This window comes from Micropterus dolomieu, linkage group LG07, assembly GCF_021292245.1.
Source record: "Micropterus dolomieu isolate WLL.071019.BEF.003 ecotype Adirondacks linkage group LG07, ASM2129224v1, whole genome shotgun sequence".
In the NCBI taxonomy this organism is placed as follows: Eukaryota; Metazoa; Chordata; class Actinopteri; order Centrarchiformes; family Centrarchidae; genus Micropterus; species Micropterus dolomieu.
In genome coordinates, this window is record NC_060156.1 from 16,279,261 (window position 1) to 16,351,349 (window position 72,089).

At 40.3% G+C, this 72,089-nt stretch overlaps 1 protein-coding gene and 2 long non-coding RNA genes across 3 annotated transcripts; 1 reads left to right on the top strand and 2 right to left on the bottom strand.

Moving 5' to 3' along the window:
- The first annotated feature begins 4,672 nt into the window (after positions 1 to 4,672).
- LOC123973754 (cholecystokinin receptor) lies at positions 4,673 to 27,841 on the top strand. The gene is made up of 5 exons (XM_046054037.1): positions 4,673 to 4,835; positions 16,181 to 16,432; positions 22,317 to 22,578; positions 25,109 to 25,236; positions 27,306 to 27,841. Exons 1-5 carry the CDS (start codon positions 4,673 to 4,675, stop codon positions 27,839 to 27,841), a joined length of 1,341 nt encoding a protein of 446 aa, XP_045909993.1.
- LOC123973756 lies at positions 24,767 to 26,482 on the bottom strand. The gene is made up of 3 exons (XR_006825694.1): positions 26,100 to 26,482; positions 25,113 to 25,251; positions 24,767 to 24,945 (listed from the first exon to the last, which is right to left on the bottom strand). It is a non-coding gene; the product is annotated as an uncharacterized LOC123973756 (long non-coding RNA).
- Positions 27,646 to 29,704, bottom strand: LOC123973755. The gene is made up of 3 exons (XR_006825693.1): positions 29,511 to 29,704; positions 29,110 to 29,234; positions 27,646 to 27,834 (listed from the first exon to the last, which is right to left on the bottom strand). It is a non-coding gene; the product is annotated as an uncharacterized LOC123973755 (long non-coding RNA).
- Between the last annotated feature and the right edge of the window lie 42,385 nt (positions 29,705 to 72,089).

Consider the following 72,089-nt stretch of genomic DNA (forward strand, 5'->3'; position numbering starts at 1 on the left):
TCAGAGAGGTGCATTGTATTTACTTTGTATGCACTAATGTAACATGTACATGTGTGATGATGCGTGCAGTTTTGTGTCCATGTGCATTTAGACTATTTGCTGACTGTGTGTGTCACATTATTATCATGTTCCTTCACAGGTTGAAAAAAATCAAGACGAGAGACTGGGAGGAACCATTACCTGAACCATTTTAAAGTTCTTCAGCTTGTTATGCAAATATTATAGTGAGTAATATAGTATAATATAGTATATAGTACACAGTTTATTTTATTTATGTTCAGTGTAACATTTCTCATGAGTAGCCAGAGCTGTCAAATAAATGTAATAAAATAAAAAGAACATTTCTCTTGTGTAATGTGTAACAGTAAACGTATCAGTTCTCCTAAATAGAAAAGGACAAAAAGTACAATACACACTCATTTGGCTCCTGTATCTAAGTATAGTTTTGAAGCACGTTTACATAGCTACTTTAGCATTTCCATATTAGGGTGCTTTATTTCCAATAGTTATAGTTATAGTCACTAGCGACTTCACACGAACATTAACACATATTAAAAAACACACAACGAGTATGAATATAAGGCCTAATACAGCAGTCAGAAGTAGCACCACCTTGGTCTATCGTAACACTTAAAATATGTTTACACATTAATGCATCAATATTCTCACACTCAGGGGCAATACACTGGGTGCTTCAATACAGAAACAATTAAAAGTACCTCAAAATTGTACTTAGGAGCACATTGCATGTTAAAAACATTTACACTTAACACTTACACTGCATTTCTCATAAAACACATTCTGTGTATCTGTAATGGACTTCCTCATAAAGCACTTGCAAAGCGTTTTAGTTGATGCATTGAAACCTGCATTAGTTGCACTACTGTATTTTCCTCATCTTTTTGGCACACTGCTACCTTTCACAACGAACAGCAATGTATATCGACAGATATCCATTACCATCCTCTACAGTCTGCAAAAATGTGTGTATCAAGTCACCACATGCTGATGATGTAAAGTTCATGCTGAATCGGTGATATAAACAATACAGGAATCCTCTCATTAAGCTTCACTACAACACTCTGCCTTTAAACCTACAATAAAAAATTTTTGGCCATTTGCGAGCTACGTAAACAAGCTGTGAAGAAAACATTGACATTTGATCACCTTTTAAGTTGACACGGTGAACTTTTTAGCAACAGTTACTTATTTACACATCCAGCATTTGCAGAGAAATCATTCATTTGGAGTTGTGTTTTTAGCCACATGATCAATGTGAGTCCAATATTCCCTCTCTTTTATCTCTGTTTGTGGTCTCTATCCAACTCCTGAGGAAATTTGTTGGTTCTTTAGCTGCTCAGTGCTCTGCTGTGTTCACCAGCTAGTTGCTAACTCTGTCCATGTGTTGCCCCTAGGCTGTGTACAGTGGGCTTTTAGGGCGTTTTCACTGAAAACAGGTGCCTGCTGTGTCCAGAAATTACACTATGAGAGAGCTGAGAGTGAACACCTAACCAAAATTGCAGATACAGGTGATAATTCTCTATAGGTGACCCCTTTCACACTGTCAGATTGTCATTTGATACAATTTTGTTTATAAGGCATTTTAAGGAACAGTAAAAAGCAAGTAAAGCAAATTAGGTCAATTCAATTATTTTCCTCCTCTTGTTCTGTGAATCTGTGCATTTTCACACAGGAGAAAATCATGATGGTGCAGGACTGTCTGCCACAAACTGAGAACAACAGGAAATGGCAGAATCTGTGCAGACTTTAGGGCGTCAGTCTCCCTGCTTGAGCACACACACTCAGGTACAGGTGTATGTACCTCTAGTCTGGGCACTTAAAACTGCTGATGGTTTGGTGCTCTGAGCGCCCCCATGATAACACACCTCCACCCTTGTAGCCACACACTCACTACCGGTCTGGAGCCATGTTTGAATAATCGATCCCAAGGGTTCAGGAGCCAGGACCACAGGAGAGATGAAGTGAATGGAAGGAGACAGAAATTCTCTTCAGCTCAGCTTAGCACTGATGCATTCACTATCCATTACCCTCAGTCGTCACCTTGTGTTTGCCAGCAGAAAAGAAAGTATTTCCGTGACGCTCCCTGCCTAGATTGATGAATCCTCCAGAGCTGAAGTTGTGTATTTGATCTGAAATCCAATCTCATTGGTGTTTACAGTAATAGCAACAAAGTATGCATATACTGTAGCACTAGAAGATACAGACATGAGCTGTAAAGTGCTACCCCAGAAGTGATGATCTCCAACCTGTCTTCATCAGCAGCAGCAATCAACACGTCCTGCCAGTTTGTGATTACTGCACTCAACTGGGAGCACTAGTCTCTCTCTGTATCTTGATTGGCATCCTAATATGGCTTGTTTATCTGGGGTAAGTGGCCCTGCACATGACCAGCCTGAGCCAGCTAACTAGACCAGTAGAAAGATTAGAGGTGGGCTGCCTTTTTTTTTTCCTTCTGTGGGAGCATTCAGAGGCGAAGCTGACTGCCCCCGCTCTCCACAGCAATAACATGTCTCAGACAGCAGCGACATTTCAACCTCCCAAATGTACAGGTGGCACGAAGGAGACAGCCTCTCCATTGCTTTGTAGGAAAAACAAGCATGTAACCTGTCCAGGCCCAAGGCACACGGCTCATCTCAATATTAGATAGATTTGGCTTCTGTGTGTTTTTTGCTTATTCCCAAGACATAAGACATCTACAGTATCCATGCTGACTTGAGATGACAGAGAGAGTGCAGTGAGGTCAGGGCAATTTCATTATGAAGAAATTGGACAGATTTTAAGGAGTCATGCAAACTGTTGTTAACTGTATACCGGTCAGAACTAAATGTCTTGAAGAGCCGCGGCACCCACTTGATATAACAAGATTATAAAAAACAAACATAGTCAAAATATCAGAATATATTATTGTCCATAGTGATGGTATTATCTACCACTTCTGTGGTTAAGGTTTGGTTAAGTTTAGGCAATGACCATTTGGTTAACCTTACTTACCATTAAAGAAATTTAAATATCATAGGATTTAATCACTTTATTCTAGAGGATGAGTTAATGGGGTAATGATGATGATAAGCAAGATTTAAAATGTAGGACTTATAAACAGGAATCCCACAATACATGTATGCTCTTACAAAAGACTGAGACAAGAATGTAACATGTATCTCTGCAGACCAGACACATTTTTTTCATCAACACAGAGCTCTGTAACAACATGTTGCTTCATCATCCACCTGGCAAAGAAAGGATGTGCACTCACACGCCACGCGAGGGCGGCAGTGCACATGTTAAACCACGACAGGCACTTTGGGCAGCATGAGATCATCCATCCATCAATTAGCTGTGCATCGTCTGATAGGCTACTTGAAGGGCGGCGCCAAACCCAGCTGACATTAGCGGTGCATTAGTCTATCCTGGACAGGTCGCCAGGCTGACACATTGAGACAGACAACTATTCACGCTCACATTCGTCGTCAATTAACCTAACCTGCATGTCTATGGACAGTGGGTGGAAACCCACACAGGATAACTTGCGAATTCCACACAAGCTGCTGGCTGCCAGATTCGAACCCGAACCACAGTGTTATCCACCACATTAACCACTACATTAAATGATCAGAGCTTAAATAAGGTGGCAACGGTCCTGCACAATATAATATGCATACTAAACAGTCATCCGTTTTCGACCCACGATGCGTTCCAAACCAATGGTCTGCGGACAAGTAGAACTGTTACTGCTTAAATGATCATAATGCCTGCCTATAGTGCTTCATATGTTTCTCTCTACATACATCCTAAGCATGTTTGGCTGTCACTGTTAGATATGACAAGATGATAGCTTTTTGGACTCAAGTAGGATAACACATGGCAGATAGTGGGGTTGTCACTGAAAAGAACAAATAAGGCATTCAGTTGTTCTTTCTTATTAACTGTAGTGTTTCCACCCCATTAAACTCCATAATTACTTTTAACCCCACAATGTCATCTGTTTCTTCTATCCGAGAAATGAATTACTTCCCCTTTATGAATGATTTAATAATATTATTAGAATTCATAAAATCCGCACAGGGAAAATGTTTCACACAGAGAAAAGTATTGTTTGCTTGTGTTACACTGCATCAAGAACATCTTGAACTGTATAGGTTATTTTAAATCTCTGCAGTAGGATGTGTGCGGTATGAGTTGACATATGTTTAAATCAGTAATTTAAGCATTGATGTGCCAAACACTGATGGCGAGTGTCCACTCACAGACCAATGATGTCCACCCCTCTCTCTCTCTCTCTCTCTCTCTCTCACACACACACACACACACACACACACACAACCTATATGACATTAGTCTTCCACTTCACTCTGATCTCTCGCTCTCTCCATGCGGTTGACAACGCGCAGGAGTGCGCCGCGCTCCTCCTCTCCTGGTGCGCACCGATCCTTGATTAACGCGTGTAATGCCAAGTGAGACACATCTACAGTAAAGGCGGAAAAATTTACGAAAGTGATGTTTTTTTCGTTTGAGAGGTTGGAAAGGGATAACTTTCTTGTCTCAGGTGTGTACAAGCAGAGTCCAGTTATTTTACCACTTTAGGGACAAAGACGAAAATTGACACATGGTCTGAAACGAACGTTTTTGTGACCTTACATGCAACACTAAAAACATGGATCTCTATGCGCAAAATGAGACATCTACGTCCCTGGAGTGCGTCGGAGCGCAGACTGATGCGCTACAGACCGGAGCCGGTAACGGGAGCTTGGAGACATCAAACATCACCTGCGGCAACGTTTCCACACTCCTCATACCTCAGCGTGTGAAGGAAAGAGGTGAGCAGACACGCAGATAACTCAACATGTATCACCTGGAGGTTAATTAACAGGTGCAACTATGACCTCATTTTGTGTCTTTCACAAATTAATTAATTAATTAATTGTGAAGCACTTTGTGACGTCTGCTATGGAAAGGTGCTACGGATGTGTAACTATTCCTGCAGGTGATCATAATTGAGACAAAACTAAATTATTGTAGTTTTCTTTTGAAAAAACCCTCAGTTTAGTGTTGGGTTATTGCGTAATGAAGGTTTACTGAGATATGTTAGGCTGACAGGCAGATTATCTCTGAGTTGAAAGGAGTGTTTAGATAATTGCAGCCAAAATAAAAAATTGGCTTGTTGGTTCACAATTAAACATTCTACTTTTTTCTACATTCTAACATTGTAGTTAATAAAAACTATTGGTCTACTGTAGCTTTATGAGGTCCATAAACTTACTAAAACAGCAACAGTAAATACATTTGACACATTTGCAATCAGTGTTCATGCAGAGCAGAATAGGCCTTAGTAGCTTAATTCACTGATATCTTGATGTGCCAGACTGTCTTTTCAAAGTAAAGCTGTGTTGTTATGTTCCATTTTGCTGTAAGGAGAAAGCAATGTAAATATACTGAAACAGGGATGAGAGAGAGAGACAGACAGAGAGAGTCAGGAATCAAATCCTGGCCACACAGGGGATTTATTCATAAAAAATATGATGCTGCATGGCATGCTCTGTTTCTATTTTCCAAGCATTTCCGAGCACTAAAATTAAAAGCGTATGACGATCTTTCTGCGTGTTGTACGTTGTACATATTGTAAAACCCTCTGAGGCAAACTTGTGATTGTGGGCTATATTAATAAAGCGAACACAAGCTTATGAACAAGAAAGAACATTAACGTGCGTCACCGCTCTTGCATTTTCCTCTCAGTCCCATCTCCACCTGCTATTTTATCAATCAGCTCTTACTATTTTCATCCATCTCCATCCCTTAATGGCTGTTTGTCAGTGTTTCCATGTGTTGATGAGTTGTGCGTGTGTGTGGGGGGGGCTACATGTGTGTAAAAGACACTGTAGAGATTGAGCACTTTCATTATGCTGCTGAGTGTTGACAGCTCAACATCATAAGCAAAATATATTAGCCTTTTAACTGTTGATTCACGCTGTATTATGTTCTGAATGATTTCACTGTCCCTCATTCCAACGATAACCTCACATTACACCTGCCAGTGATGAATAATTTTGAGCACCCAGTCATGTGTACTGAGCTAAATCAGTAACTTGTAAATTACAGATCCACTGAGGACATGTCTGGCAAGATATGTACGGATCAAGACCTCTGTGTCTTGTGTCTGGTGAGAACTGCCGCAGCAGAGGTCAGTTGGGAGCTTAATCCTTTTTAATACTTAACTATTAAGTTATTTCCACCCACAGACTGGTTCACTCATAGATTATCACTTCTTTTTCAGTTTGCCTTTTTTACGGCTTCATTTGTCTCTATTTAGCATTCCCGCTGTATCTTCTAACAGGGCCACACACCCACATTCATAAGTGGAAAGAATTAGGATGTCTGACCGTTTACAGCTGCTGTCACCATCATTATTCACTCTGTCACTCCGGAATTTGATTACTTCTTCACCACGGTCACTCACTCTCTGTCACTCTGTCCATAATGTTTAGTGTTTATGGTGCAGACTGAGTTGTGTCACAGTCAGATTCCCACTCGGTCCCGCTGCATTTTTTCCACAGACCAGGGAAGTCAAAGCAAGTCACATGGATCACACACTCAGACATATAGTCTGCAGGTTTTCATTCTCACCAAAGGGATTTCACAAATTAATTATTTCTTTCTGGATGACATCTTTTGTAATCAGTAAAATCAGCTGGGGGTCATGCTCAGACTTGCTGAAACCAACAAGTCCACCAAACAACCAAATATGTCGCTTGAGTGTTTTCTGATCTAACATCCTTCTCTGCAGGATGATATAATTTCTTTGCGCCCTTCAAAACTGTTACAAATCAGCAGTGACATCACAACAAGGTGGTTACGGTTTGGTTGAGTTTAGGCACAAAAACGACTTGGTTCGGTTTAGGCAGAGATCATGGTTTGGGTTAAAGTACTCCAACAAGGTTACAATAACTTTGTTGTCATGGTTACAATATCAATCATGTGTTTAAGGTTATGGAATGTGGTCATGCTTAAAAATAAATAACATTTGTAGGAAATTAATAGCACTCGTCCTCGTTAAAGTTTGACAAAACCAAGTTGTTGACTTTGTCGCTCTTTAATAACGTCATCTGACTTCCGCCTTTGCTCACAGTGAATTAGAGTAGCTAATAATTACCACGGCCGATGGAGGGCTTTGCTACTTTTGAGAGTGCTTGCGGAAACAACTGATGCTGTTTTAATTGGGAGGACAGATGCAGAAACGCATTTCATAAAATCTTCTGTGGTTCTGGAGGAGTTTTGTGTTGGAGTAAATAACCTTGAAGATTTTACGAGGCTTAGGGTCTGAGACTCCAATTTGTTAAAGAAAGTGGTGACGTGGCGTTTGAGCGTAAAAAACCTTCTTTTTTAAATATCTCTGGAGCACGTCCGCCATTTCAACAGAAGTGCAGCACTGAATGGCTGGATATCACCTAACTAGACTAGTGGAATGGATGGATATCTCTGTGAAACATTTCAGTGTTTAAATATGTCATTGCTTTGTGGGATTTACACCATTCATACTGGCATTGTCCCCTGACACACAAACCAAACAGGAGCAAACACATCTTTAAGCGAGGAAAAATCTTGCCCACCACTGAGAGGAAACACTTCGTTCAACCACAAACACCTTTCTGAATGTTTTTACATTGCAACTCAGGTATTATTTTTGATTTTGAACAGAAGCCTGCAGAAGGGCTTCATGGGACATGGTTGCACTGCTGTAGAATTAATATTAAGGTAACACTTTGTAAAACGGTATATAAAATTGTAGGTTGTTACTAAGGAACGAGTGAGGAACCAATCAATTGCTAATAAGAAGTGAGTATCTCCAAACAGAGGACTATAGTAGATAATGATCAACTGACCGGGAGATAATGAATCATCAGCTAATGATCACTTGATAAATATCTTTTAATTGAAATACTGGCCACTTTCTTCATTAGTCATTCCTGATTAACTCTGAACCAGCTGCTGAACGGAAAGATATTAATGACACATTACTTAATCATTAGTTACTCTTTCCTCAAGTAAAATGATACATCCCTTATTACATCATGATTATGACAAGTACCTACACAGTTTTTACTGATGAATTTCATGAATTTTATCTGTCATGATTACTGCAAAAGACACAGGTGAATTACTTTATATTTATACAGTGACAATAAAGTGTCAAATATACTGGCTGATTGTAGTGCAATTCATCAAACAGTGGGAGGTCATCTTTTGTTAATGACAACAACAAAGGAAGGGTTATCAGTCACTGCCAGGAATAAATACACTAGTTCAATGTCTGAACACAAAGCGGTTTATTCCTCACAAAAGGCATTTAGACAAAATAAATAAATAAATAATATCCTCCTGTGCTTTTCATTTCCCTCTTCTCTCCCGCCACTTCTCCTGTTTTGAGTGTATTTCTCTATCTCCATCACTCACACTCTCTCATCCCACTGCCTGTTGAGAGCTGAGGTGTTTAATACATGCCTGCACTGTGTGCCAAGCAACCAACATGTTGTTTTGTGGTCCAACCGCTGTGACCAGGGGGCTCTGCAGCGGCTTGTGTTGTTGTCTGTCAACAGAAAGTGGATTCATTCGGTGCCTCCATCAACTGTTCTGGGTTGCAGTTGGCTTAGTGACAAAGCTTAGATGACATTTACAATGCTGGATTAGCCACTAGCTGTGACATTTACCAATAACCCGGTCTTACAGGAGCAGAGCCGGCTTTTCCCGGATAGGTGCAGTGATACATGGGCGAACTGGGATAGAAAGACACACATGCTGCATATGTATTAGACAGAGGTGGAGAGTAATTCATAGTCAGTATCTGATATACTGAATGAGAAAAACAGATGAAACCTTAAATATTCATGGCTGGAATACGAACCTCATTATTAATTCATCCACTATTTTACTATATCTCATAATGACTTTTTCACTTGACTTATTTAGCAGTTAATTAGCAGTGAATCTTTTCACCTGCTTTTCACATCTGACCCTTAAATTGCTGGTAACAACGTTCCTATTGATGTCACACAAAAGGTGGAAAAGTTTTTATGAAAGTTGCTTTTGCACAATTGAACTAAACTGTGTAAAATGTTTGAGTGCACAAGCGTGTCCGTATAGCAGATATGTATGTATGTGCTGTATGTACAGGTAATGAACTCTAATAAGATATAAACTGGAGCAGTATATGCAGACCTGTCAAGATTTTTTCAGATACACTAACTGCAAGTAGAAAACCTCTGGAAGCTGCAACAAAGTAATTTCCTCGCAACCTGCACACCTATTCACAGTGCCTCTAGTCGCTGAGTCTAAAAAGAGAGCAGACTGTGTGACAGAGCAAATGGTCAGACATGACTTATGAGCACTGCACACACACACATCTCCAGTGCTACAGGCTTCTTTTCGGTCAGTTCTTTAAACTGAAAACAGTGCTCCAAATAATTGGTGGAGCAGAGTTCATAGCAAACATCGCCAAATGGGTAGTGTTGGTTTCAAGACTTTGTTTTTCCCATAAATTTGTAGCAGTATAGTAGCTTCAATGTTTCATATATTGCATCTAGTATTTTACTGTAACAGAACAATTTAAGCCCACATTAAGCCTTTAGTTTCACTGTGGTGAGGTTTAGAGGTTTGGGCTGGCAGAAACAGCACCAATGGGGTAATTAGACTGAAATGGTGTGGCAGAAATAAAAAAAGAGATGTAAGAGTTGGCCCTGCACCAGCAGTTCAGCTACTGATATCATGAATGTAATCACAGTTTAAAAACTTTATGTGTAAATGTTTAGTTCAACACTAAAATCCATCAGCCTCCAGACAAACAAATCAGATTTACCAACAGCTCCCAGACAGAAACAAAAGGGAAATCATTTGCTCCATTATCCCATATGCTGTCAAATAAGTATTTTGTGTCTTGATTGACAAATGTGACTAATTCTTTGAGCATAGAAAGAAACAACAAGCCTACATTTGGAATTATTGATAATGTCTAATATATTTCTGTTTCACGAAAAGGGCAGGAAACACATTCTATTTGACTTTATTTTGATTATATGTAAATAAGAGAACAACAAAAAATGACGTGTGTACAGGTGAAAAGTATACCTTACAGGCTGCTGGTTCAGTCTGCTGAGGCAAGCAATAGCCTTACCTAAATGGAAACACTATCAAAAAGTGCTAAATCATTATAATTTATAATCAATAGCCTATGTTTAGCCATAAACCAAAGTATGGGGCACATTTAAATAGTGGTGTGATTATGGTGATATCTGCCAAGTCAGAGAATCACCAAATTGTTACAATTAATTTTAAGGAGGACATGAATGTGTACTCTACATGTCATTTTAATCTATCAATTAGTTGTTGAGATAATTTAGTCTGGACTAAAGTGGTGGACCGACAGACCGAGATTACTTCAAATATTACTTGATATTTTGCTTTGAGTATTTCATATTTATTAGGGTTTTGTGACTTTACAGTGAGCTCATTTAGCTACTTAAATATTTTCAAATATTCTTATGGCAGGCGCTCTATGGATAGTAACCATGGCAACAGCTTCTGTGCGCTATACAGTGGTAGCCTATTTAACTTAATTTAAACTTATAGGTTTGACATTTAGCTGACACTTTTATCCAAAGCAACTTACAATTGCTTTATATGTATGTCAGAGGTCGCACGCCTCAGAAGAAACTAGGGGTTAAGTGTCTTGCTCAGGGACACATTGGTGGATGTGTTGCAGTGGGGAATTGAACTCTCACACCAAAGGCATATATATTATCCACTGCTCCATCACCACCCCCCAGGGTTACATAAGGTTACTTGATACATGCATTTTTGCAGGGATGCTGTGCTGTGCAGATTCTCTCCTGATGTCCTGATAACTATTTAGTAAACAGTAGCCTAATAGATTTCTGGAAACTCACAAACCGCTAGGGTCAGTCTCTCGATCACTGATTTGTGCTGTGCGTCATGTACAAAAAGTTCAAGACAATTCAACTCTGGCAGGGCGTGTGCGAGAGACGAGCGTGACCGCATAACGGGAACGTGCCCACTGTTGCTCCACCTGTCAGAATGCCCGCGCCTCCATTCACCTTTCCAAATCCAAGCATTTGTAGCTGCACACAGAGTTGATTATATACTTAACTGCAGTACATAAGGAAATGGATAAATACAAACTCAGATATCAGTGGTGGAAAAATAATTCAGATTACTTAGGTAAAGGTAGCAGTACCACAGTGTAGAAATATTCTGTTACAAATAAAAGTCATGCATTCAAATTTTGAGTTAAGTAAAAATACAAAAGTATTAGCTTCAAAATATGCTTAAAGTAACAAATGTAAAAGTACTCATTGAGCAGAATGGCCCACTTTAGAAAAATGGATTGTATTTATTGAATTGGATTATAATTAATGGTGGTAATAATATGAAATCATCCCTTTGCAGCTGGTAAAGGTGTGTACTTATTCTGTACATGATGTACTTGACGAAAGCATCTGATAAATGCCCAAAATGTAAATGTAATATAATGTAAAGGTGGGGCTAATTTTAACTACTTTATGTACTGCTGGGTCAGTTGTGACTTTTCCCCCAGGGGTCCATGAATTTTTATCTTAACCTATAATAATTCATCATATTGCATTGATTATATGTTGTAGGCTATTATTAATCTGAATTTGCCAAGTAACTAGAAACTAAAGATGCCAAAATGTAAATGAGTAAAAGCAGCAGCAGTAGAAGCAGTGGCTGACTCAGGCTGTCTGAGAGGCAGGGGTAAAAAAATAAAAAGGCCGGGACACCAGCGTACAGACAGTTGTGATGCATTTATGGGGCAATTTTAAGTGGCTCCCATTGGTTCCCTGCATCAAATTTTCTTGCGCATTGGGCCACCCTATAGGACACTTTATCAGGTTTTATCTACCATAGGGGCATCCAAGAGAGCAGTTTTCCAGCATTTTTTGGGGGGTCGGGGATACATTTAAAACAACTTACAGACAGATGATGAAGACCATCATGCTTTTTAAATGCAGACCTCTGTGTCTGTTCTTTCTAGAAAAGTCATTTCAGGATTTAAACAGTCTTGTTGAACACTGTAGTTTCATGCATTCATTCATGCATTAGTAATCACTCAACGGTGGCTGTAGAGCTGAAAGCTACAGTGTAAGAGGTGTCTGCTTTATATATCAGAAATCAGTGGGGCAGTACAGGTAGAGCATTGGTGAGCAAGGTAATTCGTATGAATGCTGTGCATACATGAGCAGGAGCAGCTATTGGAAGTGATGGCCTGAAGGAACAGGTAAATGTGCAGAGGGAGTTATCAGTGTTTCCAGCACCGCCTGCGAGCACAGGGAAAGCTAATTGGCTTCAATTAGGCAATGTAACATATTTCATTAGGCAAGACAGAGCGAGAGAGAGACAGTAAAGAAGGAGAGAGTGTTGGTTCCCTTCTCCTACCAATCATCTGTCTGCACATTATCATTAAGCTCATGCAGATGTATGTGCACCCACATGAACACACAAGCACAAATTTAAACGCTTTTAGTTGCTGTTATTTGCACACCTGTTTTGGTGAGGAAACCCTGATGTTCTGTCAGCAGAACAGTACCAAAAAATCAGACTGACAAGAGCATTAGATCAATTAAGTGACACTCCATGATCCTACTTTCATATGAACTATGTATCTACCCATGTGGATTTGGAGAAGCCCAATCCTGTCTTTGATGTTCCTCTTTTAACTTTATGCCAGCTCTTGTGCAACAGTTTTTAGATTTTTGAGCTCGACCTGAACTTAACGCTTTTTTTTCATAAACAGACAGAACTCTGAATATGTGCCCCAACCAGTTGTGTACAATTCATGTATGTACATCCCAAGTGAATTACTGTAAATCAATATGAATCAAGTTCAAGATTACTTTAAAGAGATGTGACACAGGCTCAAGGAAATACGGTTATTATGTTTTGTGTTTTTGATTCAATATATGATGTGGTGAGTCAGTGAGGTGTGATAGTCATGGAGTTCCACAAAGTTCTGTTCTTGGACCAGTTCTATTCACCTTGTGCTTCCTTTAGGCAATATTATTAGGAAAAACTCCATAAAAGTTAATGTGATTAAACACACATTTAGCTACACTTATAACATGCCTTAAGGACATAAAAACCTGGATGACCTACAGTTTTCTGAAGGTAAACCCAGACAAAACAACAAAATATTGTGGTACTTTCAGAAAACTAGTCCATCCATTTGTTATTTCTGGATTATTGCAATTCCTTATTATCAGGCTGCCCGAATAAGTCCCTTAAGACTCTCCAGTTGATCCAGAATTCTGTTAAATCTATAATAGATAATCCTTCTCCTCACCTACAAAGCCCCTACTGGTCAGGCACCATCATATCTTAAGGAGCTCATAGTACTTTACTACGCCACCAGAACACTGAGCTCCCAGAGTGCAGGGTTACTTGTGGTTCCTAGAGTCTCCAAAAGTAGAATGGGAGCCAGAGCCATCGCCTATCAAGATCCTGTCCTGTGGATCCACGTTCCAGTTTGGGTTTGGGCGGCAGACATTATTGCCACATTTAAGAGTAGGCTTAACACTTTCCTCTTTAATAAAGCTTATACTACGGGCTTGCTCTGGTGAGCTCTGAACCATCAATTAGCTATGCTGCTACATGCCTAGACTGCCGGGAGACTTTCCATCATAGAGTGACCTCCTCTCTTTTGTGTTTTCTCCTCTCTCTCTTCTCTCCTTTTGTTGCTTTCTGCAGGTATTTCTGCCTCCGGACTAGTATGGTCTAGATCTATGGTTGCAAGCCACCAACTGCTCCCATGTTCCTGCTTGACACCCGCTGCTACAATTTTTCAGGCATTCTGACATGATGAAAAATTTCATTAGATATGAGTCACGTGGCTGTGTGGCTATAGCTTTGCGGCTATAGCTTTGCTGCCCTGTTGCTGGAAAAAAAACCCAGAGAAATAAAGCAAAGAACGCAATAAGACTCTTGAATTGGAAAAGGGTAAAGATCAGGGAGAGATGCCTGAAAGATGAGGATATCCTGTGAAAATAGCCTCATTGAAATGGGAGTGCAGTGAGCGAAAAGAAAAGACAAGAAGGAAGACAGATGGTTTCTATATTGTACAGATTGTAAAGCCACCAAATTTGGGATTTGTGATCAAGGCTATATAAATAAAACTGACTTGACTTGACAAAGATAGCAATACATTTGCTTGGTGTTTTACTAGTAACAGACCCTCTTTAAATATGTTTGCAGATTTTAGTACTCTATGTAATTTACCAGTGCCTTCAAGGAGCTGTTGGTGGTGCATTTACAGGGGATTAAGGCTGGAGTGTGTTTGGTTGCAGATGTCTCCACAACTGTGTTAATGAAGTTTTCGGTTTACAGTATGTGTGTGATGTGATTTGTGTCCTGCGGATACGGCGCACAGGTGCCTCTAATCCCCAGGATTCAGATGCAGTGGGTAACCCATTAAAAAGTGCTGTGTCTAAGCAGGGGGTGAGGTGAAGATAACAGAGAAAGCTGATAACATGGACTTTACAGGATATGATCCAGTGAAGCTGCTAATGACTGATGGCAATGACAACTTTGGGGTACAGGCTTGAATTTGGAGGGCTCAACTTGTGGATGGTGGAAAATATTAATGCTGGGACCCAAATTTAATACACAGCAGAGGAACTGGTACAAATGGCCCTGGAGGACTGAAAACTAGCCCTAATTATTTGTAATTGCCTGTGGTGAGCTGCCTTTGTATGAGCTAAACACAGTGGTGGAAGAAGTACTCTAATTGTTTACTCAAGTAAAAGTAGTAGCAGCACCACTCTGTAAAAATAAGCTGTTATAAGTAATGTACAGAAACAGTACAAGTATTAAAGGCAAAATGTACTTAATGTATTAAAGTAAAAGTATTTGTTGGACAGAATTGTCCCTTTGAAAAAGTTATATTACTATATATATTGTACTATTACAATATTATTACCGATGCTTTAATATGTAAGCAGCATTTTAATGTTACAGATGGTGAAGGTGGATCACATTTTAATTACTTTGGATAGTTTAATTCTAAATATGTAAAGTAACTAGTTACTCCAGCTGTCAGATGGGAGGCTAAAAAGATTCTCATATGGTATCTGCTAAGTGCATGGACTTAAATTTATGTAGGTATTTGAATAGCCTGCTCCTGTTTTTTTTTTCAGTCTGTGTGTCCTATCCAGATGTTCTCCAAATGGGGAAGAGATTTGTTGGTCTTTTGGATGCAGCTGTCACAGGAAATACAGACCAGCTGTTGCCATAGACCTGCTTAACTCCCCTCAAACTTTTTCTTAGGTGGTCTTGAGTTGTGCCTTATTGGATTATCTAAATGTTGTTTCTGTTTTGGTTTTTCACGCTTGTTTTCAACTGATATGGGACCGATTGAATAAAGAAAGACTAACTGATTACATCTTACATTAGATGAGCTATAATGTAATTGCCAGATTGGCCTTTCCCCACCTCCAATTGGGCTACTTTTCATAAATCATGAATTATTCATTGATTCATGTCTTCATGCAGAAAATCCAAGATGTCAACTTACAATAGCATTACGAACTGCAGTTCAAAGCCTTCCCTTTCTACATTATGTGGCTTATTTACCTGCAGTCAGTTGATGGTCATTGCCACCTCTTGGACTAGCAAAATTTTTTGCCATCTTTATTGTGGGTGTAATGTGCAGTCTTTCACAAGCAGCTGATGTAATTGGCATTTTATGAGCATAACATCAGATTTTATGGCATGGTTAGCTTTGCATTTTCAGGAAAAGCACTATTGTACAGCAGCAACAACACTACATTGCCATTGTTGATTTAGCTGTAGTGCTGTTAGCAGTGCAGTCAAACACCCTGTGGAGACAACAGATTGGATAAATGTTTGTTATTAAGACTATTCATCAAGTATTACACGTCTGTGTTCAACCTGTGGATTAAACACACAAAGGAGCAGCTATGAGAAATAACTATACACAGCACAACTGGCTCTAGGCTTTTAGGACCAATAAAGACAGCGTAATGGTATTTATCTTTATGTAAAACAGAGTTGATGAATTGGTTTGGTAGGGCAAACATGTTCATGCTGTAACATATCCTCTACTCCTCTTTTTCTGTACCAGATGGGGACCACACGCTGCGGATCCTCCTCTACTCACTCATCTTCTTCCTGAGTGTGTTTGGCAACCTGCTGATCATTGTGGTGCTGACAGTCAATAAGCGCATGCGTACCGTGACCAACACCTTCCTCCTGTCGCTCGCTGTCAGTGACCTGATGATGGCTGTCTTCTGCATGCCCTTCACCCTGATTCCCAGCATCCTCAAGGACTTCATCTTTGGAGCCGCCATGTGCAAGATAGTGTCCTACCTCATGGGTGAGAGAAGGGGGAGTGGTGAGGGAAAAGGGTGGTTGCTAGAGACGGTGACGAAGGAATAGTGATGAGAAGGCAAGAAAAGGTGATACACTTTGGAGGTGAAAAATAGTGGCTAGAAGAAAGATTAAGACTTATATCCTATACAATATATTTTCCACCAAGTCCTTGTCCCCTTTATCACTCATGCCTGTACTGCAATAGACACTTTAAATGTTTACAATATTGTAAGCAGCAAATTAAGGTATCTGATACATAGACACTATTTTTTTTTGTTCCATTATTAAACATTTTCAGGGCAATATATAGAGCATACATTACACACTGAAGATTTGGAACACTCATTAAATTGGCAGAGGGTCTAGTGCCCCACCAGAGAGGGAGTGATTTTAGAAACAGCTCTTGACTCAATAAGGCAAGAAGAATGATTCTTATTGATTAGTCAAATACTTTACTCAGAGCATCAATTACATCAATCAATAACCAACCATAAATAAGTACTTGTTCTCACATAGGGTTTGTTTTACCTTCTTTCATATTAATGGGCATCTGTCTTTTCAGGTTCAAAATCTTAATTAGGGGTTGTACCAGAACAGGTTTACATGGTTTAATTTTCAAAAAATCACCATATTTTTCTCATACTGCACATTGCTGCAGCTCTTCTTTTCACCCTATGTGTTGTACGCTCCGCTCTTGAGCTACAGAGTGATGCATCTTACTTGTACAAAATCTTAGTTGGGAGTTGCACATGCGCAGTTCCCAGCTAAGGACTACTAGCCAATCAGAAGCAGAGAAGGGCGGGTCGTAAGAAACAAGGTAGTGTAATCCAAATCAAAGCCGCTTCAGACTGCGACCGTAACCTAGCAGATGGTATAAGTTACTCACAAGTCTAAACCACTACAAAAATCACCATATTTCAACTCAATTTTACATAAAAATTGGCCAAACAATTTGAACGTTTGCTCAGTAGCTTTCACATCAGGTGTAACGTTAGAATTATCGCTGTAACTTTAGCTGTGTTAGCCAACGTTTACAACAACTCCGCACTTGAACATAATCTTATAATTATAAAAAACATAATAATTAAATATAATTCACAACCAATAAAGCATACTTACAGATTGTGATTGTTAATTTCCAGGCCCAAACACTGTCAGAGTTGCATCGTCTTTTAGGACTAAACGTTGAACTGTTGCCGGTGTTCTGACGATCTATGCTGCCTTGACGAAAAATGCTACCATAGCGCAAATTGATAGACTCGACTCTACTCGGCCCTGCTCCGTTTTCCATTGCAGATAGTACCAGAGATAGTACGTAGCTTGTCGTCATAGCGATGCCACACACAACTGCCGCAACGTAATGTTCAATGCGACACACACACCAGCGATCCACACAGCTCTCTCTTTTTTAAGTTAAAACGTTTCAACATTACTCAGAATGTAAAGACAGATAAGCGGTATGAAAACCTTCCAGCTGTGTTTTCCTCTACCGTTGTTGCTGCACGAAAACTGTAAAATATAAAACTTTCTGTTGCTGGCCTCTGTCTGGAGTGAATAGTGAATATTCTCTCTGACCAATCAGCAGTCTGTCGTGCTTTCACGTTACATTTTAGTATCCCTCAGCTCGCTTGGAACCTTGATGGAGCTGAGGTGATACGAAAAAAAGTACCTGGAAGCAGGTACAGGTACATTTCTACAATGGAAAACCAAACAAAGGCGAGTTGAGCCAAGTCGAGCTGTTACTGTGCAGTGGAAAAGGGGCTTAACTAAAATCAAAGGGCCTCCGCTCAGACTAGCTTGGTTTGAGGGCGTGCCTGACCCCGCTAGCCGCTTGGCAAGCTTTATAACGCGTTTTCATTGTGATGTCACAGTGAAGGAAGGGAAACAGCTGGACTACAAACGAGCTGTTTTCAAGCAGTTCAGAGCAGAGCTTTCTGTGGGAGATAGGAACTCCCTTTGGGCTGGACTTAGGGCTTTTTCACTTTGAAAACCTATTACATGCACAAAAAAGAGATATAACTCAATAAAGGAGAGGGGAAAAGCCAAAAAGCATAATACCACCTCTTTAAAAATTTAGTAATATCACTTAGAGCTCTGTTTAAAAAAACAAACTAAATCAGGTGAAATTTGATTCCTAAAACACAATGTTAGCTTTAATTAAAGTGTTAAATGATATTCTTACATTTATTCATACTAGCATAAATCATATCACAGGGCATTTCAGAAGGTCATGCAGTGATTCAAAGTTAATTTTGACCCAATTTCGTAATATAAAACACAGCCTTAAAAAAGGCTTCATATATTTATAATGGTTAATACAATTCCAAAAGGGCAACAGTGTATTTTAGAGGGACCAGCACTATCCATCTCTTTTATTGGTGTCACTGGGTTAAAGTTACCAATTTGAAAATAAATATAACTGTTTCATTTTTATTTTTATATGATAGGATTTAGTGATTCATGTGGTAAGGTGCTGGAATTAAATCTCTTTTTTGATAGAGCACGGCTATGTTATATAAGTATATTCAGCAAAATGTGAGGGATAATCTTTTTCTTGCAACTTTTGCTTCATAGCAGAAGCTTCTTCAGTGGAATTTGCCATGAAAAGGCATTTGTATCTGATCAAACTGAATGTTAGGCAGCTCAGCCGTACTTCAATGCTTTGGGGCGAATGCTTGCAGACAGGAGGTCAGTTGCCTTTTGATGGAGGTTAGAAATATATCTACCGATGGGAATTTCAGTCAAGATATGCAAAAACGTGTTTGGAATAATTTTCAAAGTAAAATGTAAGTTCAGGATTTATGCCACGATTCAAAAAGACCTGCTTAAATCCATGAAATAGGAAGAAAATCCCAATATTTATATTGCTATTAGATAAAAAATTTCATCAATTTTATTGCTCTTGGCATGGTAGGTACTTGGCAAATCCTTCAGATTTAATCAGGCTTTTATGTATCAACAATATAGTGAAGGATGACACTCACCCCTTGTTTAATGGGTTTAGAGTATTCAAAGTTTATTCATTTACTATCCAGAAAAATAGGCTAATGCCTTCTTCTCATAGAACTACGGAGACCCATTATATCTAGACATTTGCTTCCAATTAGGACTTCCATATCTCTTAACTATTACTCAGTATCTCATAATAATGAGAATCCAGCATTACTTCTTGAACAAAACATTTTCAATATTCATATCCATATGTCATAATATAGTAATCACAGACACAAAAGATGCCAGGAAGCAAACTGGATGATAAGTGATTAGCCTACTCAGCTTGAAAAAAAGCATTGTGTCAATAAACAATCATTTCCATGCTTTTGTTCTTAGCAGCACCTCGTTTTACTTTGTCTTTGCTATTGTGGGGACAAGAGTCACACAACAGAGGAATCTCAGAAACTGCATTCATGTCCTCTACTGACGTTTTTGCATGACTGGTAAAGACAAAGCTTCCTGGCACACCAAGACATATTTGTCACAGTTATTTGTGAATTACAATGGCACTTACAATGGCAACGCTCAAACTGGCAGTAAATGTTTCTTTCATCAATCTTCAAAATGAAAAATTATTTTGGCTCCTCCCTTTATCTTACATTTCAACATGGACATTTCAACCTGATTATTAGGCTAATCCCATATTGCCTTGAGAAGTGATTGATTGGCAACCAGTGGGACTTTGCAGCCCATTATTTTAGGACGTTAACAAGTTCTCTGACCTCCTGTGCAATGCTTACAAAAGATACAGATTGCCCGTATCACACACAGACCATTTTCATTATTTTCCCCATTTGGGGGAGCTTAATTGGAGTGCATTCTCAATAGGATGTGTTTGTACCTCTAATATTCACTTTAAGTGAGTATGGGGTAATTCTCCAATTCATCAAGGGGATATTTATGACTCTGGGAAATGCGTTGTCTTCCTTGGTGCTATGACTAATTTTCAGTATCTTCAGTTTCTGTCAACGAACAACTTAAGTCTCTGGCTTTTCCTGCTAGTACTAGTTTTTGTGCCTTCTAAGGCAGTCAGTTTTTCTAAAGATTAAATTTTTACCTTCAAGAGGTCTTCTTTCAGACCCTTTATTTAAGGGAATAGTTTGACATTTGGGAAATACACTTATTCACTTACTTGTCTCAGATGAGAAGATTGATACTACCCTCATGGCGTTTGCCTTGAGGTGCTAGGCTGAGAGATACTGAATGAAGTTCAGATAAATGTACTCACATGTACTATACGTATTGTCACCCTTGGCAGATGTCGTAAAACACAGTGTTTTGTCTGTAGATTTTACAACCTTCTGTCTAGAGAGTCTCTTTCTGCCTCTGTCTTTCGCTGACAACATCAGCCGGGAAGCCAAAGGCTGAATTCCATGGGAGGCAGAGAAACGACAAGGTTTTAGACTTCATTTTGTCTAATATAAGACAATATAAAGTCAATATAAATTTAAATGGTAAAATGGTCTGTACTTGTATAGTGCCTTTCAAATCTTTGGGACCACTCAAAGCACTTTCCACTACATCAGTCACCCCTTTCACACACTGATGGAGAGAGCCTAAGTGCCTTCACATCAGAAACTGAAATACACATTCACAATTTGGGGTATTTGTGTATCTTGCCCAAGGGTACATCAACATGCAGGCAGTGATGAAACTATGACCTTCTGATAAGTAGAAGACTGCTCTACCCCCTGAGGTGCAGCCACCACATTGAACTATTTCTTTAAGTAAAAGTATAGTACTATAACGTAAGTCCTGCATTCAAAATGTTACTTTAGCATTAGCAAGGTGTACTTAAAGTGTCGTGTCAAAAGTAAAAGTTTCTTTTATGCAGAATGATCCCTTATAGAGTTTCTTATTCAAATATGTATTATTATTACTTTTATTCAAATATATATTATTATTGCTAGATCATTGATGCATTAACATACAGTATATATCAGCATTTTAATTTTATAGTAAATACTTTAACTACATTACATACTGTTCTGATAAATCTACAACAATGCATCATAAGTTGAAGATGTGTAGATATAAAATATACAAAGTAACCATAGCTGTCGATGCACTGAGGAAAAAAATGGAGAACCGCAGGGGAGAGACTGGCTGATTACTCTTTGCTTTACTGGGATCTGATCTAAAGATGTCCTCATAGGCACAAACAACATAGTCTGGGTCCTGACTCTCTCTCTCTCTCTCTCTCTCTCTCTCAGACACACACACACACACACACACACACACACACACACACACACACGCACACACAGAGTCAGGTTTCCATAACTTCAGAGGACTTCAATTAATTTCCTGTAGACTTACCCTAACCCTTACTCTAACCACCACTTGCCTAAAACCCTAACTGTCACCTAAACCTAGTCTTTAATATAATGATTTATGTTACAGGGACTTTTTGCGTTTTTGTCCTCAAAAGAAAGGCGACCCCCCACAATATGTCTGTGTCAACAGATTGATGTCCCCACAACATGATTAATACACGCTCACTCACACACACACACACACACATACTATTTGTATTCTCGTTGAAGAAATGGATAAAAGAGGTAAAGAGTAATTTCCCGTCTTGGCCTGTCAGGAGGCAGATCACATCAGTGGGCCAGGCCAACATGACTTCTTCTACCAGGACTCAGATAACCATCCCCGCCTCACACTATATTCATTTGTAAGCACATCTCTGCAGAGCGCCACATTTTTTTCTCAGTTATGATTGCAGATATTACATGCACATCAACAAACACGCTTTTATTACAGGTCCAGACTCTATTATGAGCACGGAGCAGTAATAACTTTTCATTCATCATAGAACGGATATCTGAGAACAGACAGAAGCATGTATGTTTGTTTATTTCTAAATAATGTGTTTTGTCTTCCTACAGGCATATCAGTGAGCATATCCACATTTAGCCTGGTTGCCATAGCAATTGAGCGCTACAGCGCCATCTGTAACCCCTTGAAGTCACGGGTGTGGCAGACACGTTCACATGCCTATCGAGTTATTGCTGCTACATGGGTGCTGGCCTTCGTCATCATGATCCCCTATCCAATCATCAGTCACTTAGAGTCTTTTGAGCGTCCTGACAACACCACTGCTCACCAGTGTCGCCACAAGTGGCCCCTCGCAAAGGCAGAGCAGACCTGGTGAGTGTTTGGGTGTGTCCTTCAAGCAAGGAGTTACACGACTATGTTTATGTGCAACATGAGGAAAAACAATGTTGGTATGTATCAAACTTTAAACTTTAGATTAACTGCGGTGTGTGCGCGTGTGTGCTTTTAACAGGGCACACTACACTGAAACATCTCAATTACTTCCATGTTTAGACAAAGGGCCTGCGTCTATTGGTTGTTTTTCATGGAAACATCAGTGTAGATGAAGAGACTAGCTTGATGTTTCAGTGTGTTTTTGTTTTGGTCTTAGGATGGAACAGACTTTGGGGTAATTTCAGTCAGCTGTGTGTTTATCTGTGTGTATATGTGCACAGTTTAATATTTTATTGTTTGTATATTTTAATACTTTTGTGTTTGATTCTGTGTCTTCATCTGACATGGGTGTATAAATCTGTGCATGGGTCAACAATATCTTACTCACTTATCATGTGGATGAAAGACTTATTTGTCTGCTGCATGATGAAAGAACTATATATACATATATTTTTTAAATTATTTTTTCTTTATTACAATGTGTTGTCCTGCAGACACTGAAGCTGCTTAAAAGGCTGGAACCTTGCATGGCATGGGTGTGTGAATGGATGAATAAGAGGCAAAATTTTAAAAGCACTTTGTCCATTAAGGTGGAAAAACACTATATACAGTTGCAGGAAAAAGTATGTGAACCCTTTGGAATTACCTGGATTTCTGCATAAATTGGTCATAAAATGTGTTCTGATCTTCATCTAAGTCACACCAATAGACAAATACAGTCTGCTAAACTAATACCACACAAACATTAACATGTTTATATGTTTTTATTGAACACACCATGTAAACATTTATAATCTTGGGTGGAAAAAGTTTGTGAACCCATAGGCTAATGACTTCTCCAAAAGCTAATTAGAGTCAGAGTCCAATCAATGAGATGAGATTGTAGGTGTTGCTTAGAGCTGCCCTGCCCTTTAAAAAACAAACACCAATTTTAATTTTGCTATTCCCATGAAGCATTGCCTGATGTGAACCATGCCTCGAACAAAAGAGCTCTCAGAAGACCTAAGATTAGGAATTGTTGACTTGCACAAAGCAAGAAAGGGTAAGAAAGGTATCCTAAAAGCCACGGTAAGACAAATTGTCTATGAATGGAGAAAGTTCAGCACTGTTGCTACTCTCCCTAGGAGTGGCCATCCTGCAAAGATGAGCACAGCGCGGAATGCTCAATGAGATTAAGAAGGATCAAAATTGAGCTGTTTGGAAAGAACATACAACCCCATGGAGGAAAAAAGACACAGCACACCAACATCAAAACCTCAATGAGGTTAAGAAGGATCCTAGAGTGTCAGCTGAAGACTTACAGAAATCTTTCGAACATGCTAAAATCTCTGTGGACAACTCTACAATACATCAAACACTAAACAAGAATAGATTTCATGGAAGTTTGCAAAAGAGCACCTGGATGTTCCACAGCACTACTGGCAAAATATTCTGTGGAAAGATGAAACCAAAGTCAAGCTGTTTGGAACAAACATACAACCCTATGTATGGAGGAAAAAAGACACAGCATACCAACATCAAAAACTCATCCCAACTGTGAATTATGGTGGGGGGGCACTCATGGTTTGAGGAAAGAACATGGCCTATGAATGAAGGAGACCGATCATGTCAATGCACTGTGGAAAAAATGGAAAAAGGGTCCAAAATTCCTCCTTTGGTTGAGGTTATTCCTGCCGAAGGAGGATCAACCAGTTATTAAATTCAATGGTTTAGTACACTTTTTCCACCCTGCTCTGTGAATGTTTACATGGTGTGTTCAATAAAAACATGACAATATATAATTGTTTATGTGGTATTAGTTTAAGCAGACTGTATTTATCTATTGTTGTGACTGTGTGATGACCAATTTATGCAGAAATCAAGGTAATTACAAAGGGTTCACATGTTTTTTCCTGCGACTGTAAATGCAGTCCATTTACCATTTACTATGCAGTAGTAGAGAAAGAGAGAGAGAGAGAATATAAGGGTCCGGGTCCAGGTTAGAACCAGGGACACTGTGGTTCACGGTTAACTCCTAAGCCACAGGGGTGCTCCATTAAAAAATATTTTATCCTATTTATTTTGTTAGAAAATTTAAAAAGTCAAATCAGTATACATTAAACTGAAGATGCAGAGTTTTTATTTTTATTCACATTGCAACTGGGCAAGGACATACTGTATGGATGCCATTTTTGTTTTGGATCAGAAAGGAATTGCAACTTGGGAACGGGTTTGAAAATCTTTCTTCCTTGAGGATTCCTCAGAATAGCAGTACATTTTGCTGAACGGCATTGTGAGTTTTTCAAAGATCATCAGGTATTTAGTTTTCTGCAAAAAACAAAACAATACTTAGCTCTGTGACTTGAATGTACAGGTAACGTTAATACATTAATATGTGAGAGGTACAAACTGGGGCTATGTGAGTGCCGTGCCTGCCTGCACCATTATGCTGCAAAATTTTTAACTTTTGTTTTGTCTGTGTGTCTTTCAGGTACATTCTGCTTCTACTTGTGCTGTTTGCAATCCCGGGGTTGGTGATGATTGTGGCCTATGGACTGATCTCCAGGGAACTTTATAGAGGTATCCGGTTTGAGATGGGCCACAAAAAAGACTCCACTGGTGAGGTCATGTATACTACATGTGAAAAACATAAAGAAAATAGCATGGTAAAGCTATAATTAATGCAAGGTTTCAAATTTTCCCCAGTATGTTTAGGTTTTTTAAATAAAAAGCTCGCCATATGTTGTGCACCTGAAAATGGGGCCAGTAAAACAGGCAAAAAATATGAAATGAAAAATTGTAAAAGCAATACATATGATACGAAACCTTACAAATTGTGTCAAAAGCACAATTTAAAGTATTACATGTCATTCAATTTTAGACAACTAAAAACACGGGATGACCTTTAAACTGAAGAATGGTTTCAACTCTCCAAAGTTATTTTCCTACTACTACCTAGTACTTTTCTAAAGAAACAGGAGTCAAACCAACAATGGAACTAGCCTTTTAAATAAACACCTTAACCCTGGTTCCTATCATTACAGTAATGCAGTTACCTTAACATACACCAGAATAAAAAATGGCACTGGTCACAAATCTCTGATTTAAAAGAATTCTATTGATGTCAGAATACTTTCAAAAGGGAAAACATCCTCGACTGTGCCTTTTTTTGCATTGACCTTTTCTGACCAGTTCATTACATTATTGGCTTGTTATTTCAATAATGTGGAAACAATGTGAATATATGTATATATATGAGTCTAATCATGGAGCAATCCACATTTTACTTCAATGATGTTTTGATTGCAATGTCATTTGAGTCAAATTGTCTGTTAATAAATGTCAACACACTATTCAGCACCTATCAACCAGACTCTAAGGTTAGCATTTACATTTTTCCCCCCACATGAGTTATGCGAATGATAAAGAATTTCATTAGCACTACAATCACTGTAATGTGTGCCGGCTAAGTGAAACATAACCTTCTGTGGGCATACGAGAGTGTGTCTGGAGTGATAGCAGCATGGAGTGTTTGCTGGTGCTCCATTAGAGGATGGAATTGGCTGGCAGCTGCAGGCCTGGACATCCCCATCTGTTTGGTCTCAGAGAGAAAGAGCATGAGAAACAAATAGCATGGGGTAAAAAACAAACAAGCAGGAAATTAGGGAAAAATGTGTTTGATTTAATAATCCAGGAGCGGTTTGGTAAATTGCGTATATTCTCTCCACACTACCAGTTCCTGTTTGTATTTACTTGCCTTAGACCTCTTGCTGTACTCAGTGTACTTTGTCCTTTGTAGAAGGAAAGCTGGACTATTACATTTTATCAATAAATTGAAATATCCCCTGATGGATGATTACTGTGTACTTCTTTCCATTGAGGTTAGCTGACCTTTAAGGTGCTATGATTTATTCGAAACAAACCAAACAGGTGCATGTGTTCTCACAGAGCTGTAGTGCTTTGACTTATTTGTTCATTTAAGATTAATTGGCTACAGGACAACACATGATTTGCGGAAATATATTTTAACCCATTCGCAGAAATATAAGGTATGTGTTCTACTACAACATTTGGTTGAAATCCAATTCCAACTTTTTATTATTAAAGCGGCTAATGTATTGTCATGTAGGGGAGAGCCTTGTGTCAGGATGTATGAGATGTGTGTGCAAACAATAAGCATTTTGTTGAACTATTCTCTTAATTACATGTGTGTTAAAACACCAGACAGTTTTAATGGTAAGTTACTAATGTTAACTGTGTGAATTCTCTAAACTAATAAAGGAAAAAATATCAGATCGTGATCTGAAGGTGAGATGGATTTTGGTCTAAATGAGCAATCCAATGGACGCTAGTACCGACACTCAAAACAAAACTTGATATTGATAGTATTTATACTGTAGCTATCTATTGAGTATGGGAAGAATATCTGGCCCTGAACAACAAAGTAAGGTAAACGTGTCACAAAATAGAAACATTACTTTCATATGAGGGGTGTTTTTAATACAACTCTTAAGTATGATAAGTAAGTATTCAACTCTATCTTGCAATTGTGACAAAAGAACTTCCTTTCGGGGATCAATAAAGTATTTCTGATTCTGATTCTGATTCTGTATACAACTCTTAAGTACTTTGCTACATATAATTTATACTTTTATACTCTTCTCTTTTTACTCTGCTCTCCCACACAGATGTGAAAAATGGTCTGACCTCAACTGTGTCAAGTGGCAGTGATGATGGAGATGGCTGCTACGTTAATGTGCAGCGGCCACAGTCGGTGGAGATGTCCACCATGGCTGCATCCGGCAGGGCAATCAAGGCAGAAAGACCACGCAGCAACACATCTGAGGCCAAGCTGGAGGCCAAGAAGCGAGTTATCCGCATGCTGGTGGTCATTGTTGTCCTGTTCTTTCTCTGCTGGATGCCACTGTACTGTGCCAACACGTGGCGGGCTTTCGATGACACCACTGCCAAACACGCCCTCTCGGGGGCACCCATTGCTTTTATCCATTTGCTGTGCTACACTTCTGCTTGCGTCAACCCAATTATTTATTGCTTTATGAACACACGTTTCCGCAAAGCTCTGCTTGCCACGTTCTCGTGCTGTGCTGCACCTTGCCATCGCCGTCACCGTGGGCTACGGGACAACGAGGAGGATGTTATGGCAACTGGTGCATCCATGTCCAAGTTTAGTTACACTACAGTCAGCACCATGGGAACCTGCTGAGGCAGAAGGATGCAGGCACAATCCAGAAGAGACAGTTACTACAGCACCCCATATCCTTTATCTTTAGGCCAACTCTGTGCTCATAGGGACAGGAGATTGGAGTAGAAAAGCAGGCCATATAGTGTAGCAGTAGAGAAGCTTCACCCATGACCGGGAGTAAAATTAAGTAGGAATAATTTAATGACACAGAATCTTACAGTGTAAATATACAGTTATCTCTTGTCACAGTGGACCAAGGCAAATAGTTTGCTTAGATGTTTACAGTGGGACATGTGTGTGTTTGTGTGTAGTGCAGAGGATGTGTGTTTTATATTTTTCAGTTGTTAATGTGTGTCTATGTTAATGATGGTAATGCAGTTGCCTTGTGTATTAAGTGCCTGGTTCTAAATACTACATTATATTTTTCTGAATGTGTATTTGCCTCATTCATCACGGGAAACCACAACCACAGGCAAATTGTGACCTGAAGGGTCTGGAAGTGGAGTTTAAAGATTCAAAAGATCTTCTAAACAAAACGTATAAATGAGTGGGTTGTCAGTTCTACATGGCACGGCAGCTTACAGAAAACACTTAAGTGGTATAAACAGCTCAGAAGGGCAGTGGTGAAGCCTTGTTTTGTGGTTGTAAACTGCAATGCTTGGCATCTTTGTGTTTTTGAAATTTTTGGAGGCAGATTTTTCTGTGTATGCTAAAATGTTAGTTTGTATTGTGCCCTTGCAGATGAACACATAGCAAAGAGACTTGACACTTGGAATGGTGGTTCTTTCTCATATTAGGGCCTCTACTTTGAGGGCAGTACAAAATTGACTGATAAGTATCCAGGACTTGTGGAGAACATCTGGGTAGGACGTGGTTAACCTTAGTCATGCTAAGATGGCTGTATAATAGTCTCAGATTGGTAATTGAGTGACAGAAAGATGACCGTGATTGTTAGTCACAAGTATACAGTGCTTACTGACGACAAAACAAATGATTTGAATATACCCAGCTAAATATTTTACTCATAATGACATCAAACATGAGGTTAAGCTAAAACAATGTATGACATTATGTTAATTCTGTTGTACAGTAGCTTGTACGGACAGTAAATGTTAATATATGTGTATATATTTGTCACCATGCAACAGTATGGAAGAAGGTTTTATGAAAAGTAAGTTCATGGCAGCCTTACAGTCAGTTTTAAAAGAGGCAACAAGAGGATCAAGTAACTGCAGTATATAAAAAAGTTCAGTTATTGTTCAGTGACTTGCAGTCCCTGTTGAGCTCACCTGCAGGCTTCAAAATGGCAGCCAGGTTTCGAAGGTCTCTGTTTGCCAGGCCTTGTCTAGCATGCCTGACTCTGGCTCCCCTGCTCACCTCGTACTAATTGTGTTACAAGCTCAACCCTGCCAGGCTGAATGGAAAATCATATTTCACCAAGTGCACCAAAGCACAGTGCTGTCCATCTCACAACTAAAAGCCTTCGTGAACATATTTTGGAAGATTCTAGATCGGCCTGCAGCTTTATTGGCTTATTGTGTGCACTGTTCCCTTTTGTTTAAATATGAATAATAGTGATGGGTTACTGTGGGAAAACTACAGTAAGACTTTCATCAGCTGAAACCTCAATCTGAGCAAATAACAATCTCATCAACACATGAAGACTAGGACACAAACATCTTACACTTACATGCATCCAGTTCATGTCCAGTGTAGAGAGGAGGACAACATGATAGCCAGAACTTTCCCCTTGTCTCACTGTAAAGAATCAAGCTGTATCATCTTTCAAGCACACACTCAATTCAAAATGCTGATCTCACAATCTTATTATGGAACCACAGAACAGCAGACATTTCTTGCTGTGTATTAGGTTCTCCTGCAGGAAACAGCAGACAGGAGTGTTTATGAGTCTGCCAGTAGCATTTTCCAGATAGAGAAAAACTGTACCACAGCCGTCTGTGTTGTTGTTTATGAGTGACGCTTGGAAAGTGTTTTTTTATGGAGTGCTGTGAGAGGCTGATTTCCCTGTGGTGTCACAGAGGCTGTTTGACGTTATGACTTGCGCCGCAATCCACCCCACCTCATCCAGTTGCCACAAACACACACACATACACACAAAGAACTCCAACAGTTTTTTTATGCACTTGCTCTTAACCAGTTACTGACAGATGCCAATTATTAGTTTTTTCCCCTTCTCAAAATTAATACTGGCCATGAAGATCAAAGCAAACAAAAAGCACTTATGTATGGATACATGTCAATGTGAACAGAAGTACTAAATGTTACTGTAAATGTCTTCTGTTTAAAAATGTCACACTGATGATCATTTTCACAAGCCTCATATTACATGCAACATGTATTCTTCAATCAGAAATGATGATGGCAAAAAAAATGCTTTTGTCAAAATCACACAAACAGGAAAGTCATGCATTAAAGAATTTGACCTGGTCAAGGGACTAATATGTTCAGATATTATTTAAATGTAGGTTAAAGAGACATGGTAAAATGTGACAATTGAATTACACGGTCAAATCTATCCTTCACCATATCTGCAGATAGTGTTGTCTATAGACCTTCATGCTGAGCATGGCAATCTTGCAGGTTTAGCAAGATAAATGAGACACTTCAGGTAAAAGTACAAACATGCTATTGTAAATGCCTGTTGCTAATACTACATGGAGTTATGTAAACTGAGGTTCAGAAACAGGACCAGGCCTCTCTCACTTATTCAACCACCTGCGCTTTATTTAATTCCTCCAATCAACCACCCGCGCTTCACTCATTTCATCCACCTGTGCCTCTCGAATTCAATCACATGCACTCACGTACTGTATATAAGCTGTCTAACCTGTTTTCTTTCCCGTTTCTCAGTTCTCACGACCATCAGTTCAGACTCAGACACACACTGAAGTTTCTCAAAAGTACTTGCTTACCTTAACACAGATCACGAGCTGATTCTCAGCCCCTCTAACCGGGATCCATACGACGATCAGCCCACTGTCTCTAATCTCCTCCGTCCATAGTTAATTCCACTCCCACGCGGCCAGCTACTTGTCCACCGCAACAGCGCTCCGTTATCCAAGTTCTCAAGAGCGCATCGTCCAATATTCTTCATCCAGCAGCTGTCCGACCCCACAGAACACACACAGGCCACAGCACCCACAGCCGACTTCGGGAGAAGTTCGCTCTTCCAGACGTCGACTTCCGACCGGCCGCACACCGGTCAACCCGATTACGGCTCTGTCCAATGCCAGATCCATTTTCGACCAGACAGTCGTCTGCCTCCACTCAAGGAAAGATAACTTTCCATCAAAGGTTTTCCAGTTTACCCAGCCACCTCCAGCAGGCCGCTCACTTCCGCATTCCCGATGCAGTGCCACATGCAGTTCGGCGGCACAGGGTTCTTTACATACCACATCCATTTTGCTTCCGAGGCTGCATGCTTCTTCCGCCTCAAAGTGCAAACTCCGGACCCCATGCATAGGCATTCTCCATGCGCCCCACCTCATCCACACCTGTCATGCCAGCATCTCCGCTGCCCCCTCTCACATGAGAGCCCTGCATAGTCAACACCAGAACCTGCCACCCCCATGGCCCTACCCAGCACGGTTATGGCTGTGCACAGATAGCCAGGACTATGTCTTATCCACGCCTTAAATATGCTCTGAAGACAGTTCAGCTGCCAGTTCGTTCACCTCCACTCCTGGTTCCAGCCAGACAGTGAGGCTATCCCAGATCAGAATCAGAAGAAGCTTTATTACCTAGTAGTGTTTTACGCACACGAGGATTGCTTTGGCGATAAGGTGCTACATGTTGACAACCATACAGCTGACATAAATATATGTAGAAATATATACATACAGAATGAACAACAACTTCCTCCCCTTTCCCAATCAACCGCACCAGCCATCAGTATCACCACCAGGACTTACCACAGCATAGGCTCATCTCTCTTCCCCCCTGGCATCACAATGCCAAGCACCAATTGCCCCGTCCTCAGTCCCATATTCCAAACACCATGCAACCCACCCACATGACAGCAACCTTAGCCTTCTTGCTGGCCAACGCACGTTTGGCTCTTCCTTCTTTGAGCATTTCTTAGAATGGTCTATTTTACTCAGTCAGCCCAACATTGGGCGCTAGAGCAGTCCCAGGTATTTAATCCACTCCCTTCCCAAGCTCACATTTCTCCGTACATTCCAAACTATCTTCCCTACTGTTGCACTGTTGTACCAAGCACCTATTTCTCTCTCTCTCCATCAGACACCTAAACTCCCCCATCCGCATTATCCCACAAGGCCGATCCGTTCTTTCCCACTTAGCGCTACTATCTGCTGCGACTTCCTTTCTTCTTGAAAAGGCATTCCTTTCTCTACGAAAACCACATAGCCCAAACCGAAGACATCACATTACACTGAGGCAGAACCCTCACCAGTTTCAGAGGCCGCGGAGGCGATGCTCACATCCAAGCAGCCGCCAGAATAGTCCTCTCCTTCCTCCACCCTTTCGAACCACACCAGATTACCACCGCTGCCATTTCTTGGGGGCACGAATTCCAGCCATCCTGGTACACACAGACAACCACCACTACATCACCAGGCCGCTCCACAACACCCACTTTTACCACTGAATCAGGCAGAACCGTCTCATGCTCCCGCTCGCCATCTCAGCCCAACCCATGTAATTCAAGATTCTTCGGACCCGTACTCCGGTCACTCTAACCCCATCGGGGACTAGACCACACTGTCGAATTCTCAGCCGCCGCTCTTCCCATGCCTACCATAGCTACGTCCACAACAACCATACCGACGTTCTCCGAACCAATTTCCGTTCAATCCGCAATTCTTTTGGGGGTTCATAAGACCTAGCCGCTCATCGAGACGAAACCCCACCCTGAATCTCACCCCTCGGCTTCCTAGCCGCTCCGGCCACCAAACCCTAAACAACCTCCTCGACCCCTTCATCCCTTCATCCTCTACCCCTTGATCCCTCTTCTCTCGACCACTTCATCCCTAGTGAATATTCATTTTAAGAGAGGTAAACATGCCTCTACCACAAATTTTGTATACTGTTTTCTTATCACTATCAGGGACCTTTCTCACATTCACAAAAGTAACCAATCATGTTCAGTCAAGATAATGAGGTGGCCTTTATAAAGTCAAACCCTCACGCATTCTTTTTTTATTTTGTCATTATGCCCCTGCTGATTGATTTCTCCCTCCGACACTCTGGTCACCCCCCCGTTCTATTCTTATTAAAATGCTTGACGATGGCATCTCCTACCTTTAGCATTTTGTGAGCTCATATCTCAATGATATATCTGCTGCGCTCTCAGGGGCTTTATTGGATTCTCTGCTGAAAGTCTCACCTACACTTGCAGCACCCTCACGAGCGGAGCCTGTTCGTCCAACAAAAAGTATAACCATTTGTTTCAATAAATGGTCCAGTATTCGTTGACAAAAGTGTCACTGACAAATGGTGTAACTGGGGGAGTGCTGCTAGAGATTGATAAGAACAGCGTCCACAGGTGTTGCAGAGGGAGTCTCTGGGGCACAGGGTTGGCAGTTTGGGTATAATTGCTTAATGTGAGCAAATTTGCCTGACTGGGCTCCACAGCCTGGTGCATTCATGACAAATTTGCTCACCTGTGAAATAAATAATTAAATAACTAACACAAAAGCTTGGTTATCTGAATGGCAAATAAAACTCCTGAATTGAACTGCCTGAATGCTTAGGCAATGTCTCACTAACTTGTAACTCTTGGTCTTGCCTTGCTTAGTATTACTTTCAGCTTGCCATTTAGGAGAAGGTATTTGATAATTAAGTTACTTGTAAAGTAAGAGCTATTAATATTTTTATGATAGATATTAATTCAAATCCTATCTGTTTTACATTCTTGAATGTACCTATTAGGAGGCCTCCAACAAATTAAATGTCCATGCCCTGTAGAACAACACATCGAAGCATTAAGGGTTCTGACACCCCTATCGGCAGGGCAACATTTGTCTGTGCCTTCCGAAACCGTTACAAAACACTGTTAAAAAATAAATCACTTATGATATAACAACGTTATGGTTAAGCTTTGGTTATGTTTAAGCACAGAAACAACTTGGTTAGGTTTAAAGGAAAAACATGGAAAAAAAGTACTTTGTTAAGATAAAGTGACCTTCATCATCATGGTTACAATAATAAATGTGGGAACAGTCATGGTCACGCTTTAAAATGCAGAAATTATTTTCTTAACCAGCCCATCCAACCCAACCTCCTTATAAACAGATTTATTTAATTCAAAAATGTCACATGACCTGCTCCTGCTTCCGTCAAAATTGCTACAACCGCTAGAGGGCTTTGTCACTACAGTGTAAACATATATTGTTTTGGGGCACCTGCTGAAATGACGGATGCTGTTGTTAATCTTGGGAGGAAAGTCTCGAGTCCTCAGGGCAACATTTGCTGTTTGGCCCCTATGGTGACCACCCCACCTACCGCGTAATGTGTCTTCAAATTCCAGTAAAGTCCTGTGAAACAAGTAGCCCAGTGCTAGAATCAATACTTAGTGTGATAGTGTTTGATTATCGTAATTCAATTAAAAATAGCATTAGAATGTATATATATGAATGTAACTATATAAACTAAAATAAGAGAAGAACTAAAACTACATTGTGACACAGGGGACTTCTCTACAAGATGGCCACAACCTTAGCTACTTTTACTCGTACTTTTGTGATGCAAATCGGCTGACAAATTATACTTAATCAAATTAACAAAGCAGCTTTTGGGGCCCCTGGAGGTCTGAAGCCCTGGGATTGCTTTGCTTGTTTGATAATCCTGCCTGGATCTTTTAATTACTTAATACTACATATTTACTTATAAAATGAGAATCTAATTTCTGGCACAACAAAAGCTTGTTTCCTTTCCTTGTTCCCTTGAAAGAACCACAAAAGAAAACACAATGCAGGCTTTTTTATAAGGCTGTCACAAGCTTCTTTGTTTTGAGTCGTCAAGACGAACAGACTCGACTGCTCTTGTGCAGATGTGAGTTATGATTTAATGTAGTCGTCAGGGTTAGGGTGCAGGGTAAGTCATTTCAGCCATCATATTAATATGATCCATGTGGAGTGAGTGTAGAAATAATATTGTGGAAACATAATGATGAGGATTAAAGACGGCGTCATCTGAGAGTTATAGTAAGTATCTGGGTATTGTTTCATTGTTGATGTTTAATGTCTCTGGGGTGGATTTTGGATTAGTGCAGCCATCTTGCTGTGAATGTCAGCGACAATATGTGGAGACGCAAGCCTTCATTAACAACACGCAAATATATATTATATCCGCTTTATATATGTGCCCAACACCTACTCATTTGTATCCTCATCAATATACACATAGTATTGTGAATTGTACTGAAATCAGGTGTTAACAATATGGAACTAAATATTCTCTTGTATATTTCCGCTGTGATGTTCTATAAAGGAAAGAAATGATCTTGTGTTTCAGTCATATGTAGTAGTGTGCCATTTTTCTAAGCAGCTTGTTCAGGCCGTAGGCTCATATGGGAAGAACAAGGATAATGGGTTATAGAAGCATATGAGGGCACATTTAGATCTACCCGAACGGTCACAGTTGCCAGGCCACCATTGCCTTAAATGTGTTTTGAGTGTATAGTATCTGTATGTCAGTGTGTGTGTGTGTGTGTGTATGTGTATGTGTGTGTGTATGTATGTGTTCCTCATGCATTGGCTGTTGTTTGAGGCAAAACGAGAGCTAGAGATGAAAGCATTTGGAATCCATGAAATCCCATCCATGGAAAAGAACATGGGTAACCACTCTTGATCCTGTCATATTCAGGGTTGGCTTAACATAATCAACTGTCTATGGGTGAATGGTAACAGAATATAGCTTACTGTGATCATTGTCCTTTCTGAAACAGTGACAACTTTGAGAAAACAATCTGTGAAAAATAGTTGATGTGGTTTTCTTGACTACTGTCCACACTGTTATTTTAGTATGTTTCTGCTGCTATGACGCTATAAGGCCTTCGGTGTTTACATGTGGTTTGGAATGTGTTGTTTGCCGTTCTGGTTTATGCTCTATGGAGGAGGTTCAACAGGTCTACCTCCCTTATGACAGCAAAGATTCATTGTTATGATTGTCAGTACAGCACTAATCATTGTTTTGACTTGAGGAGAAATGTGCAATCTCTCAGCACAAGGATCATCTGGATAGCATTTGTATTCTTAGTAAGAAGAGTGTGTGTATGAACGTGTGTAGGTACTGTATGTGTGTCCGAGAAAGGAGCTACAATCATAAAGAAGAGGCAGATTTTGTGCCATTTGTTATATGTGATCTTTGAGATTTCATGCCGACTGCTATGACTTAGTAAATCGTCAGTCCTCATGTCTGACAGATGCCCATTTTACGTTTTCCTGTCTTAGTCTCTCTCTCTCTCAGACACACACACACAATTAAAAATGTGTATGTACAACTGGGTGACTGTCCGGCTGATAGTACTTGCTTTTGCTTTTTTGTGTAATGTTATTTAATGCTAATAAAGTCTCTATGTCAAAGTGTACCAAATCTCCTCCTGTATTCATTGACATTCTACTGCAATTGTAAGTGATATTCCTTCTGTGTCGTGCAAAGGCTGAGTGTAGTGGCAGAGAGCAGAGGTATGGACCCAAATGCAGACTACAGCAGGATGCAGTTCAATCAAAGATTTATTAAAGAAAACAAAGCAGGCTTACGCTGGGAGCACAGTGGCAAATGACCAAACAAAAGTTACTCCAAACAAAAACATAATCCAAAAGGAAAATCCAGTGAAAATCCAAGAACAAGGTATAATCCAAAAAAGCGCAGGGACAGGACAGAACACTCAACACAGACAAGGATGTCACAAAGACTGAAGAGAACTGAAGGCTTAAATACACAGGCAAACGAGTAGGAAAGGAGTGCACAGGTGAACGACATGATGAGCTAATTAGGCACAGCAGACACACAGGGCCTTTCCGAAACTTCTTAATACTCCCTCTCCCTACATACTTACACTCCGTTTGCGCGTTCATGCGAAGGGTCCACCACATTGAGTGCCATCCGAAACCAGTGAGGGCGGAGTGGTAGTGGGTTGTTAAACCCTCAAATGCCGAGTCAGCTCCGATGCTGGCATGTTGAAGGTGTGTAACACCCTTTGCTGCACGACGGGGGACCTTTCTTTCAATTTGTGTTCCGTGTGACTTCGCCGGTTAATATGTAGGATATTTTATTTCAAAACTACACTAACATTGTCACGTCACCATTCACAGGTAAACAACGTAGCCCATATGATTTATATTGAAATGTTGTATTTGTGAATGTAACAATTTTCATATAGGCTAAGTTAAAGAGGTTCAAATATATAGGCTTTTCATTACAATGAATATCAAAAAAGAATATAATATTTATTTTTCGTAAATATATAAAGTCATGTTCTTAAAGAAATATTCGACACAAACACAAAAATAATGACAAATGCTTTCATTTTCGTTATTGCAAAAAACACACTTTTCAATATCAATCCTGAATCTTAACAGAGTTCACTCTGTGTCGGAGTGGAAGTGGCGAGGATCTAGTTTCGAAAAGACAATTAACAGGACAAAGTGTAACAGCAAGGCAAACAGACAGGAAACTAAAACGGAACAGAATAAAGAATAAATCAAAATGATAAAAAAAACCTAATATTGAATAGACAAGACTAAAATATACTAATAGAACAAGAACAAAGCTAAACGTGAACACCAGACACTGACGATATAAAGCATGCAACAATACTCAAGGACGGACAAGACAAAAACAACAAAGGACAAGGAACGAGAGGAACAGAGGCACATAGAGAGACACATGAAACAATGGCAAAAACTAGAACCTCACCGGGAAAAATTATACAACTCAAACATAACCCAAAACTATGCCAGACTAAACACAAGTAAAACATGAACACAGAACCACAGTCCTAACATTCTGTGCCTTGGATGCTTTCATGAATTTGAAGCTTTTTTACTGACTATTTAACTGGGAACAGTAGAGCAACAAATTCATGCCTAATCTGAATAGGTTTCAGCTCCAGTGAGCACTTTAAGCAAAGTACGAGGCCATGCTGAAACTCGAGAAGGTAAAGTGCACAGCCTTTGCCATTGATTTATTTTGTTCCTAACATAGTGGTTCTGCTTAGAGTGGTCTTAATGGGATCAAAAAGAGAATGACTTAATGTTGGCTTATAGCTACTCTTTACAAAGCTCCTCTCAAAACACTAACAGCACGGAAAATGTAAATAAATCTATATCATGAACTTTGAAATTACCACATATCCTCAATGGACAATAAAACATACAAAAACAGAGCATTCCATCACATGCAGTAATGAAAGACTTCAAGCATCAAAGCTAAGCAGAGATGTGCTTATTTAGCACCCTTAGCTTGACCTTCAAAAAACAATTCCCTTCCAGTAGGCATCTCCTGACAGCATTTTAATTGTAATGGATAACACTGTGTGCACAAAGAGGTACTCACTGCAAACTGAATATGATTCAGATGACTTTGAATGAAAGGGGTACTTGTTATCAATACGGTGATTGGCACTGCCTGGCTAATTCATGAATGGATAAGCATTCACACCAGAATCAATTTGGAGTTTGGTGGAATTCATCATACAACCTGTGCATAATAACACAAATCCCTTCCATCTTGTCTGTTGCTGTCATTGAGATACAGCTTGGCTTGCAAAAAAAACAAAACACTTGAAAGACTTAAAAAGGTACAGTACTAAGCATCTATTTTCCTCATCTCAAAAGAAACAAACTTTTGATCTCTCCTTGAATTAATAAATACAGATACTATCAAACTTATGAAAACTCATTTTGTAACTTAAAGGGACAGTAAGCAATTCAGCAGAAAGATTGTTCAGCAAGTATACTTGATTGAGCAAATATTTCAGAATCAGCTTTATTTGCCAGCTATATGTACACATACAAGGAATTTGACTCTGGATTGTACATTGCTCATGATGTGCTTATTTGAACTCAACTGCCAAAGAAATACACCCCTCCCTTCAATGCACCCCCCCGAAGCCCCCATATTCATGGTTGCGCAATGCCATGGCAACCAATACCACTAGTTTCTTTGCTGATTTAAAGGAATATGGCTAAATCCAAAGTGTCTACTTAGCTACAATATTACAGTACTGTAGAAAGCATGACAATAATTAAATATGTTTTAAAGCAAAATACGTATCTAAGCCAAAGTCTGACCCATGGAGTCTAGTTTATGTATTACTTAGTTAGGATTACTGCTACTAATGCAAGCACAAAAACACAATGGAGTAAAAAAACTAGTGAGTTATTTGAAATTGAAAAACTACTGTGACAATTTCTTTGTAAGAGATACTAAGTGAACAAATAAGGTAACGTCTCTGGTAGGCTACCTATTTCGTGTTATGTTGTTGAGGGTTAGCAAACTGTCACTGCTGCTGCAGCAAAGCTAACCATGCTAACCAGTTGGGATCAGCCATTGCAAAATTAGCTAACTGACAACAATACTGACCTAATGTTTGTGAGAACCAGCAAAGCTAAGATTACTCACCTGTTAAATAAACAGAGCAACCTCCGTCTTTAATTTCATTTCTTTCAAATCTCAAGGTTTCTCCACATCGTTTAAATACCTCACTGATGTTAACACGGGTCTTTGCCCTTGCCTGGTCATATAACTTCTTTCTCAGTTTGTACTCTTCAGACCGTTTTTATCTTTGGCTGTTTCTCGGGTGTCTCTACCTCCTTCCCCCTAATCCTCCTGTGCAAGAGCATGGCAAGTTTGGCTCAGTACAAACTCCCAGGAATGGGAGCACGCAGTCTGTCATTCAGCAATTGGAACAGCAGCGGACTTGATGACGGCAGGTCCCATTAATGGATGGTACCTCACATCTCCAAAAACGTCATAGCAAATTTTAAAATTAGCTTTATCTTGAGATATCAACCACACATTTGAAGTTCAAACAATTATATTCCCGCATAATAATAATAATTCCCTGCAGGTCCATCTCTCCCCGAACACAACTTGTTCCAGCTTCTCCCCTCTGGCAGGCGCTACAAAGCACTGTGCGCCAAAACCAACAGACTCAGGAACAGTTTCTTCCCACAAGCCATCACTCTGATGAACAGCTGACCTCTGACTCACAGTATCAGGAACAATTCCTGTGCAATAACCCAGTAACTCTGTCTCTAATCAGCCACCTGTTTACTGATTACCACTTATTATTTATTTATTCATCATTCTCTGTTTCTGAGCTGTTCTTACTGTTCATTCTATTAATATTGTCATATTGTATATACTGTGTATCAAATCCTCCTACCTCAAGTACATAACACCTGCACATTGTTATGGCAGAAAATTGTGTCCTCTTACATTTAATATTTTATGTATGTTCTTTTACTATTTTTATTATTACTAATGTTATTACTAATTTTGTTATGGCTGATTATTATTGCTTATTGTGGTTTTATCCTTAACCTTTCCTCTCTTATACTCCTTATGTTAGTCTGTACACATTTACTAGGGTTTAGGTCAGAGCTGTGAGATTGTTTTGGTGTTTTCCCCCTCTTGTTGTTCCTCTCCTGGAATGTTCATTCAAGGCTGAGCGATGATCTCTGTTCCCTAAAACATAGAAACCTAGACTGTGTAAATGATTATGAATCCCTTTGCTCGGGGCCAGATACCCGAAAGCTGCTATAGGCAGCAGGTCTCTGGACCAACTATATATGTGTTTAAGTACTTCTCTGTTTATTCTCTTTTGTTAATAAATACTTCAAAGACAACGGTTGGTTGTTACTCAATTATTTGCTTAATCCCTCACCAGCAAGATAAAATTTCCACGACACACATAATACTTGTTTATTCCAGCATCATTTGCACTATTCTCCATTGCAATGTGTACATGTATACATGTATGCATGTATGTGTATGTGCACCTGTACATTACATCCACCTCCGACATGTACGTACATAATAATAATAATAATAATAATAATAATGGTAATAATAATTCACTCCTGCATCCTTTGCACTCCGCTCATTGCACTATTGTCTCAATCTGTCAACATTGTTTTTGTTTATAGGGTGTGTCTGGTTTTATTATTGTATTATTGTATAAGTGTATCATGAGCAATGTACAATCCAGAGTCAAATTCCTCGTATGTGTACACATACTTGGCAAATAAAGCTGATTCTGATTCTGATAAAAAAAAAATCTTCAAACTGCATTCAGGGATAAAATAACGGCAGTATTATAATTTACAGTTGTGTCTTCTCCTCCGCCATTTCCGTTTGTTGGTGCGAAATGGATTCTGGGATACTTAGCTCTCCAAAGTCCACATAAGTCACAACCCAATTCATGCTCAGTAAAATGGGTAGAGTGAGAACACTCTTTGACTGTACTTGGCTAGATCCGGGGCTGACGTTTCACAAGTCCACAAGAACACAAGTACAGACAAGAACGCAGATTGAAAAACAGCTCATGTATGAATCGTTAGAGAGGTCAAAGATTGCCAGAATGCTCTCCTCCAAATATTTTATGGGAATAGAAGAATAACAAATTCATGCTTCATCTGAATCAGTTTCAGCTCTAGTGAGCACTTCAAGCAAAGTACGAGGCCATACTGAAACTTGAGAAGGTAAAGTGCACAGGCCTTGCCACTGACAAATTTCTTGCTAACTTAAGCTAGTGGTTCTGCTTAGAGTGGTCTTAATGGAAGGAAAATGACTTAACGTTGGCTTATAGCTACTCTTTACATATCTCCTCTCAAAACACCAACAGCACATAAAATGTAAATAATTCTATATCATGAACTTTAAAATAACCACCTAACCTAATGGACAATAAAACTTGAGCATTCCATCACATGCAGTAATGAAAGAAGAATAAAGAGATGAGCTCATTTAGCACCCTTAGCTTGACCTTCAAAGAAAATTCCTCTGTCACTGCACATTTTCCTATAAGCCTTTAATTACCTGTTTGTATTTTAATAGGTAACCTGTGGCAACACACCACAAAGAGATGCAGAGACTTTGTCAAGGGCCTATTGTCGGTTTGAAAGAGCCCTTACTATAGTCATTTAAATATAGAATAGCGAAACTGTGTGAAAGTGGCTGATGAGCAATCGTGTACCTCTGTGACCCTGTGTGTCCCATAGGACATGTCATGGAATGGAAATAATCTCTCTCCTTAACCTTCCTTGTACTCTGGGCATACTGCATATTGTGAATTGAAGGGGAATTCATTCATTTGCGTCTCTGGAAGGAAGAAAACCTGCACAGTAACATGATGAACTAAACACCTTGTCAGAAATGAAGGCTGCAGACACACCTTTGGAAACAGGGTGTGTATACCATATGAGCAGGATGATAGATATCTAAGGAAGGTTAAAAACAAGGGCAACTGGACTGGTTGAAGATACTTGAAGATGTTTCGAGAGGCGAGAGGCGAAACATGCAAGTATCTTCAACCAGTTGCCCTTGATTTTAACTTTCCCTGGATCACTGACATAGTGAAGATACATACATTTTGAAAAATTACCGTGAATATAGAAGCCTGTAAGAGCTTCAGCCTACATAGTTTGTTGCCAAGACTTATCATAGGCAATAACCCTACACAAGACTAAGAGGACATGGTGGTGGTGGTCTTAGTGAACAAATACATAAGAGCTCACACACCTGGTAGACAAAGAATGCAGTATTTCTGTTGTTTAATTATCAGGAGGAAAGATAAAATAGTTGTAGCAAAGATAAGTTGCTAAATCCTTTGTGAGAATAATACGTCTGACAGCCTTTAAATTCACTGATCTGTCAGTCAAACTGGACTGACAGACTTGTATTTCATTATCTCACCAATGCCCAAAGCAACTCGCCCCAACGCAGGGCTGTTTTTGGTCTGAACGCCCGATTAGGGTTAGGAACATAGGGACTCTAATGAATTAATAAATTGTCCTCTGTAGTGATTCAGAAAGCTGTGAAATAACACTACAGAATGAGAGTTTCTATTCTTAGAAAAATGTCAGGACCCTTGTGTACAGAACCAAAGGCATTACCACAAGTGAGCAGCAGACAAAAAGGCTACAGCTGTGCTTTGCTGTGAAATGACACTTAAATTCAGAAACCACTCCTATGAGTTTTGACAAACTGTTGGGACTTTGTGCTCCTGGCCACTTCTGACTAGCTAGTTTGTTGGCTGAGGTACTTAAATTATAGTAATCACTCATTTTGCATGTGAGTGGCTCTCAGTTGACAAAATGTTGTTCATCACATTTATATTGTAAATACTAAAAGCTTCTTATGAGAATGAATACAAGGACATTATCAATTATATAAATATATAATATTATATTATGTTGTATTAAAGGTTAACAGTGACAACAACACAAATTATGTCTTTTATTTTTATTCCATGAAACAGCAACACCACCAGATCCATGCTGCTGCTGAAAGTGGATTTGAAGCACTTTTTAAAAATGCTTTTGCATTAACTTCTGTATGTGTTTTATCTACCAAAGAAGCCGGTTTTAGTTTAGTGTAGTCTTTATATTGGCCAGCTAGAGTTTAAACAGCTACAGTAGTTAGTTAAAAGCTTCCATCCCTTTATGAGATACAAGCCGGCAAATACTCATAGGCAAGCATGTAGTCATGCTGATGGAAGCAAGTAGCACTCTAACTGGTAGGCAAATATACAACATAATGACTCACTTTGACACAGCAGCCTGCAGTTTAAACTTTTGGGGAGGCGTTTTTTCAGTAGACTTGTTTTTGAATGAAACATTTCATTAGCCGATTTCTGTTACTTAGCAACTAACTGTGATAAAAAGAGGGACATGACATCTTTTGTTTGTGTCACTGTAGTGAGATGCAAGCTTCTTACCAGACTGTCTGCCATTCATTTCAAAGTCAATGGATACTGTTCAAAAAAATGAAGGGAACACTTAATCATCACAGTCAGTTAAACTTCAGGGAAATCTGTCCATTCAGGAAGTATAAGGAATTGTGAATCAATCAACAGGTGCGTTGGAGAAGCAACATCAAGACATCCCCAAAAAAAGAATGGTTTTGCAGGTGGTGCCCACCGACAGCTCTCTCATTATCTTTCCAATTGATTGTTCTATAGATTTGCGTTTTGCTCGTGTTCTTGTTACTACTGGTAGCATGAGGTGTATCATCCAGCTCCTCCAGGCACATCCATACATGCCGTCACAAGAAGGTTCCTATGTCTCCTAGCACAGCTTCAAGAGCATGGAGGAGATACCAGGCAAAGGGGGCATAGAAGGGCATCAACCCAGCAGCAAGACTGGTACCTGCATGGTTGTGCGACGAGGAACAGGAAGAGCACTGCCAGAGCCCTACAAAATGATCTCCAGCGGATTACCAGTGTGCATGTTTCTGTCCAAACAGTCAGTCTGCATGAAGGTAGCATGAGGGCCCATCGTCCTCTAGTGGGATCTATGCTCACAGCCCAGCAACGTTTAGCTTGATTGGCATTCGCCACCAGAGTTGGCAGGTCTTTCATTGGCCCCCCTTTCTCTTCACAGAGGAGAGCAAGTCCACACTGAACACATGTGTAACACGCAGTGGCAGACGTTATGCTGCCTTCAACATCATCCAGCGTGACCGGTTTGGCCGTGGGTCAGTTATGGTCTGGACAGGTATATCCTTGGAGGGTCGCACAGACGTCCACGTGCTAGCCAACAATAACCTGAGCGTTCTTAGGAACTGGGATGAACTCCTCAGAGCCAGTGTCAGACCTTTCGCTGGTGCAGTGGGCCTTGGGTTCTGGTGCAGGACCATGTCGGGCCTCATGCTGACACCATCTGCTGTCCCAGACATTGTCAGGAGTACATACAGGCATGTGGGGACCATACACACTACTGAATCACATTAGAGTTGCCATAATGAAAGTCATACAGGTTGGATCAGCCTGTGATTTAAATTTTTTACTTTGATTTTAGGTGTGATTTTGAATACAGCCATGGCAATACAAAAAATAATAATAATACATTTCATACATTATTGTCTTAAAAATTTATTAAATTATACAAATTTTCAAGACAGTCTACATCTGAATTATCATAGTCCAATCAGCCGTATTGTCAAGTCATGTTCGGTAGTTAAAGCTGGGGTAGACAATTTATTTCAGAAGCAGTTTTTGTTATATTTGTTGAAATTCTCTTTACATCCCAACAGCAATCAATAAAACAAATGCTCAGTCCCAAAAATGAAAAAAATGTGTTTTGGGAAAGTTGCTTTGGTGGTGCCTGAAGGGAGGGGGTGAAACACCTTCAAAATCTAGCTGTCTCTAGCTAGTTCTTCAACACTGTATGTGTGTATATATATATATATATATATATATATATATACACAGTGACTTTGGTGCATGTAGGCTAAATATCTAGGTTTTCTTTCAGATAATTTTTGTTTCATTTACAGTATACTCAGATGTTTACCCATTATGCTCATAATTCAGGTGGGGAAGAGCAGAAAAGAAGAATGATAGGCCTAGAGAGAGGGAGTTAATCATGTATATCCTACAATAAAGAGACATCAGAGCTGTAAAAAGGAAAAAAGGGGATATAGAGGTGATTGGTCAGTGACTCTTCCATTTCCTCTTACCTAATTGCCACATTAAAAAATAGGATGGAAAAATGGACAGAGCGCTCCTGAGAGCTGTGGAAAAAGAGACAAGAATGCATTTTAATGCAGAGCACAGCACAGCAACATGTAGATATTATTACCACATGGCTAAAAGCCTACCTCAGAAAAAACTGAGCTCTTTTATTTTCCAAACCTACTACTTTAAAATCCATTATAGAGCCCTTGCATTTCCTGCCTAGAATATAGATAGACTCCAATCACTATAGTTAATTTACAAAATTAGGGAATTTGAGTAATTCTCTTCTAAAATTAGTGCTGAAATACATGCAAAGTGACTGTATGGCAGTGCCATTGAAATCAAAGCTTTTCAAGACTCTTAAATAAAGCTTTTAAATATCTTGCTCTTAAATATTAATACAGCACTTTTTTGGTCACCACTTATTTTGAAGAAGTGTGCTTAAAGTACCACAAGAAGAATTATCAACATTTAATAGAGAGGCAGACTCAACAAAAAACAAAAACACACGGACCACAGTCTTTACAAGAAAGTAAGATATATCCTTTTCATCCAAAAAGCAAAAGCCGTCTATGACAAAGTATACAGTACAGCAGCTAGCTTGGAAACACTGTAGGTCCCCTAACAAAGTTATGTTTTTTGTATTTCGTATTTCGTCTCCAGCTTGTGTGATTAACCTGATTTGTTTCACCTGTTGCTCATTGCCCTTCCTCCCATGTGTATGTTGCCCGTATGCTATGTCTGCAACACAATACATAGAACTCTTTGACATAACATCAGAACTGTTCGTCTCATTCTGTTGATAATGTTAGTAAATTCTAGCCAAATCTTTCACATTGAGCCAAGGCCAATGAGTTTTAGGTTAAAAAGATATTAACTTTACAGTTTTTCTCTTAGTGAACATTGAAAATGTGTGCTCTTATGTGTTTTAAGGTCCATTATTGCTTATGTTTTATTGACTATTAAGTTTTTTATGTTTTACTGTTTGAGTCATTTTTACGATTTAACAATGTTCTACTTGTTCTACAATCTTTACTTTTCTGATTGTCTTATATCTAATACTTTACTCTTGTAAAACACTTTGTGACCTTGATTTGTTAAGGTTGCTGTATTAAAAAAAACCTTACTTACTTACTAACAACACAGAAGTAGATTTTTTATCTATGTTGAAGACAAAAAGGAGTGGTAGGTAGGTGAGTTTATTGTCACAATATAACAAGTTATAGAGTGAAATTGAGTTTTGTAACTCCCTTCTGCTACATAGCAGGCAATATGAAACAAGGAAAGAAACAAAGAAACAATTATGAAAAACGGTAAACAGAAATAAACTATTATCACCAGAGCAGTCCTGAGGATAATTTAGAGTTTAAAAATCTGATAGCTTGGGGGAAAAAGCTGCTCTGCAGTCTGGTGGTGTGGCAGCAGAAACTTTTATATCTCTTCCTATAAGGCAGCAGGGTGAACAGACTGTGGCTGGGGTGGGTACTGTCCTTTAGTATTTGGACATAATTAATATGAATCAGTGGTAGAGAAGTGGTTGGAGAATTTTCTGTGTGAACATTTTGATGGTTTGAAATATTGGGATTACGTTGGAATCCATTATAAATTCTGAGTACAGATGCTGCCCTCTGCAACGAAGCAAAGGAGCAAAGCAAAACCACTTCTCCACCTTTTAGTGGTTAGTAGTATTTAACATTCAAAGGGGAGAATTCCTTTAATTTATGAGTTCATTTAAATGTTTAAACGTCCGATTTTGATATACAATTGTGATGTCGCCCAAAAGGACACAGTGTGACTCTCACTCTGAAACATATGGCATGTGCTAACATTGCCTTATTTGAGCAGTGGCAGCTGTCTTATTGGGTGAGTGGGTTGTAAGGAGGTTCAGTGTTAGGAGGGCTTTACATAGACCTGCCCATGAGACAGACAGGTGACCTTTAGGTTGTTTCATCTTGCTAACCACAGGGAGTGTAAAGGGCATTCAAGTCACGAGCCATCATCAGAGATGTCATGTGATAAAGAAAATAGGCTGATCATTGGGACAATTAATAGTTTTGGGCCTCAACACAGTGCTCCTATGATTTTCACACATTCAAATAACTTTAAAATAAATGACCAACTACACGAATAATGCTATTTGATTTGCAATTCCATTTTGAACATCTGCATCTTTGAATAAATATTTGAATCACTAATTCAAATAGTCATGCTGCATTTAGTATCACTAAAAGTTACTATATCCCCAGACAATTTAACAGGAAAAATTTGTCAGTTTAACCTTTTCCCTATTCCAACCTTTGTTTTGTGGATGTGTTACTGTCAATTACAGCATGTGTAAACTGCATGTGTTGCAGCACAATGCACAACCAATTTCTGCTTGGAAAAAATATACATTTTACAGTTTCACGTGTATGGTTTCCTTTCCATTTACATAGTTATGTAGGCAAATTTGGTTTGTTTAGTAATGTGCTTGTATTTACAGAATTTGTTTCCTAAACGCAAAGCATATTGTCAAAGTGGATTATGTTTTTTATCCATTTAACTATACTTGTTGCATTATAAACTAGTTATTTGTCTATGATTAGGTGACTTGTGTCTTCACACTCCCAAAAGTGAATTTTTCATTTTTGACATTTCAGATAAAATGAATCATCCAACAATGTGAGCCAAGCAATCAGCCTCCTGATGCATCAGTTTTTGATGCATGAAGATGACTGACTGTCCTGCTGCACCATACTGAAAACCATAATATGTAATGTTCTATAAATGAGTGAAATCTCAGATCTGAGAAAAAATGTCATGACTGGGAAACAAACCAAAGTAAAGCAGGTGGTTTAACTTCACTCGATAGTACAGGAGTACAGAATCTAGTTACTCATATTCAGCTGCTCGATCATGCATGATATGCCAGGGCATATAGTTTGTGCTAAGGTACCTAAACATTTACATATGAATATACTTGAGACCAGTTTTGTTGTAGAAGAAGTACAGTGGAAGGCAAACATTTCCTACTATATGTAATAAGGCGTATTAAGTTTACTTTGAATGTTCAACGGTACAAAAACATTTTTTATTTCATTTTCTACATCTGTGTTAAGCCACTTAAGAGGGGGCCGAGTTCCTTATTAAATAAAGCAAACTTTAAGGTTAAAAGATAAAAAATGATAAATGAAACTTTCACTCGTCATCCAGATTATTCAATTATAGTGAATACCAGACGGTTAAATTGACATTGAATTAATTAGCGTCCAGAGAGGCACACACGCGCACACCAAAATAGTTACATGTTTGTGTGTGCAGACACGCGCGCACACACACACACACACACACACACACACACACACACACACACACACACAGTACACTGAAATCCTAATTTTAGTAGGGAATTCATCTGCTCAAAATAGTTCAAGGTAATTACTGATGTCACCTGCACCTCATTCCCTAATGATGACTGATGCAGTCTGAAGGATTGAAGGAAATGAAGAAGGAGGAATGAGCAAGTGCAATATTGCTGCTTGCATTCAGGATTTTCTCTGTCCGCCTGTGGGATGCTGGTAAATGGCAACGACAGACATGAATCCTAACATGTTAATCAAAGAGGGAAACTGTCTAGACTGAAGGGAAATGAGTAGTTAATTAAGCACTGAGCACAATATGCACAGACACCATAAACTCTGGTAATACACAAGCTGGCGCTCTGGAACACATCCATACTACAAACACAGAGAACATTTGCTAACACACTACATATTTATTACGCGATGGCAGAAAGCTGATCTAAACTCTGCTTCACCACAATGACTTTGCTGTTCCAAATATTATACAGTATGTGAGTCCAAAAGGTTCTATTTCATTGCATAAAGAATGAACTAGCAATGACCTGATAAATTAACTCAGTCTGTAGTTACAGCAAAGACTAGCCATGAATGTCACTGTCATGAGGACTGAGCCAAGGTATCTTGTTTTATTAAACATTAATATGTGCTTTCTGCCTCAGGCATGAAAGATCTCATCAACCTTCAATTAACCTTGCGGATCATCATCTCCTCTGTCCCTTTCATCTGTGTTTAGAGGTGCTGATGACCAGAGGATGTTTTATAGTCACACTGCAAGTTCACAACTCAGGTAATCACATCAGCACTAATTGCTGGCTTCCCCTCCCTGCCTCTCACTAGAGGCAGAATCAGTGTTGGAATAAAAGAGAGCACTCATGAAACGCAGCAAGGATGATCCCACCAGCGAAGGTGAAAAAGGTGTCTTTGTTTTTCATCTTTCTGCCTCCCTTTTGTACCTTTTGAGTCACCATTTTCCATTTCTCACCCATCTGACCTCACTTCCTTCCTCTGTTTGATTTGATTTCACACCTGCAAGTTTTCACTTTCTTCCACTCATCTTTTGTCCTGTTCATCTGCCCACTATTTATTTTATGATCAGGCTACTTACTAAATGAAATTTGCAATGTTGTTTATGGGGCTTCAAATTACAGCTGTTGCAATAACATTTAAAAGATACAACCCCTAAAATAAAAGATATTTACAATTTAATTACAATTATTAATCTGACGGTGTTGAAATGGTCAGATGAAATTTTAGGAATACGTGAACACGACCAAGGTAGATGTGTTTTTTTTTCTCTGAGTGTCAATCACAATTTACTTCACTTTTGACCACATTACTGCACAGTTTAACCCTGCTTTGGTAAAGAAGATCTGGATATGTTTTTTCACGGCCTGTTTTTTTTTGTCAGCAAATATGAGATGTTAGCATCACACATGTCTGCAAGTGAAAAAAAGTGAGTGTGCTGATGTATGACAATGTTTTGTGGGAAATAGCTGAAAAGTATAACATTAGTTCATATTTTTATACTTCTGAGCAAAGTCATCCTCCTTTAAAATTTAATTTGTTCTAAGGATAAACTGCATTTTAGGTTGAGGGGTCATTTGTTTGTCTGGCAAAATGTTTCTCACAATTTTTTCCCCTTTATCTGTAATTCATTTGGGCTGTCTATGTTTGTGAAGAATTACAAAAACATAGACTTGCTGTTAACAAAGGATGGAAGGCACTCCTTATACGAGTCAAAAATATTGGTGTATAAGGTCCTTACAGCTAGGTGTTATCATACAGTTGCCTTGTACTCATTCAGCAGACACAGTCATAAGTCCTCTTTCTCACTGTTGTTGAATGCCAGCATTCACTTGCATTTTGCTGTAGTTTAGTTCACAACTCAGCAACTGAGAAAAATAACAGGGTCCCTCAGATTGATTTGAAGAAAGTTAACTGTTTTTGAAGAAAATTAACTGTTATCGCACATATAGTATGAGTTTCGTGCAGTCAACTTCTAGCAGACTGCGCATTAAGAGAAAGTGATGCCTTGCACATTAGATACTACAGTTTGTTTCATTTTTTTTTTTGCAAACAGACTTCATGTAACTACCAGTCAACACAAGGGCTTGTGTTACAAAGCAAAAGATAACTAAGCTACCTGGATAACAAAAAGCCTTAACTCCCTTAAAATTTGGAACATGGAATTTATATAATAAAAGAGATGTTACAGATTTTACTCTCTGCAGGTATCCAGGTTGCTAATTTTGCTTTGTGAGCAGACTTTCTTCCCAAGAAGAATCCCAGCATCACTTGTTTGAGCAAGTGCCCCAAAACAGCATGGAAACAGCAAAGGGAAATTAAATTTGTATTAATAGTTGCGATTGCGACATTCGGAAATGTCAGGAGGGACTGTATGGTACTGGTAAACTGTGGACAGGTATTGTTTGGTGAATGGAAAACGTCTCGGGTTACGTATGTAACCCTTGTTCCCCGAGAAGGGGAACGAGACACTGCGTCGGTGACAACACTGTGGGAACGCCTCTGGGCGTGGCAGGGCTGAAATATGAATGAAACTACTCCAATTCTATTGGTATTGCTAGAACGGTAGCGTGTGACGGCGTAACCGGAGGCGTATATAAGCACGCCGGCACACAGGACACATTAGCCTTTTCTATGAAGCAAGGCACTCCAGGCAGGGTAAGGTGTGGCGGACCGACGTGTCTCGTTCCCCTTCTCGGGGAACAAGGGTTACATATGTAACCCGAGACGTTCCCCGACACTATGGGAATGAGATACCGCGCCGAAACCCCGCTTGCCCCCAGCGTGCAACCTGCAGGCATGACTAAGAGGAGAGCACACGGGTGCCAGGTGCAGAAGGAAGGTCCAGACTGTAAACCGGATGAAGTGTGAGGGGTGGCCAGCCAGCCGCGTCACACAAATCCTGGAGCGACGCCCCTGCGAGGAGGGCCCTAGAGGCCGTCATGCCTCGAGTAGACTGTGCCCCAACGGCCATAGGTGAAGGCAAACCACGCACCTGATAGGCCAGGGAAATAGTCTGAACGATCCAGTTGCTGATGGCGTGTTTAGAAACAGGGAGTCCAGCCTTGGGTGACCCGAAACACACCAGCAACTGGTCTGCTTTCCTCCACCGGGAAGACCTCAGAGTGTAAATACTCAGTGCTCTGACAGGGCAGAGCAGATGAAGTCTCCCATCCTCCGCCGTCACATGAGGTGGGGGATGAAACGCTTGCAGCACCGTGGACCCTGCCAAACTGGACGGAACCTTAGGGACATAGCCTGGACAAGGGTGCAGGATGGCCCTGACCCTCCCCGGGGCAAACTCCAGGCATCGGGGAAAAACCGAAAGTGCCTGGAGATCCCCCACCCTCCTCAGAGAGGTGATAGCAAGGAGAAAGGCCATCTTAAGGGTCAGGTGCTTGGCCTCAGCCGACTCCAGGGGTTCGAAGGGGGCCCCAGCCAGCGCTTCGAGAACCACTGCCAGGTCCCAGTGGGAACCCTGGAACAAGTCACGGGTCTCATCCTCTGGGCTCCACGGAGGAAGCGCACGACCAGTGGAAGCCTCTCCAAGGGCCCATCCCTCAGAGTGGTGTGGAGCTCTGCAATGGCAGCCACGTACGCCTTGAGCGTGGACGGGGAAAGGCCAGCGGAGAAAAGGTCCTGGAGGAACTCCAGTACCATAATCACCGAGCAGGTAACTGGGTCCACCGCCCGTTCTCTACACCAGGTGGCATTTTAACACATTCCACTTCAGGCCATACATCCTTCTCGTGGACGGGGCTCTGGAGCTGAGCAACGTATCGACTGCTCCTGTCGTCTAGGAACTGCGCCCCCTCAGGGGCCAGACACATAGCTGCCACAGGACGGGGCGCGGGTGAAAGGCCCGGTCCTCCGCCTGGGACAGCATGTCTCTCCTCAGAGGGACCTGCCAGGGCGGGCCCTCTAAGAGCGATATTATGTCCGAGAACCACACTCGGGCCGGCCAAACACGGGGCTACTAACAGCAGGCTGACACCGTCCTGACGGACCCCCTCCAGAACCCCCGCAGAGCAACTGGGGGAAGAGCATACAAACGCAGTCTCGGCCACGTCTGCACCATGGCATCCAGCCCTAGCGGGCTGGGGGTGAGAGGGAGAACCAGAGTGGACAGTGCGTAGTCTCCCAAGAAGAAAACAGGTCCACGGCTACTGGGCTACCTTCGCGCAACCATTCCCCGGGCCTCAGCCCCTGTCTCGACAGCAGGTCTGCTCCCTGATTCTGGGTCCCAGGGACGTACATCGCTCTGAGGGACAGCAGTCTCTGCTGGGACCACAGGAGGATCTGATGTGCCAGTTTGCATAATGGGCGTGAGCGCAGACCCCTCTAGTGATTCAAATAGGCCACCACCAGGAACCAAGATTTCCTCCATACAGACAGGGAACGAAGGCACCTGCTCGTAACCCGTATCAGACGGAGAAGATTTCCCCTCGGGGAGAATCCCTTGGATTTTAGCCACCACTGCAGGGCTCTCATGTGCAGTAGTCCAGAAGGTATTATACTGGACGCTGCTGCCAGGAGACCCAACACCCTCACCTCACGGCCTAACTGCACTCTGTTCACTGAGGACAAACTGGACTCGACGCGTGCGGGAGACAGGTGGGCCCGCATCGTTGTTGAGTCCCACACCACCCCTAGGAACGGAGTCCGTTGGGCGGGCGTCAGCACGCTCTTCTTCGCGTTGAGCCGCAGCCCCAAACGCTGAAGGTGGGCGAGGACGACATCTCCATGCCGAACCGCTAACTCCCGAGACTGGGCCAGGATGAGCCAGTTGTCGATATAGTTTAAAAGGCGGATGCCCTGGAGCCTCAGCGGGGCCAGGGCTGCTTCCATGCATTTGGTGAACGTGCGGGGAGAGAGTGCTAGGCCAAATGGAAGAACCCGATATTGGTACCCCACGCCCCCGAAGGCGAACCTTCCTGAACTTCCTGTGAGAGGGACGGATGGAGATGTGGAAATAAGCGTCTGCAGATCTATCGCGACAAACCAATCCTCGGATTGGATGTGACTGATGATGGCGGGTATGGTGAGCATCCTGAACCTGAATCTCCTCAGTGATTGGTTCAGGGGCTGCAGATCCAAAATCGGACGCAACCGGAACCATCCACTACGGTGCGCAGGACCCACGGGGAAATGTTTGCAAGGGTTCCTCGGGGCTGGTGGCCGGTGTTATGCGTAGGTCCCTGGTGGCACCCTGAAGCGGAGGACTGCCAGGGAAAACTCGCCAGCGACCCACGGTGTGTGAGCCCGATCGTTTTCCAGCTGCAATCCCTCGAGGCGGGCAGACTGGTGAGAGCTCGCTGGCGGCTAGCGTGTCCCGAGTGCCAAAAACAGAGCCTGTTGCCTGAGCCGCCACGAGGGATGGTAGTGGGCCCCCCTACTCGAAACCTCAGGACCTCTTTCCTGCTGACGACAGCATCCACTGCCTCACCAAACAGGCCAGTAGGAGAGAGGGGCACATCCAGGAGAAAAGCTTTCTCCTTCCCCTGGATGCCCGAGAGGTTGAGCCACAGATGGCGCTTCGTAGCCACCAATGCTGCCATGGAGCGGCCCATGGAACGGGCCGTCTCCTTAGTAACACGGAGTGTTAAGTCCGTAGCTCTACGGAGCTCAGTCAGGTCCTCCTCAGAGGGACCTCCCCCTAGGTTACAGTCTTTGAGACGATCGGCCTGGTACGCCTGCAAGATGGCCATAGTGTGCAGGCTTGCACCAGCTCGACCCGCTGCCATGTAGGCCTTGCCCACTAAAGCAGATATTGTCCGACACGGCTTGGTGGGGAGCGCCGGCGTCTGAAGGAATGAACAGAGGGTGGGAGAAAGATAGCTCGCGAGCGCTTCCTCCACCCAAGGCATCGTTCCAAAGCCGTGCTGCTTAGTTTCTGTCACGCTGCTGTAGTCCAGCAGAGGGGACGCAGTCAGCCGTGCAGAGCAGCTATTTTTTTTTTTTTTCTCTTGGTCTGTTCCATGATTTACACAACTCATTGTGTAAATCAGGAAAGAATGGCAAGGATCGACGCGGGGGTGGCGCTCGGGCTGCAGAAAAGCTCATTGAGGTTACTGCCGGCCCGCGGCTCCTGCCCCGCCTCTCATAGCTGGGCGTGGACTGATGATGTCGGCCCGGCTCTTGGAAGTCATCCTCCATGATACTAAGCACGTTTAGCTCCTCAAAATCAGACTGTGCAAGCCTCTCCAGACTCATACCTCAGGCGGGAGAAGCCGAGAAACGGGCTCCGAACGGGGAAGACAGGAGGCGGAGTCAGCAGACGAGGACCGGAAAAAGGCCTCAGCCATCCCGACACCCTCGGAGATATCACGCAGCGATCCCCATGACCATAGCCTCAGCAACCGCGGGGCCTGAGCCACGGGGAGAGTGCATCCGACCGTCTTCCGAAAAGAGAGCCGCACAAGACCTCAGCACCCTCAGGGACTGGGCCTCACCATGGCCGCAGGCATGTGACATCCCCAGACAGGAAACACACATCTCATGAGTCTTCCCAGACATAATGTAGCGTGGGCATGGAAAAACACATTGTCGGAACTGATTACCAGACATGGTCTCTACTGCTTCGTCAGGACTTCCAGGTAAGACAACAACTTTCTCGATAGTGGAGCTTCCAAACATACTCAGAGTGCCTGCTGAATAGAAAGAAGCTAATGTGTCCTGTGTGCCGGCGTGCTTATATACGCCTCCGGTTACGCCGTCACACGCTACCGTTCTAGCAACACCAATAGAATTGGAGTAGTTTCATTCATTTCACAATCCAGCCCTGCCACGCCCAGAGGCGTTCCCATAGTGTCGTCACCGACGCAGTTCGAGTTCCCTCGAAGGGGAACTGAATACCACTGAGGTTTCTATAGTGCTTATAAAATGAAGGACACTTTAAAGGCCCTGAAAACATATTTTCTTTATCAGCTTCGTATGAATGAGGGTCAAACTTGAACACACAGTTTCTTTAAACTTTGGGTTATTTCATATTAGATATTTTCTATATTTTTTGTTTTGTTTGTGCTTTTCTTACTGGTTTGAAGTTGGAAGGGTGCAGTTGGGAAAAGATGACATCACAAATTTGTGCCAACCAATCTGGTTTTAGCAATATATGAATAAAAATGTAATGACAATTGTGGAGTTTTTTGCTGATGTTTCCAGGTCATGGTCAATCAAATCAAAACACACACAGTCCTGATGAAGCAGATTTTCTGACTTTATAACAGTTACAATTCTTAGAAATTTACTTTGACTGAAAATTTTATGTTATAGATTCATATTAGTCTTAAATTTGAGACCATCCATGTTTCTTGGGCTTTAAGTTGATTAGAAAACAAATCCATTTGATCCTCACAGTAAATGTATAAAGTGGTCAAACATGACTCCTTGATGACCAGTTAAATTTAATATAAAATTACAATTCTTACTTTTTAACTCTTCTTAAAATCAATCCTGCATATTTTAATATTAATTCTATTGACCATTAAATTTCAAGGACAGTTGCATTATGTGTTTTTCACTGATGACCTTCATATACTAAAAGTAGACAAGGTCACCGAAAAGTACCCCGCTGATGTCTTCAGCTGTCTCTCTGTTATATGACCCTTGACTTGCATAGCAGTCCCACGAGCCTCCAATTTTAGGCAGCCATCCTTGGATGATGACAGATCTGAACTCAGCCCCTCAACACAGATCAGGCTAAAACGGATCCAACTTCATGCCTATACATTCAGTTTAATCTGGACATCAGTGAGGAAGCATGTCAGAGATGCAGAGCAAAAATAATTCCACTGAAGGTTGCTTTCTACTGATCTACATGAAAGAAAGAAAATAGACAAAAAGTCTTGAGAAACATGCCTTTTTGTTATTTTTTTAATAGACTTTAGCTTTACATAAACTTTGCACACATCAACAAAGGGAAATACAACTAGTGAAACGGATAATATAAATGTAAATGTGTATAAATGTTATGAATACAATTGCTTTTCCTTTCCCACTCTTTTTTAAGAGTTTTCAAAATAAATGTACAGAGATTTGATGATGACTGTGTCAGAAAATAATACCTGATATTCAAAGGATTGTGGAGGTATGTTTAAAAACATTCTGTAGTTATTACATGTTAGTAAATTATAGATTGATGTTTTTACAGTTCAGGTTTTTGAGGACATGAATATTGGGTTTGTCCCAGGTGAGCTAAACACCTACCATGGAGACTTACTGTAACACAGCCTCTGCCTTCTGTCTACTACCTATAACAAAAGCCTGGCCTTGAGACCTCTCATCGGCCCTTCTGATGGAAAACACTGATGGTGACACTGCAGACTTTGATAAGGACTGGATAAGTGATAAAGTTTCCATTTCTGGGTGGAAAAGTGTGTGACACAAATAACGCTCAGCCTTGACAGGTAGATGTGTCCACCCACAACAGCTTAACTGGCTGGAATCCCCTGTTGACGCACTGATCTGCATAATAAAGCAAGCAAAGGAAAATAGGAACATGTCCAAGAGGCTTTACCCACCGTGCCCTTTGCATTGCATTCACAATCACACAGTGTATATACACGTGTGTACGAGTATAGCAGAAAAAGAACAAGTGACTCAGAAACAGAAAGGCAGAGACTGAACAAAGTACTTCTATTCATAACACACAAAAGAATGTCTAACACAGAAAACGACAATTATTTTATTAAGCTAAAATTTGAAAAAGCTCAAATTTGTCTAAAAGATTTCAGATGCGCTTTGATTAGATTCAACTGGCTGAATTTGGCAAATAAAAGCAGTTGGTATGATTAACACAGATGTACATCTGATCTCATAAATAAGAGTCATAAGACAAATTTATGTAGGTTAACTTTTTATTTAGTTTAAGTTATTTTTTAGTGGCCTTAAAGGTTCAGTGTGTAAGTTTTAGTGACATCCAGTGGTGAGGGTTGCAAATTGCACCCCCCCTCCCCTATCCAAGCGAGTAGTATAGCTACAGTGCCTGAGACAAGACAAAGATGTCATCTATGAGATAGCAGAGAGTTGCCAGTCAAGAAATCAGTTTTCTTTAGATAGATATTTTAAGAAATTATATTTATAAAACCATATGGTTTTACTGAATTATTGTCCATATTTCCATATGGTTTGTCTCATACTCCTGTAATACAGTATTTTACAACTTGGAAGGGTTGGCTCATTTGGACTAACAAACCAAAGTAAATGAAGAACATCTCAAAAACTATCAAATCTAGTACATCAAGTGTGACCATTGGCAGATAACAGGACAATGAAAGCCTCACTGTTTGTGCACCACAGTCCATTATAAACCACATAATACAAGAAGTTTACAAAGGCATTGGCTGGGGAGGATCACGGCTCCTCTCACTTTGCTTAGATAAGCATGCAAATCTTACCAAAATGTCTTTTTAAATTTTTTTAAATACAAAATAGTACTGACAGCCATAATTTCAGCTTGTGGTAAAACGGTGCAACGTTTTTAATGGGCATTTAGCATGTGAAAGTACAAATTACACATTTGTATGCACAGTGGGGAAGCAATATCCAAAAAAACACTTTTTTTAATGCAAATTTGGAAAGTATTCATTATTGGTCACGGTCTTGTTATAGATCACCATTAGAAGCAAAAACAAATACATGTTTTCCACCAGGGTAGTACAATATGAAGTTTAGCTGCTGATCTGAGCTTCCCTGCTGTTACCGTTTTATTGCCAGTTTGTCTCAGGAAGGTAACGGCACATTTCTATCCACAAAACAAAGCCATAACAAAGCGCTGGAGAATAACGACATGAAATTACAATCCAACTACATATTTTTTCTACCAGCGCAGTAAAAGTTTAGCTGGCTTATCTGAGCTTCGAAGCTGCTGTTTTATTGCCAATTAGTGATCAGCTGATTGTCTCAGGAAGGTAACAAAACCCAAACAGAGCGCTGGAGAGAGAGATTGACTACAGAAAACTAATCATACAAGATATTTATACCAGCGCAGTAAAGGTTTAGCTGTCTGATTTGAGCTTCCAGCTGTAAGCTACTTTTTATAGCCAATTAGTGATCAGCTGATTGTCTCACAAACTAACTGACAAAGCCAAAACAGAGCTCTGGAGAATAACAGGGCTACATGAAATACATTACATTTTACACCACAAGCCAAAGCCAGCGCTGGAGAATAAACCAATGCAACTAAGCTTACATGATTTTTCTACCAGGGCTGTAAAAGTTTGGCTGGCTGATCTAAGCTTCCATGCTCTAAGCTAATGTTACGGTTATTGCCAATTAACGTTACTGATCAGCTGATTGTCTCCCTAACATAACCGGCAAAGCCAACCCACAGGCTAGAGAAAAAGTAGACAATTAATTGACATTAATGCAACTACATATTTCACACCACTGACAGGGGAAAGACCTCATGTCTCTTGGTGATTATGGCCAGCTTCAAGCTAAAGCTATCAAACAACAGCTTTCATTTGCATCGCTAAAGTCTGACAAACTTAAGTTAATTTCAGATGCGCTTTGAAACATCTGTCCCACATTAGCGTTCCATCTGGGAAAATCCTCACCATCCGTCATTTCTGCTGTCAGCTGTTTGTATCTGTCCGGACTCCTCTGGCTTCATCGTACAAAGATCCACAGGGTGTCGGCTCTCATGCTAAATGACGTGTGTGCTCGTTAATTTGTCCAAATGTCACTTCTCTTCTTACTTCTAATAAACCAGAAGACTCTTCAGAGACTGTATATTATTATTATTCCCTCTTCTTCTTCTTCTATGTATGTATTTAATGTAGTAAAGGGTGTCTACACTGACAGAATTATGCAAGCAGAAGAAGAACGCTGCGATGACATAACGCGCTCTGTAGCACTGTTTGTTCATTGTGGGCTTATCAAAGCTCACACCGGGGTAATGACTCACAAGGCACGACTTGTGAGAAATTACGTAGGCAATCTTTGCTCTGAAGAAGCGTTCAGGGCGAGACAGCAGAGGGGTGTCCATGTGAACCACAGGCTGAAGAGCAGGTGCTTGGGCAGTATTATCAGTGGGGGGAGGGACAGGATCCACAGCAGGCGGTGTGGGTGAAGAAGCTGCCCCTAACTGCAGAGCTTAAATCTGGGAGGTCAGCTGAGCAAGCTCATCACACACGTTAGACTGCATGCTTGCCTGCTGCTCCATAAAAACACACATCTCCTGGCGGACTGCGGAAAGAACCTCTTCTTGCTGGTGGAGACGCTGTGCCTGACTACACAGGGTTTTCTTCAGGGGTTCAGAGTTGGCGGAGTCCATTGTGTGGCCAGTTTGTACTATCAGAGCTCACACTGGGGTAATGACTCACAAGGCACCACTCAAGGTGGTTCGCAAAAGATCGTTTATTGAACAAGGTTCAAAAAACCTGCAGTCCGTAGTACCAGATCATAGGGTAGTAATCGTAGTCAAAAAAACAGATGCTGAGGTCAAAACACACTAAGGCAAACGCTGGGAAAATGGTATATATACACATGGGGTAGGGGAGACAGTGAGGCACAGGTGGAGCACATTAGGGCGGGGAGGGAAGGCAGATGAAGACCTAGAACAAGACACAAGATGAGTCACTGAAGCACAACAGGAAGTGGTAACAGACAAAAACTGAACACATAAGCTGCATCCGAAAAGTCAAAAAAATCTCCTTTCCTAACCACCTTTCCTTGACCTCAATGGAAAACGTCATGAGGTCAAGCAAAGATGTGAAGGAGAATCCGTAAGGACTTAGGAAAAGAGGACGGCGGGGCTAAGAGAATTCGACTGCTCTTTTCTAAGCGACATAATTATGCGACATTGGATTTTACTGACGTGACTTGCTGTGATGAAACTACAATGTTCTGAAGATGGACTGCAAAAAGCGCATCTTTGACACTGCGCCCCATGTTGTTGTAATGCAGGCCATCTAGGAAGGTGGACAACACGGTGGAATATATTACTTAATAACCAAGATAGCAAAAAGGCAGATAAGGTAGCCTACCAGTCACTAAATAATGGACAGGGTTGTCACATTGAGAATGCTTGCTTACACTTACCCTCCTGCCCAACCATAGGCCTATTTATCAAATTGAATCCCAATTGTATGTAAATACAGTGTTTCCCACAGAATGTGATTTTACCCATTTTAAATAGTAACAAAATCAATCGAAAATCAGCATTGATAAAGTGGCAGGCTGCCACAAATAAATCAGTGTGTGGGAAACGCCTGCTGTAGAGGTTATCCAGTTTGATCTTTGTTTTTATTAAGACGAGGTTGTCAACATCTTTGACTGAAGTAAAATTAATTTGATGAAGGCTGCAGTACATAACGTGAGTCTACACACTGCAACATTATCCTCACTTTGATCATGTTACAAGACTAGTAACAGCTGGCATGGGTCTGTTATTGTTGACAGTTTAAGATATATGCATATTAGCAAGTTATGGCATAAGAGAGAAAAAGCTTAATAGCCAATGGTAACTTACTAACATGGTGATCAACCTCTTTTATCCGTCATGGTTGGTGATTTATTTATTTTTATTGTAGAAAACACTTATTGTTTATTTCAACAACCTGAAACATAAAACGGTGTTGAAACAGTATTAGATTACAAAAAAGGCTAAAGGAAACAAACCAATAGAAAGAAGGTAGTCTTATGTGAGTCTTATCAAAGTATCATAATGTGTGTCTGTATTGCAAGGATCTTGCTAAATGTGGTTGATGGATTTTATCATTTGAGTTTGAGAATGTGCGCCGCTTTAAATGTTGCCGCCGCAGGGAATTGTGGGAAGGCATTCTCTCTTTTCCTTTCGTAAAGGATGGTAAGGTGTACCCTATGCTAAAGGAGATATGAAAGGAAGCATTGAGGCACCTTTCCTTAGCTTTTAGAGAATTCGAACAGCTCTTATCATGGCTGCCACGGAAATACTTCCGGTTCACTTCCCTCAGTTAAGAACCTTCCTAAGCAAAAAAGACTTTTCGAACGCAGCCATAACCTAACTTCGGGAGCTGGGCGTGACAGGGCTATTGTAGAAACATGACCATAGCAACCTCCATAGAAGGGGGTGCCCGCCGTTATGTACATAAAAAGAGCTCATTCTAAGTTAATAAAAACATAATGGTTCATTATGTAAGGTCGTTATACACCACTGAAAACATAATTATAGATCCTCAAAAATATTACACCTTGAACCTTTAAATAGGAGTAGGCAGCTTATAATGCAGTGCAATGCAATGTATCAAAAACAAAAAAACACTGAGCATTGGAGTAATGGACTGAATGTTTGGTGCTATGTGAAAAGACTTTTGCTGTGAATGAAAACAGTGAGGAGAGAGCCAAGCTGTGTTGCCAGGACTGATATGAAAAAAATATGAACGTCAATCATACGCTAGGAGCCATTATACATGAGGGGGACATGACACATACGCATCACGCACAGCTTCCTCTGTATGTAGGTTTACCTGCTTCAACAACGTGGTGCTCCGTGTTACTGCCACAATGATTCTTTGCGTTGTAAAGATTATTTAGATGCTTTAGGAATAATCAGATTGTTTTGGCTGCCTGTGCTACTGCAAAGCAAGTGGTTTGCTTGGCTACATGTCCATAATAAAATTTACAGGCAACAATAGTCGGCTGGGCAGCAAGCGTGATATTTTAAAGTGATCTTATCAACACATTCATGGAGATTTAAAAAGGAAAATAATTATTAAACAGAAATAGTTATAGATAATCAACCAGCAAAGCAAATTGCATTCCCTAGAAATAACCATGTTGCAGCTGTTTCAAACCTGATGAACAGCAAATAAAATATATTATTATATTTATACATGAGTAGGTTTGTCATTTTTGTCTTTTCCTTTTTATGGGAGTAATTGTACTTTTTCTTGAGTAAAGATTTTGAGTACCTGCCACTGGCCAGCGCACCAGTACTAGCGCTGACATGGTGAACATGAGACAGACAACAGAGATGAGGGCAACAGTACAACAGAGTCAAAGCCAGTCCAAAGCAGAAGTTTATGGTAAGATTGATGATGATATAGCTTATTTTGTCACCTACTCAAGGGCTCAGCTGAAGTGATTACTTTACTTTAGGGGTATTAGAGGGATGTTTCTAGTTTTGAAAATGTATTTTAAAGGTTAATTTAGTTATGTACTCAACTTGCATAAAATTTTCAAGAATCCAGGAATCAAGGTCTCTAAACACCCAGAGGCCCTGACAGATGCTTTGTCTGGAGAGTGGGCTGACCAGGGACAAACTCCTGGGCCACTTTTTTGCCTCCGTCTGTGACCATCCTTGACCTTAAAAACATGTGCCAGGAGGTGTGTATGTGTCTCTGCTTCGTGTCCATAAACAATTGAAAAGTAGTCAAAATATTCACACAGAGACGAGCATCCTGCAGTATTTTAAGAGGAAGAGGACAGAGGTCACAGGAGCAGGAGTAGAAAAAACTGAGGAGGACGAGCTTGTAAGTTGTATGGACAGCTAGTAGACATAATATATTTTAAAACTCACTTGGTAAAAAGACTTTGTTAGGTCAACGGCATGTCATCAGAGTTTGCATTGAAGACAGTTCTGTGTTCACAAACATTTGTTGCAGGGAGAGTCAGGGCTAAGTGAGACACAGGAAATATCACAGACAGCTCACAAGTGTAACATTAGGATAACTAAATACATTTGTACTGTGGCAAGCTACATTTACTAGCAGCTGTTCCATGGTTTTTATGGTAGTCTGTTTTGTTCTAGTTATATTATACTTACTCTCTCTGACCCTCTTCCTCATAATTTTCATAATCTCCCTTCTCCAGTCTATTTTCCATCTTCTGTCACTACAAAGACCCTCTTTTAGCCACACTAATAAGTACAATCTGTTTTCAAAAGTAATTAGAAATGAGCATTTAAGTGCTTTATTTAAAATAAAAATCGAACCCCCCTAGCATTTCAGTGTCCCCCCCAGGTTCAAAGTCGCTCCTACGCCCCTGACGTCAATTCATATTTTTATACCTCTGAGCAAACATCTGTTTTACTTCCAGTTATCCTCCTTTAAAATTTAGTTGGTTCTGAGGATAAACAGCATTTTAGGTTGAGGGGTCATTTGTTTGTCTGGCAAAATGTTTCAATACGTTTCAATACATTACAAAAACATAGACATAATGCTGTTAACAAATTGTAAGGATGGAAGGCAGTCATTATACAAGTCAAAAATATTGGTGTGTGTATAAGGTCCTTACAGCTAGGTGTTATCAAACAGTTGCCTTGTACTCATTCAGTAGAAACAGCATAAGTCCTCTTTCTCACTATTGCTGAATGCCAGCATTCACTTGCATTTTGTAATAGCAATAGTATAGTAGACTTCATGTAAATACCAGTCAAAGCAAAAGGTAACTAAGCTACCTGGATAACAAAATCCCTTAAAATCTGGAACATGGAATTTATTTAATGAAAGAGCTGTTACAGATTTTACTCTGTGCAGGTATTCAGGTAGCTAATTTTGCATAATTTTGCTAAATTTACAGAATCTGGCAAAAGATTAAAATGGATTTCATATCCATGGTCTTGTCGCTCAATCTCTGAATGTAGCATAACTTTAGCAAGCTCCATAGAAATGTCATAAAAGTACTGTTAAAAGATTGGAGCACTGACTGATATAACTTGAGAAAATCCAATCTGAGTTTAAAGTCACTTGTGTTTAATGTGCATTGCTACCTTGTGAGGTGTAATAACCAGACCTAAAGCCTGTAGGTGGCTAAATAAAAGACAACTCAGAAGGTCTTCTGCACTGCTGTGCTGATGGAAACATCAAATTAATCCCTGCTCTGCCATGGTCTTTCTGCCTGAAAGCCTCCAAAATCCTCTTTTACAGTCGCATCAGTCCATTTAGCAGAACAGACTGCAGGTTAAGTGACTAGAGGTTTGTAAAGTATCCACTGCGAACCCAAATATGTGCATTTTATTAGATTAAATTTGATATTTGATTCAATAGATGTTTTGGAGTAATACTGCCATTGTTAATTAAGCACTGGTTTCCAGAATTTATTTTTAACATTTGTACATGTATAAAACATTTTGTCTTATCATGTCTTCCTTAAGATTTTTCTCTTCACCCTTTTGTTCTCCCATTCAGAGAGATACAATACTCTTTTTGTCCTGATAATATAGACAGAGAGATATGAAGAGGGCAGTGCATATGACATGTGCACTGGCATCTTCAAACAGATTCAAATTTTTAAACTTTTGAGCAAGCAATTTTTTCATGACTTGATGCTCATCTCCCGATTGCTGTCACAGCACTGCCAGTGAGCTGTCACACAGAGAGACGCAGTGACAGGCAGTGCTAAACGACGTCATATCCTTTGATAAACACAGTCAAAACATGCCGCAAATAGCTCAGTCTGAGACAGATCAAACTGTAGCTGTAGATGCTCCAGACTGCTGAAATGAAAAAGATATTCTGACAGTAGCTTTACACAGTGTGTAATCTACTTTGAGTGCCTTATGCTGAAAGGGTAACTTCCCCTTTATGTGACTAATGGGGATGAGATGGGGACATACTTTGAAGGTGCACAATTGCCCGTAAGGATTAAGTTGCAGCCCGGTTTCACTGCTGCCAACGGCAGCGTGCTCACTTAAAACTGGACAAATTTTAGAAAACCTTGTCTCCATTCATCACATAGACACAAAAATTAGGAAATTAGGGTCCAGGTTGAAAAATAGTTACCCTTTACATGTCTAATAGCCCTATGATAGTTTAAAGGGGTAATATGTTGTTTTCAGTGGCCACTAGTGGTATGGTTTAAGAGAGCATAATCTGAAACACAACCACTTTCATACAGAAATCCCGCAATGAAAGCAGAAACACCGGCATGCAGGCTGTAGCCTTTCTCCAGAAATGTTCAGGCTCAGTTACTTCAATGTTCCCGGCTCAGAGGCAGATCAACACCAGCTACGTACCTTTCATACAGTGCAGTGAGCCGCATATTGGTACAATACTCCAGGAAAAAACGGCAGTGTGAAAGCAGCTATAGACAGACAGGGAGACAGCTCCTGACCTGGAAACTCAGGTAAACTCCCACTGCAACGTTACAGTAATAATTTTATCAGCTTGATGTTGAACTAATCCATGCTCGTTACATGATAACTTTCCTATCTGTATATCTTTCACCGGAGGCACAGCAATGTGAGCACAGCCAAATGTATTGGGTGATAACAAAACGGGTGGTGAGCTGGACTGAATATTGTAAATAAGATTGTTGCTACACTTTCTAACAGTTAGACCGCAGTAAGGAACGTTACTTTGGTCATCTACATCTACGTTAGTGGATGACTCTTTCTCTGTGTTGACGCCGTTTTGTAATGTGGGTCACATAAGTTACAGCAACTGAGATGGTGGAGAAGCTGTGTACCTGAGTACTGGTAAAACAACAATAAATCTAAATTGAACGTTACGAAGCAAACAGCAGCAGGTCCGAGCTAATGTAGCGTTAGCTGGCTGCCCTGTAGGCTAGTAAACAAATCTGTCCATATTAGCTTTGTGCCATTATATCCTTTCTTGCAGGCTAAAATCAACATTATGATATAATACCCGTGGTACACAGGGCTACACCCCGACCTGGTGTCCTCACATAAGAAGCAGAACAGTGGCTGTTGCAACAGAGGAAACAAGCGTTTACTTAATTTCTAAGTGAGGTTAGAGCCCACTGACAAAAAGGAAGTAAAAATTTGATCTATTAATTATTTAAATTAATTCAAAAACTACAAATAGCCCCTTTAAGACATGACATTAAAAGAGTCAGGCTAAACTTAAACACGTTAAACTGAATACAATGGAGAGCAGAATGGCTCAAAGTAATTAACACGCACACACACACACAGGGCTCTGCTCGGGCTGATGTTAGGCGGAGCTATGCAGGGAAGTATGTAAGTACCAAACTTAATAAACTAATAAGAATGATAAAACAAGTATGGGATACATCAAAATGTATCAATAAGAAATCTTGTCTTGTTTTCCAGAGTTATAGATGGACACAGTGGTGAAGAATATTTTGAAGCCACTTATTCTAAGCACATCCAAGGCAACCCCAAATTTGGACTCACTGATAAAAATGGTTCAGATATATAAAGGATATTAGCAGACTAACTTTGAAGACACCTGGTTGAATCAGATAATATCGCTCTTCTGATTGCCATTAGGTAATGCCGGTAACATAACAATATCAAAACATCATAGAGCAGAAAAAATACCAGCCCTCACTGCCTGCCAAAGTGATTTATGGGAGGAAAAACAAAAAAGCCAATCACGCTGATTGAACCAAACCTAAGGGGTATGTTTATGCTCCTGAATTCAAGACATCGTCCACTTTCTCTGTATTAGATTTTCTTTGTATTAAGAAAACAGTAATGCTTTACTAGCATTCTACTTGACTTCAAGGACACAAGTGAATCCAAATAACTAGGTTTATAGTATCTCTCTCTCTGTGTGATGTAATTTTATTTGTGCTGGCATTATTCTGCCAGCAGTGGTTAGTTTCAGTTAAATATTCTGCTGCTAGTAGCAACCACAGCAGTCTAACTGACATTGTTATCTTATCAAATATATCTTTTTATTAATAATAAATAAATATTTTTGTAATGTTTAAGCCAGGTCAACTTGAATGATCACATTAAAGTTATTTCAGAGTCCAGTCTTATACTTTAGTCAGATTTTGTTGTTTAGCTGGACAAACTTAAATGTGAACCTAAGAAAGTAGGCTAAATCCATGTTCAATCCAATTGTTGCTAAAAAATTATAGTCGTTGTCTTGAAAATCTTGATAACGTTTTAAACATACAGCGTAATTCTTCCAAGTTTGCAGTGTACAGTAATGGTCTACTTGTACAGCATACTGATATATAAATGCAGGTACAAGGGAACAAGATGTGACGTTGGGGAAATAGGGGGAACTTAAAAAAAATGTATCTTCTCTAGGTATGTCAGTCTACGTTCAGCCAGTAAGACTATCTTGGTGCTTCATTCATTCACAACTCTGTCATGTATGCCGTCTCTCTCTCTCCTGCCCTCTAGCAGCTGACTAGTTCACTGTTTAGTTTTCCTATATTTGCCATATATGATATATGATTGGCTGTCCTGATATATATATCAGGACAGCCAATCACATAGTCACTCTGAAAACTTAAAACCCTTTCTTCTCTCTGCTTTCAGCTGTCATTTCAGTATAAATTACTGCGGCCCTCGTCCACCCTATTCACCCCCTGCTCATCATATCCAGGCCCAGTCCAAACTCAACTGAAGTCCTCTTCTCATCACATTTCCTCAGCATTTTCTTCACCACTAGTGTCTAGCCTCAGGGGGTTTTCTATACTTCTACAGCTTCACCTCTTTTCATATTTCTCACATTCATTCATAGGCGTCATTTAAACTGGGGACATGTCCCCACCACTTTTTGAAAGGGCTGATTTTGTCCTCAGCACTTTTTAAAGCAACATTTGTTAAAAAACGATCTTAAATATAGCTTGCAGTGAAACAAACTGCATTCTGCAAAAGAGAATGCATGAGAGCTGCACTGCATTATATATATATATTTGAAATGTCACATGCTACCTGAATTTTGTGTTTCCTTTTACATAAATAAAAAAAAATTCACAATAAATAGTTTAGAAACTTTTACCAGAATGCAGGAAATGATGTGTTTAATGATCAAAATTTCCTGGGGACGGTCCGCCCAGACCCCCTGCGCATATATCTTGGCATTGATGATATCTTTAAAAAACTGTTTAAGAATCTTTTCATCACGTTCTTGGGAACCAAATATTGCATATTATGATGTCTCGCAAGCTAAAGTCTCTTCACACCCTAATCTAAGCCCCTATGTCCCACTTTTCAACACAAAGTGACGCCCCTGCATTCATTGTTTCACCTGTCAATAAATTAGTATTGTTCACTCAGACATAGTCTCTCCTGATTGAACTAATTAATCAATCAGTCAAGTTTATTTAAAGTGCATAATCACCAAAAGACATGGTCCCAATACACTCTACAAAATGCACTGAAATTAAATCAAATAAACCATAAAATATGTAACGTAATAAAACACACGATAAAATACAATCAAAATAAAATCAGCAAAATAAAATCATAAAACGATTTAATAATTTAAAATTTGCACAATCCTGCCCTAACTAAAAGGTTTATTAAACGGAAAAGTTAAAAGTTTTTTGTTTGTTGTCCGATTCCCGAACCCAAATTGGGACCTGGTTCCATAGTAGAGGCGCTTGATAACTAAATGCTCTTGCTCCAACTCTAACCTTAGTTACAATAGGCACCACAAGCAGCCCTGCATTTTGAGAGCGCAGTGCTCTAACTAACAGGTACTAACAGGTACTGTGCAAAAAGCGGGAGGTTTGCAGGAAGATTGGGTAATGATTTCCAAGTAGCATTTTATAAATCTGCTTACCTTACATTTCTTACCTACACAGGAGGGGTACCCATGAGTAGGCCCGATAGGCTAACTTTAGCTCCTGAATAACTATGGGAAGAATTATGCAGTATGCTGCGGGCCACAATCTAAAATGTTAACACACTTTTTGTTTTCTCACATTTTTCCTTTTTACAGTGGTGCTTAATTTGTAGAGTATATTAAACAAACCAGGATATTTAGTACTTAATACTTAATCTGTATTGAATAATATTGGCTGTTGTGGTACAGAGCGTTCTTTTGTACCATCATCACCTTGACTTGAGCAAGCTTGAGCTTGTGAAAGCTCAGCGGGGTACTCATCTGGCACAAATAAACATAATCAACCATGCTTTAGCTTTGTCCTATGTCTTTATTCCATAGAATAGTTATGAGCTAATACAAGCTGGATAATGTTGACATTATCAAAAGTTGCACAGCCCCATCCTCTTATGAATATATTATTTATCATATTTAACACTTGGGGTGTTGTTCTAGTTCCGTCATCATGTGATGTCTTTATGGATTACACTCTGCAAGGACTGATATCATGTGTTGGTACATGCAAAAATCCAGGGTACTGTAGATGGAAGGATGGTTTGCTGGGTGGTTTGCTCTGCACATTGTCATATTCGGTGTCACGCTCCCGCCTTCCTGTACACCTTTCATAACTCACTTTAAGGTGAAAGTTCAGCCTTTGCTAATGAGTTAATCAGGATCAGTCGTGCCTCCACTATGATTAAGTTAATATCCTGTTATCAACTGTCTGATGTCTACCAGTCTGAAAAGTGCATGCATCTGTTTGTGTGTGATGTGTAAGGGTTTTTTGGGGGGCGGTTTATGCTTAGAGGAAGTGATAAATGTGATAAATGAAAGAGAAACATAGTCATTACTAATGTTCATGAAGGAGCAGCCATTAGATTCATGACTGATTGTTTCATTTCCTACTATGATGGTTAGTTACACTCTTGGTGTGGTACGTTATTTACAGTATGTGATTCACTGTTAGAATCAGTTCCCCTGAGGCCACACAGGCTGATTACTTCTGAGACAGCCGCCCCTAAGGTGTGTTCCTGGGCAGCCAAAGTGTGTAGCCTACACAGTAGAGCTGTGGCTTGTCTAATGAACGCTGGGCATGCAATCATGCCCACAGCTATTAGTGAATCACATGTACTGACCAGTATGTTTAAATTAATGAAATTTTTAGGGTTTTTTTTCAGGTCATCATCTGAGTTTGTGTGTAAAGTCCTGAGAGGAAAACGTGTCACAATCTACGCTGTCACTATCACTATCTATCACTATCTTCAACATAAGACGCTCTGTCACTGTAACTAAGAATATGGAATGAGTCACAATGCTGATATTGCAAGAGAAGGAAACTTGTTGGGAACAGCTGTGGGACTCAGACTGGAAGCTTAGTTATTAGATACAAACCACTGCAAACCCACAATGTATGAAACAAATTAATCTGCGCAATAGATTTATTGTTTTGTCCGGCTTTACAATTTATTACAGCAGGAGTCAACAGCATATTACCAACAGAATACTTGTTATCAATCAATAACTTATCACACAATAACTCCCTATGTTCTCCTCAATGCGTTCTTAGTCATTGTAGTTTGTTTTTCTCCCCCAGCCTACCGTAACATCTCATCATCAGGTCTTTTTCCCCACAGATATTTTAACATACTAGGGCAAGCGCGTGTTACAAATAACATCAACGATGAGTGTTCTATTCAAGTGTCCCAGTAAGTCATGACAGTGTGACTGTGAGCCAGCTTGCACAATACAAGGACTGAAACTGGGGCAGCTAAATGGAATCCAGCCATATATTATCATTCACACCTGTGCTTCTCCTGCTGCGACATCTCAAAATATCTTTTGTGAAAAAGGCCAAATAGATGGAAACCCATCCATGTGTTGATACTAGGTCCTTAGTTGTCAAGATCACACCTTTGACAGATTAAAAAAACAAAAAAACAAATATGCATTCATATTTTTCAGCGGAAACAATGTTATGCAAGTCTCACCACTCCCAGTCAATTTATTGTAGATACAGTCAGTCAATCATGAGCCAGATGGCATTTGAAACAGATGCTATCAGTCAGGGTTCATCTCCATTTGGGTCTAATCACTGATTCTGTGTATGCGTGTGCATGTGCTAATGCTTGCATACATGCGGGACATGATCCTCATCATGTGTGAGTGTGTCAGTGAATTTAATCCCTCTACTCCTGTTAAGACAACTAAAAACTGCTTGTTACATCGGCTTGGTGGTGTGTCTGTCTGTCTACTTATATACATGCATGTGTGTGTATGCGGGATTAGTCTGTCCAGAGTGCTAGACCGACAATGTTTTACCCCGTTACCCACTAACTTTAAAAATCTTCTGTCTGTCTGTTCTGTGTGGCTTGTGACCTCTTCAGTCACTGTGATACAGCATGCACACTATCTCAGCTATAACAGTAATTACAAAATTAACTGCAGCTGGACATCGCTATTCAAATTACTTCATTGACGAACACAGTAGGAAGGAAAAGTCAGGTGACATTTCAAAGAGGAAAGTGCAATTTGATTTAGTGGTCTTGCTCTGTGATATTTATGTGTTTTATGTGTTTGACCCAAAAGTGACAGAAAAGACAAAGGAACAGAAAATAGAATGAGAGATTGAAATTGAGGGGTCTACAAAATCTCAGTAATTGGACAGAGCATTATGTCCAAGCTTTGAAGATTTTAACTCTCAAGAGACACACAGTCTTATTGGGGACAAGAATATGAAGGCATGTGGTTCCCACTCT

Coding starts and splice junctions, on each gene's coding strand:
- LOC123973754 (XM_046054037.1), top strand. CDS start 4,673: ATGGATCTCTATGCGCAAAATGAGACATCTACGTCCCTGGAGTGCGTC. Junction 16,433..22,316: donor GATAGTGTCCTACCTCATGG/GTGAGAGAAGGG, acceptor GTCTTCCTACAG/GCATATCAGTGAGCATATCC. Junction 22,579..25,108: donor GCAAAGGCAGAGCAGACCTG/GTGAGTGTTTGG, acceptor TGTGTCTTTCAG/GTACATTCTGCTTCTACTTG.